General features: G+C 37.2%; 3 protein-coding genes across 3 annotated transcripts in view; 1 reads left to right on the forward strand and 2 right to left on the reverse strand.

Annotated features, from left to right (window-relative positions):
- Positions 1 to 2,862: 2,862 nt before the first annotated feature.
- On the reverse strand, positions 2,863 to 52,868 carry LOC146146732 (ephrin type-B receptor 1-B-like). The gene is made up of 21 exons (XM_083387562.1): positions 52,624 to 52,868; positions 49,232 to 49,299; positions 43,307 to 43,422; positions 40,754 to 40,996; positions 39,985 to 40,181; positions 39,354 to 39,458; positions 30,463 to 30,618; positions 21,627 to 21,735; positions 20,372 to 20,519; positions 17,778 to 17,859; positions 17,296 to 17,456; positions 16,763 to 16,889; positions 15,513 to 15,725; positions 15,039 to 15,152; positions 14,341 to 14,523; positions 12,420 to 12,481; positions 11,435 to 11,644; positions 10,767 to 10,961; positions 5,916 to 6,067; positions 5,198 to 5,350; positions 2,863 to 4,308 (listed from the first exon to the last, which is right to left on the reverse strand). Exons 1-21 carry the CDS (start codon positions 52,697 to 52,699, stop codon positions 4,071 to 4,073), a joined length of 3,108 nt encoding a protein of 1,035 aa, XP_083243688.1. The 5' UTR covers positions 52,700 to 52,868; the 3' UTR covers positions 2,863 to 4,070.
- A 13,133-nt stretch (positions 52,869 to 66,001) lies between these two features.
- The window catches only part of LOC146146733 (uncharacterized), a 15,216-nt gene continuing 9,128 nt past the window's right edge, over positions 66,002 to 72,089 (forward strand). The window contains exons 1-3 of the mRNA XM_083387008.1: positions 66,002 to 66,544; positions 66,764 to 66,869; positions 67,199 to 67,318. Of these exons, the coding sequence (XP_083243134.1) occupies positions 66,455 to 66,544; positions 66,764 to 66,869; positions 67,199 to 67,318 (316 nt within the window). The 5' untranslated portion in view covers positions 66,002 to 66,454. The remainder of the gene's footprint in view (positions 66,545 to 66,763; positions 66,870 to 67,198; positions 67,319 to 72,089) is intronic.
- Positions 67,938 to 68,862, reverse strand: LOC146146734 (uncharacterized). Its single transcript, XM_083387518.1, has one exon. The coding sequence runs from the start codon at positions 68,845 to 68,847 to the stop codon at positions 68,020 to 68,022; it is 828 nt and encodes a 275-aa protein (XP_083243644.1). The 5' UTR covers positions 68,848 to 68,862; the 3' UTR covers positions 67,938 to 68,019.

The following is a 72,089-nucleotide window of genomic DNA, read 5'->3' on the forward strand; positions in this document are numbered from 1 at the left end:
AAACTACATACTTAAACCTACGAAATTGTTTATTTTTATAAGTTTTCAAACCAGTTTAAGGTCAGCGCCATAAATTTGATCAAGTGTACCATAATTACGGTTGCAGTACAGAAAAACAAAATATTCAAAATGTACTTGAAATTATTGCTGATTACGTCTGCATTTTTTGTATACTCAAGCTAATTAAAAATTAATTTTAGAGTATACATCGTTTTCCACTAACTTGTTCTCCGCCATAATCAAGTAATCATTGCAATTACTGTTTAAACATGCAGGGGCAATGCAAATGTTATAGGAAGGAAAATTCCGCCAACAGTCAATGCCAATCTACTTGACTTTACCGACGCCATCATATTGCAACACGCATGTTTGCTGTTACGAAATTTATGTTTGGACAATACATTTATTGCAGACTCAATGTTTCAAGTGGCACTTCGCTTTAATTTCTTCTCATACAGTCTTTTATTGCCTAAGTCAATTCTTCAATTAAAAATCTTAAGATATGTAAAGTTCTATATGCCATACTTTATACACCTCATTCGTAACACAAACTGTCATTAGTTAAGTTTAATAAAATTAAGGTATGTAAAAACTGTACGCTGTCCTTTTAACAGAAATCATAACACAAACCAATAGGCTAGCTACACTGCCCGATGTAAAAATGATTCAACTGTAGCACACATTTAAACACTCAATCCTTACACTAACTGTTAATAGAGCTGTATAATTCTCTAACAAAAAGGCAATTAAAATACAGCACATGCCTAAATAAACACTCCTAACGTGTTTTATGTTAGTAATATCTCTAAGCTGGTTTGGCTGACTAGCCAAGTACATTGAACTGTTTATCGTCAGTTTCTGAAATAGCTTTCTCTCTTAAGCTTTACTCGCAAGTGCTATAAAACTGTAAAAAGATTTCCAGCAGTGCCGAGACCCTAATCCCTTACACAAGGCAACCTCTGGTCCAACTTTACAAAAAGTGTGACATTACATTCGACTCTATATTACATTCGATTATTAAGCGCTAGACCAGAAGAAAGTAGCCAGCTTTTAGAACAGTAGCAAGTCTTGATGTGGCGCAATCTGCAAACACGGGCAAAAACGCCTGCCCTATTTACTTTGCCTTTGTGTCAAAAGCGAAGTAATTTATAATTGCGAGATGAATGTTTGACTGTAAGGGCAAAAGCGCTGCAGTCTAGCCCTTGTTTACTTTCGATTATTTGCCAATTGCGAAAATTCTATTCTTGAACATGCTGCTGGAAAATAAATATGCTGAACGAACGTAACAATGGAAATTGAATAATGAAACAATAGGTTGAAAACCATACACAAAATTGCTAAAAAATTGAAACAATCATAATAAGTTCTAAGCATAATAATAAGAAAATGAAAGGTGCAATTGTAAGAAGTTAACAAGCATAAACATAATGTAATATTAAGCATTGCAGTAATCTAATTCTAACTGATTTAGTGTTTCGAAAAAGACGAATTAAAATATTTATAATGATTTTACCTAGGGTTCAAAATATTTTTTTTCCTTGATTTTTATATTTTTCTTGAATTTATAGGGGTTTTATTTGCGATATTTATTTTTAAACATATTGCTGTAAAAAAGTGACGCTTAAGCCATGTTACAACTTGATTAACTATCGAACAATTGGTAGGCTTTTAGTGGTTTTTTAACTTTCTTCTGTCGTTAACTATGAGATGAATTGAAAGGATTTTAATCACCTTTTTTCAAAATAATCAAGATATTACCAACTATTAATTAATGAATATAAGTAACACTAAATTGACCTCAAAAGTTGCATTCAAATAACAAATAAAAATTGGTATTGGAATGGCTTATATCACTCAAAAAGACAATCATGTTATTGTCAAAGTACCCTCTCTAAACGGTCTATTACCCCGTCGGGGTGATTACCAACAAGTCAGGAACCACTGAATTAGTTGAACGCAATTCGTAACCATTGGAAACATTCTATATGTGCTTGTTTGTAAGATGACATTTTAATGTGTGTAATATGTAGGAAGAATATCACATCTTAGTACAAACTCTAACCATTATGCTGTAATGTTTGTAATAGTTTCACAAGAAAATATAATATTGTTTTCGACTTGACTACTGGGGATTTAAGTTCGATACAGGTTTCCGTATTCAGCAGCCGTGGCTGGTTTTTTATTTAAACAAGACCGTTCGACAGAGTTTCAAGTATATATAGTCATATGTCTACAAAGCTCTAATTTAAAAAATCACCTGCTTAAAACCCTAGGATGCCTTTTGTGACCAACAGCTAACAAATGTATCGCCAGGCTAACTTGCGTCATTCGAACAGCAGTCACTCTTTACTTACAAATCAAGGGTTTTCGCATGAGCGCCTCTAATGATGGTGAATCATTTCGAACAAAACAACAACTTAACTTTTACCTATTCAGTTCATGGCGCCGTTGAAGTTAAAACTACACAATTGCTTTGAAGTACAGGCCTATTCTCCTAAGTTAAACTGAAGTGTTAAAATTTTTCAAAGTTTAACAAATAACAGTACATAATATTATTATTTATTACCAATTGGTTTACCTGTAGGCCTATGGATTTTATTTTTTATCCCTTTTTAACTTTTACGGCTCAGTAACTATAGGATTGTTTGTTAAGTGGAACCTTTCAATAGAGAACCCTTCGAAATTGTTTTTTCTCTTTTTTTTAATTTAACCTTTTTCCTTCTTTTATTTTTATGTATTTTTGGCGGGCCTATTTGTATACCACGATTTTTTTTTTGTTGATTACCTTTCAATAGTCGAATACAAACTCATTAAAAATTCACTGATTCCTCAAACACAACCAATTTACATTTCTGGCCTATTTATTTTTAAGAAAAAAGCGACGCAAAAACCGTGGAAATGAGATTGCCGGCGGACAAACAGCCAGCTACAAAAGGGCGGGCGTGATAGCGTACAAATCACGCAAAATAAATAAGGCAAAGCAAAACAAGAAAGTAACAAAAAAAAGTGGCGCTCCCCGAAACAAAAAAATAATTCAGTAAGAGAGCTACAGCTCGAAACGCCGCTGCTGTGGGACTAAAATGCGAGCATAAACACAGCAGGGCTGGAATTAGCAAAACGCAGGGCTGGAAATATGCTTTGATAAGTAACAAGCACAATGCATCGTAACCAGTGGTGTACAGCAATGGGAATACCGTTCCAATGCGTTTCAAAATCGCTTTAATACAAGCTGTGACGTCATTTACTGGCGGTTGAAATTTGGTGACGTCAAATTTTTGAAAAAAAAGTGTAACTTAAAAAAAATTGACAAATCTTTTTTTTGGTTATTTTTTACAAAAACTGTTTAAAATTTTTAATTTTTATCAGTTTGGAATGCTTTGAGTGACAGGATGTGGTAGTTAAGTTTGAGGTAGCGGCAAAAATAAATGCCAGGAAAAAAATCTTCTAAGTCGGACAGGGGTTAGGAGTATTCGTGTCAATAAACGATTGGCCGTTTGTAAGGAATCTTTTGAGGGCAAAGCAGCAAAAATTACGCGGCCAGGCGCGGTTGGCATCAATAATTGCAAAGCTACAACAACAATAATAACAACAACAATTATCACAACAACAACACGAAGAAAAACACGATAAGTAGTGACACTTGGGCATGAAACTTTAAATATAGTGAAAAAATACTAAAAAAGTAGAAATTAAACAACAGAACGCTGCGTCGATCAACAATTACAGTAACTTAAAATAAATATTAAAGCCCACACAGAAGTAAATAGCATTTTGTGAACCTTTAAATAGACGTATATTACATTCGAACATCATATGCATTTTTGTGGCCATTTTTCAAATGGTATCAGAAACGTTAACAAAACGCTACATACTTCTGTAGGGTCTTTGATATACATTCTACATCTAACTACATATTTCAAAATAACAGTAACAATTTTCCACATTGTTTTAATCTCTCTCCCCTCCACTCCAAATCCTCTTCACGTACAAACGACTTCACTCTGTTTCCTCGCCTTAAGCGTCGCCCATTTTGAGCTATTCCGTGACGTAACCAACAGATCGTGACGTCATCAAACAATAGCCACCGAGGCGTCGGCGCGTCGCGAAGGGAGGGTGAAGGTCTGGGTGAGGGAGGGGTCGGGGGAAAGATCTGAAGAGGGGCGCATCGTGTTCGAGTTACGGGAGGACATGACGTCAGAAGGGGGGTTTGGGGGGCTGGATGTTCCCAAGTGGCGCCGGAGGGTGTCCAGGCCGCCTTGGAGCCGGCTGAGGTGGGAGGGGGAAGCTATGCCCAAGCGTTCGAGGTCACTGTTGGTTAAAAAATAGGGATTGTGAAAATACTATAAGAAAATTAACAGCCTTTCAAAGACATAAGATTTGTCGCTTAACCTTTTTTTTTATTTAATTCGAAAAACAAAACTGTTTAAATATCATGTTCATATACAATAAAAAATATGTTGAAAACGCGACCGTTTTTTTAGTATATTTCAAAAACCAAAACTGAATAAATGCCATGGTCAACACAATTGAAAACTAGTTTGAAAACCGGTTTTCGACTTTTTAGTGCGGGAATCAATTTGAAGACATTTGAAGATTCAAATACTTAGTTACAGCCCTGTGAATGTTTGTGGGTGAATGCAAAAGGGGTGGGGCCCATGATTGGGGCTTGTGGGTGGCTTTACGTGATGGTTGTTTACGTGGGTGAGTTCCGTTCGATTCGCTTTGGGTGATTTTCTAAGGCTGGCATTAAAAATTCGACGCAAAAAGCTTTTAACTGAAGAAATCGAACTGGATAAAAGCTGTGTTCAAAAATTGCCGTTTCTAAACAATCCTTTTGATTTAAAACCATAGCGAAAAAATATAAATAAATTTCCCTTTCTGGATAAAGTAACATTTACTTATGGTAATAAAGAATTAAATGCGCTTAATTTTTGCTCCCATAAAAAAAATTCTTTCTTTTTATAAATTTAAAAGCGCCTGTTGAAAAATACTTTCTAAACTTCAATAAAAATGCCCCTTTAAAAAACATTACAAACAGTATTACAAAGTTCAAAATCTGATTGAATATTAAAATCGAACAGGTTAGAATGTTTTTTTTACCCGGTAAAATTTGAAATACACAAAAAACATTTTGCTTTGTTTTTATCCAATAAAATGTCAAAATCGTAGAGAAGCAAGTTAAACGTTCTTTTTTTACCTTGGTGAGATATGAGCCAGGCTCTCCAGGTCGTTGATGCCGCGAGCGTGAAAACTGTGTCGGTATCTTCCCAACTTTACCATGTCGAGCCACTCATCAAGGGTGTTTACATCCTGTAGGTTACTGGGGCTGTCTGGGTTCAGCAGAGGGGCGCTGGGGTAAAAGGGGATTTTTTATTTGGTGTTCGGTTAAGACAGCTATCACAAGAATTGGATTATTTAGCTGTTTTAAGTTCGACAAAGATAAAAATTTGAACTTGGAGATAGAATTGTTTTAGATTGTATGTAAAGGTCGCTTTTAACGATTAACACAAAAGCCAAATGGAATCGTAGCGTTTTTGGAGCATTTATATAAAAAAAATATAAAACAATAAAAAAAATATTGACAATTCCAAATGACATTGACCACTAGACTCGTTGCGAAGCTGTAATGGTGACGCAAAGCGATTTTTTTTTCACTAAAATCTTGAGGCAACACCCACGTTTTTGCCGTAAATCAAGTCAATTACCATTTGAAGGCAACTAGCAAAATCTAGTTGATTACGATTTCAGCCATAAAGGTCGAGTATAGTTTGACATCACCTTGTTTAAGACGTTTCGATACGAGCTTGTGCCATCTTCAGTTAATGTGACTGAGAAGAAGTAATTCAAGCATGACTTATAAAAGGTGGGACGCAATTCGACTTGTTTATGATTATGTACATGCAGGCGACACACACCTCTGATCGGTTGCAGGTTCCTGGTCTTCAAGCAGGGCTGGTTTGTGCAGAAGGGCGTCCAACTGACTCAGTATCTCGGTGAACGTCGGCCTCCTGCGAGGATCGTAACTCCAGCAGTTCAACATGAGGTTGTGTAGAACTTGGGGGCAGTCCTGAGAAAGAAAACGAAAATTTAAATTTTTTAAACCGCTAGCGGCGATTCTGTTTAAACTTTAAAGCAAGAAAATATTGTTCGTTTTCAAAAAAGGAAGCTCTTCTGAGTTTAAGGGAAATAAGGAAAACTTGGACAATCGTTCAATACCCAGGTTATTTTCGATAAATAATTTAAAAATAAAAAGCAATTGAAAATTGAAAACAAAACAAATTGTTTAAAACGTCAGTGTTAGTTTCAATAAAGAGAGTAGTCTCTTTTCGGGTAATCTTACGTCTTTTTGAATTTTGTTTTAATTCACGGTTTTTATTCAATTCCCAAAAAAATGCTGACAACTGTTTTCCGGTCAAAGAATGAACCCCACCCAGTGACTTCAAAGTGAGTCAGTTTGGCTACAAATTCGTCCAAAGCGCCTCGTAATTAAGTGACCCGGTCAAGCCGACATGTAAAATAGCATCAAAATAGCGATTTAACACCGTAGAAGCGATTTACATGGGTGTGCCGACTAAAACATCGAAAACACTTGAATTTCGCGCGTGTGAGCGAATATTTCGCCGATAAAAATTGCCAGTTGCTGTTAAATTGGGCGAAACTTGCGGTTACAGATTAAAAAACTGTCGCTAAAGAATGGCTTAACTTGGAAGTTTCCCGATTTTCGAGTTTAGCAGACCCTGGGATTTGAACCCGTGACCCTTTGAATGCTGCGCAACTTTGCAAAACAAAGCGTTCAGGTTTAAAGTTAAGGATGGCAAAAATTAATCCCTCCACGCCCAGCGTAACAAGGTGACACTTGCGCGGGATTAAACGTCGAGGCTGGGTCGAGCTCGAAAATTTATCGCTGTTGTTTTTTTGGCTTTTTTCTGGGAGATTAAGGGCGGAAACCCGAACTCGAGTTTAATTGCAAGTTGCGGTCCAGAAAGACTGGTTTTAAACGCTTTGTAGGCCAGGAACGCCCTGTTATTGCCACAATTTGGTTGACGCTTTGTAAAGAGCCGGATAATTGTGAAATAGAATATTGTTGGCTCTTGTTGTTGATCGGGTTAAATCGTAAGATACTTGAAAAGCGAACTTTTCAACTTAATTTAAACTTCGCCGTGGCCGAAAAAGTGACCCTAGTTAAGCAAATAGCGAAAAAAAAAAACTGTTTGAAAACACGAAAAACGGCATTTTTGTATGCTACACGCCGACCGGTCAAGAATTGCTTTAAAAGCAACAAGGTACACTTCAACGAAATTATGAATAATCGAGATGGTTTCCCTTTGCTTTAATTCATGAAGATTTAAAATGGCGTTTGGCTTTTTGTTACGTCAACAAAGGATTTTTATGTGGTCATCGCCGCTTTTTTCTCTCTGATTTTTAACAATATTTTGATCCGATACTTAAACTCAAAACGTACTATTTTAAATTTCAACTCAGGTGTAAATAAAGTATAAATAAAATGTTAAAACTATTTAAACCTGTGGGAAGGAATGAGTCCCAAGGTGTTTGTTACAATGCCTGCTGTTATTTTGTCGTTTGCTGGTAAAAGTTAGCGACAATTTTAAAAGCCAAGAAAATTGAAGTACAAAAAAAATGCCTTTTAAGTGGTTTCCAGCTTAACACGGTCCTGGGAAATTCGCGACGTGTACCGAATCGCGGTTTTTGGCACGGCGCCAGTCACGCCCTCAAGTGTCACTTGTGAGTCGCGTTTACACGTTCGCGCCACTTAAGTCTAAGTATACTGGAATGCGCTCAGACGAAATGCCAATTTACCGAGCGATTTATGTAATTGGATGGGGCGGTAGTTCGAAAAAGGTCACCTATTCCATTTTTTTCTTCCTTATGTATGTTTTACGACTAAATGGCAATTTATTACAATATTTTGGTTTTACTTGTTAGTTTGCGCTTTTGCTCCAAAATATATTATTTTTTTATCAAATTAACAAAATTGGAACCATTTTATTGTTTTTTCTTCAGTAAATTATAATTTAATTTTCTTTCAAAATTCACACACTTAAAACAGTGTTGTTTTTCTGCTAAATAAGAAAGAACCCAACACAAACCAACCCTTTCGCGAAAAAAAGATCCAACCGACTGCACGAACCGTTGTGCGTTTTGCGACCCGGCCGATTTCTATCCAACGACAATAAAAATAAAAACAAAAAAGGGCGCCGCGTCACGCATGGACGCGCGTCGCGTAAACAGTGACGTCACAATCACAATAAGCGCCCCAGTAATTGGCATTAATCTGTCGCGGGCCTGAGTTAAGAAAATATTGTGACGGTCGCGCTCCGTTAGTTATCGTGACGCGGTTAACAAAGGGGCAACGCCGCTAAGTCGCCGATGGGTCCCCGACTTTCAGCACCCAGGTACCCCAGGGGGGCGGGACAAAGGGGGGTAGGCTAGATTCGGGCACGATTTTCAACCCGCGGAGGAAATAACGTCATCTTTCGGCCAAATCTGAGCGAAATGCGACGCTTGGAATTTTTCGCAACTTTAATAAAGCATTAGTCGTGCGCAACTTTTGGTTTATTTAAGGGAAGTTATTGAAGCTGACGAGATTATGAAGCGAAATTGGCGCCCCTGGGTAAACACACTATGATTTGTGATTGATGACTTGATACACTAGTTCAAGGCCCTCCCTAGGGATGTGGCTTTAATTCAGTCAAAATAACAATCGCCTACAGTGTTTATTCATAATTCCACCCTTAAACCAACATAATATATATTTTTCTTTACCATTTGGGAAATTACTTCACTTTAATGGTATGCCAAACTTCTAGCAAAATAATTACACCATATTGTTTTTAATTAAAGGCCAAATATTAAAAAAACGATTGCTTAAAACATATTTTATACTTACCTGGATGTAGCTGAACAAAACTAGTGTTGTGTGGGCTGTGTGCACTTAAGCCTATGCTAAATATGCTGTATCGCTCCAAATACGCTTGCAAACATTTCGGGCCAATTCGTGACAACTTTAAAAGCGAAAAAACAACAACTCGATCCTTCTGTACGTTTATACAGCGGTTGGGGGCTTTTAAGACAGCTTAAAATGCGATTTGCAAAAACAACAGCCCGCCAAATTTCGGGGGGTTAGCTAAGGGGTCTTACGAGGTTAAAAATCAGCCGCCTTCTTAAAGCGCAGCTGCGTTGAGTAACGGCGAAATCAAATCCCAGCCAAGTAGGGCTCTCAGTCGGCCGAGCGTAGCGCTCAGAAGGCTCGAACGTCGGATTACGAGCGCTTTCTAGGAACATAGGCGCCTACATGTTTGGGTTGGGGGAGTTGTTGGATCTTAAAGCACATGGAAAAAGAATTGGATAAGGTTTTTTTTCTTTTTGTAGAGTTGGTCTCTTGAAATGGCTGACGGGTGGAAAAGTTTGATTAAGGCTAAAGTTGGCCACCTTTTAAGGCCAGTTTGAAGCGCCGGCCTTCTTATTCGGCTATATGTTTTTGCACTGTGTTTCATCTATTGGTAGTGTACATTGTTGGAAGCGTTTTTTAGCCCTAATTTTGATCTTAGAAAGCAATTTGGCTAATCCAACACGGTCGTTTTCAATGGCGACCAACAATTTCGCACCCGTTTTTGAACGTAAAAAAGTTGAAAAACAAACATTCAAAATTTTTTATGAGCATAGTGGTTTAATAGTGGGCGAATCGAGATTTAAAAAATAGGTTTAAAAGCGAAAAAAATTGTGCTAAAAATAAACAGGGGTAATAGAGTCACAAAACATGGCATAAAATGTATTTTGCATGTAACTTTGGCAAAAAATTTGAGGGTCAAACTTCAAACGACTAGCCTGGCGTTTAAATGAAAAACAACGAAAAATTTGAAAAAAATAGAATCTAAAAACTTGCCCGAAAAACACTACCGTATGCGGCCTAGAGCACAATAGAGCGTCTAATTTCGCGTAAGTTTTCCAGCTATAGCCGCGGGCGTATTACAAGAAGCGATCTTAGCGTAAGTTAACTTGTCACCAGAGTTAATGCCACAGATCCGATGACTGGCTTTAGCTGCCTGGACTCACCGGTAAACAAGGGACCCCTGTGTGCGCTTAACTGCGCCCAAGAAAGCGATACTCTAAGGATGGTGAATTGAAACCGGGAGAAATTACGCACAGTGGAATTTTTTTTCATAAGGCCACCGGAACCTTATATGTTTGCTTCGCGGAATCGTTCGCGTTAAAATAGCGGCACAAGACGAAAGTAGATTAAAATGAAATTTGAGTTTTTTTTTTGGAGAATTGCCACTAACTTCATAGTTTAAACTGAGCTGTGCGTTTCACTTTATTCGAAGCCATAGATATCAGATTTGCTAACGTTGCTCACAATACTGGGGATATTTATAGATCCAGTGTTAAGTTTTTTTAAGAAAAAGTTAACAGGTCATCCTCAAAATAAACAGTTTGAGGATTTGGGCAGGTCAAAGAGTAATATAACGGCAAAATTTAAGAAGAAAAATGCGTAAAAAAAATTGAAAACATTTTTGGCTGGCCTTTTTGTCAAAGCCATAATAACTGATGGTTTAAATGTCAAACAAACTGATATTTTGCCAACTTTTTTATATTCAATTTTTTATAAGCTACATAAAGTTTAAGTCAATCTGAATGTTATGAAAATACAAAACCTTATTAATTTCTGCAACTCAAGTTGTAAAACTACGTTTCTATATGCAGGGCCTATCTTAGTCACTTTGAGCGCTTTTTATTTTTATTCTTACCAGGGGGGCGGGAAGCCTGTATCCGTCCTCGATGACCTCTGTGACGTCATCATTACTCATGTCCCAGTAAGGCTTCTCGCCATATGACATCACTTCCCACATGACGATGCCGTAACTCCATACGTCACTTGCGGAAGTGAATTGCCGGTAGCGGATGCACTCTGGTGCCGTCCAACGTAGAGCAATTTTTCCTCCCTAAATAAAAAAAATGTTTTTGTAAGATTTTGAATAATTGTAACATGCAACATTAAAGTGCAGTTTAGGTTAATATAGTCAAGGCTTTTTCAACTGTTAAAAAATACATCGGTTAGTTATTATTAAATCAATGAATTTCAGGTATTTTAAGAAAGTATTTTATAAATCTAAATTAAAACTTGAGCATTTTATGTACGCAATTGATTGTGTGTTAAGTTTAGGTTAACGCTACTTTCAAATAAATCACAAGTTTATTTAAAAAGTGGCCCAATGATTAAAGGGAAAATCGTGTTTAGTTGTTTTAAATTTTAAACCAAACTAACGATTTTAGAGCGCAATTACCAAAATGGTAAAGTCAGTTTATTAAAATAAATGTTTAAAGTAAAAAAACGAAAAAACGTGAAAAAGTGACACGAAATCTAAAACAAAAGGCAAAGTATTACATTAAAAAAAAAAAAAGTTTTAAATCGCACCTGTGTTGTGTAGGTGGCGTGCGGGTCGTTCTCGAGCGTGCGGGAAAGTCCGAAGTCGGAAACCTTGCAGACGAGCTCGGAGTTGACGAGGATGTTCCTGGCGGCCAGGTCGCGGTGCACGTACTTCATGGAAGAGAGGTAGCGCATCCCGGAAGCGATCCCCTTCAGCATTTGGATCAGCTGGAGGATCGACAGATCTCCACGTTTTCTCTGTGAAAAAAATCGGATTTTTTTTTAAACGGTTAAAATCAGATCTGTTTCAGTTAGTGTATCACGTTTTTCGGTATTTATTTTTTTACAGTGCTTCTTCAATGTTTTGCAGAATTGAAACTGTTTCCTAAACTTTGCACAGGCATTTGTCAAAAAATTATAATGAACTTATAGTGTAGGCTTTGTAAAACAAAGTAACACCTAAAGCCATGGTCACTCTGATTCCATTTTTTTACGAACTGCCAATATGATTTTCCTGAACGTTTTCTTTAAAAAAGGGACAATTTTTCGTTTCAAACAAGTTTAAAACTTGTAGAGTTAGACTTTGTTATATACGCGACCAAACAGCAGTAATTGTAAGTCAAAAAAATGTTGCAATGAGTAAGGATTGTACTTAGATACATCCTAGTTATTTCCGTACAAAGCATACAGCGTATAGGGTTCAATGCCTTACAGAAAATGTCGTGACTCCCAGCTCGAGAATTTACAACATTTGACAAACGACCTGACTTCAAAGGCCTCATAAAGCCGGATTGCGCGCACTGTGGTCAAATTCAATTTGGCAAAATAAATATCGCTATAGGAACTGTGGCATTTTACAGCAGTCTTAATACAAGTGTGGGCGTTATTTAATGAAGCCGGTCTACATTGGCCTACAAAGTCTGTTTCTGCGTTTGGGAATTTCCGTTCGTTCTAGCTAAACCGGTGAATAACTGTTTAAGGTGCGTTATATTTTGGATTATGAAGGTAGAATGAACACAGACATCGAAATTACCTGAAGCAATCTGTCCAGGGAACCATTTTCCATAAACTCGGTCAAAATCATGGCGGGTACACCTTAAAAAGAAAAAAAATGGCGATTAAAATACGTTTTTCAAAGTTCATGTTTTATTGAAAATATTTCCTGTATATTTATAAACGGGTATAATAACAAATATTATGGACACTTATCAAATATTGGGTACAGTTATAAACAGTAGGTAGCCTACAGTATTATCAGGTATGCTATTTTTTATAAGGTACAGTATTAAATATTATAAACAGTATAAACAAAAATGGCTAAAACATGTAATATTATGACGCAAGTTTTGACTCAAATGTTATTTAACTGTTGCTACACTTGATTAAAAAAATGTTACCAAATAAAGTAGGCACCGGATGTAATATAGCGTACACAAATCTCATGACTTATTTAAACACAAAGGCCCAGATTTGCACGCCAAATTAACACCAGTCGCTCAAAATATCAGCGTTTAATAGAAGTCAGTCACAAGAAAAGTTTGCCACATCTAGAAGCAACAGAAGCTGCACCGTCAGCATTCTGTATAGCGCTGCCGGCCGATTTTGACACCTTGTCATAACATAAGGCGTCGACTTAAAAGCGACGGAAGGGAATTGTTTGGCAATAGAGAGCTAACGAATTGGAAGCGGACGAACGGGCGAATGCGGTCGCGATAAGAGGATGGTTGGTTATAGGAGGGGGGTGTTGCTTAACTAACTGCCAAAAAGTGCTAAACAACTTTAAAATACGCTTTATATTTGTGGTTGTTACTGTATCTCGATAAACCTTCTTTCATGCTGACGCAGATGTATGGAACTTCAATATATATTGAATTATCCAGCCTACTAAACTGACGATGTGAGTTCTCGTAAATGTCGAGATATAGGTTGTTTAGGAAAATTTCTAGATTTTTTGTCAAGATTAGATTTAAAGCAACAAGTTTGCCCAAAAGTGTGTAAAAATAAATTAATTTAATTACTTGCAAAAATGCACTGCTAGAAACCTAACTATGTGTTTATTGAAAGGTACCTTTCTAGTGAAGTAGGTAACTACTAATTAGGCTAATTAAGTTGGCTAGTCGTTTTTGGTCAGGTTGGAAAATAACTTAGCTAATTAAAACATTGATAATATGTATGCGCTTTTTCTATGTTACACATCGATATATTAAACTAGTTGCTAGTTTTTCGCGTAGGCCTGTTTTTGTCAAACCTCGTTTCCTACCGGCCAACATTCCTCGACAGAGGTCATGAACCGCATTAATTGTCGTGGGTCGTGCGATTTCGATGCCAATTTGAGCCCAACTGCCTCGCCGAACGCTCCTCAAAGACAAATTACACAACTCGTAATTACTCTGTCGTAATAAGCGCCTTTGCTCGTAGCGCTGTAGGTCGCAATTACAGCAGCTTCTTGTAAGCTTGCCACGAGGTGTTTTAGCTGTACTTTTCCGAACTGAAATTCGAAACGGCGTTAGCTTGATACGTGAGATTATTGTCGGGTTTAAGGTATTTAGGTGCTGTCTGAAAACGCATTTTTTTGGCAACTCGTGATCGAAATTTAAGAAAGCTGAAAAACCATAGAAGGTAGAAGTTTCATTTTTGCGGCCGCTTAAAGGAGCAAAGAATGTCGAAAACGGCACAAGACTATTAAATTAAATAAAAAGATTAGGCAAAAAGGCAAAAAAGCTCTATTGTCAGCCAGTACCGTTGCCATACTGAAAAAAAAACAGATTTTAAAGGGCTGCTATTTTTCCTCCTAAAACTTGTTAAAAATCGTTAAAAAACGGTGCCAAAAACTGGGACCTATTTGTGTAAAATTTTCAATCAAACTTGCCAAAAAATTAAATAAAACAAACCAAAAAAAGACCGGCCGCCTATAAAGACATCCACAAAAGAGGTTTTAAATACAATAAACTTACTTTTAGTGACGACTCCTTGCAGTTGAACGATGTTTCGGTCTTCGAACTGGGCCATGGTACAAGCCTCCCTCAGGAAGTTGGTTTGATCGATTAGACTTGCTCCGTGCTTGAGTCGCTTCACAGCAACAGGAAGTGGAGACTTGGATTCCATCAACTTGCCCTTGCAAACCTCGCCAAACTCGCCTGAACAATATTTGTGGTGGTCGATTAACAAAAGAGCAAAATAACCGACAAAGACTTGTGAAATCATTCTGTAACGACATTTCTTCGGTAACTATTCCTTGAAGTTTCAAAAAATATAGCAGTAAAATAATTTTTTTTAAAAACTTCCTGAAAAATCTAAAGCGTTCACTCGGGTAAATGGAGTTTTGTAATTAAATTTTACAACTCATTCTTGTTTTTAAAGTGAAGTTATTGCGTGTTGGCGGAGGTTCGAATCTCACCAGTCACCAGTGGCTATTTTTTCATTTTCTGTTTTTAATTTGTGTTAATTTGTGTTCTTGCTTGCAAACAAATGCTTGCTGGTCAACTAATGGAATTATTTTTTACTTTTAAACGTTTTTTTTTTAATTTTTTCTAGTGATTATAAAATTCTTGTTGTTTAAATGCTTTACTTATTTTCATAGTTTTGTCTCAATTTTACTTTTTTTTAATTTTTTTTTTTTTTGGTAAAAAATTGTTTCCTTCTAACAACGTACCTCTCCCGATGACCCTTTCGATCTTGATCTTGGAAACATCGATTTCTCGCGCGATCTCTTTAACGCCCTTGTGCGGATCCCGGTAGTCGACGTAGGTCTTACGAGCGTTGCGCGCTACAATGGAAAGTGGGTTTTGGGTTGACAGAAAAATCGCGATTTTTTGAGAAAAATATTGCCAGGAAAATTTTTTTTCATCAATCACAGATACATAATTTGAAATTGAAAATTAAGGTAAAATTTTAATATATATATTTTTTTCTATGTGCAACTGAAAAGTTAAAAAAAATAAAAAAAGTTGGACAAAAATTACTTTTTAAGTATTAAAAAAACATTAAAAAACATTTGTGCTTAGTGGCAAAACCGATTTTATCTTAAAAAAATTAAAAGAAATTAATGACGAAAAAATAAATTAAAAGCAAATTATAGTCAATGATGAGTTGGCAAAATTTTCAACATCTTCAGCTAATTTCTCACCTTGCGCAAACCCGTCACGCACCACCAGTTCGCTAGTGTTGCCGTCCGCCAGCTTGTTCCGCATGAGTCGTTCTCTCTCCAGCGCCCTTTTGCTTCTGCGCCTGCGCAGTACCATAACAACGACCACCACCACCAGCAGAATAACGGCCCCAGCGACAGCTGCGATAATTATTCCGGTGCTTTCGTCATCTATGGCGTCAGTGGGTTCTTCTTCTGTGGGTGAAAATGTGGGGTTAAGTTTTGGGACCTTGCTTTGAGGTTTAGACGTTAAGTGTACTTGGGTTTAGATCAAAGTAATATGCGTATTGTTCTTTGACAATGGCCATTGTTATTGTTTATATTTGAAATTTTGATTAAAGCCAAGTATAGGCTTTTCAACTCATATCCTTCTTGATGTGATGTTATATGATGAAATGTTAAAATTAAAAAAATAAATTGATTCTATGGGAATGTTACGCATATTGTTTTTGGACAATGCCATTGTTTTTGTTTATATTTGAAATTTTAGTTGAAGCTAAGTAGGATTTTTAGCTCATATCCTGCCTGGTGTGATTTCATGTTTAAACAAAAAGTGACTTGACTCTATCGGAATGTTAGGCGCATTGTTTTCTTGCAATACCATTGTTATTGTTAGTTAGTTGTCTATTCAGAAGTGCTGTCGGCAGCATGTCGTGAGCGTTTCAAATAAAACTCTATATTTATCAACATCAGATTTTCGTAGATTACTCAACTACACTCCTTAGTAAGTTGCCAGGTGGTTTACATATCGCTAGCTATTGCAACAGCAGGCATCAAATAGATTGGGAAAGCAGCCATGGCTCTATGCAAATAAGGCGGAGGGCAAATCTATGAATCATCGTTCAAATATTTTAATACTCTGTTGGATTTCAAGAACGAAAAGCAGAACTAGGTGGGAATGTTGTTGCACCATGCATAACTTACAATCGCTACACTTTCAGATTTAAATATTAACTTGAAACACTTATATGCGTAGACTTAATTTTCTATAGACAGCTCGGATTTAGTTGTATTTAGTTCTTAGGACTAAACTATAGGTATTAACCATAAAATTTCAGAATTATGTCACGCCCATACTTCTTGTGATATATTATAAATTAGGGGTCGAATAGTTAAAAAAAACTAACCATTTTCAACAATAGAAATAAACATAAAAATAGTTAAAACAACGAATCAAATCACTAGAAAGGAAATTTCCTTGCCTAAAACTATCTCAAGGCCCTTCATCTCACCTTGAAGTGTGCTGAAGGTGATCGGATGACTGAACTGACCGTATCCGGCCGAAGTTCGTGCCTTTACCCTGATCTCATACGCCGAACCGCTATCTAATCCGCTGATGGTAACGTTCAGCGTTGAAACCTACAATTAAAGGTAGAGTGAAGGCCTTTTTTTGCTCGACGGGAGAAAACGTCGATGACTAGTTAATGGGATTTTTTACTTGCTTTTTTCCAAGTAATTCTAGCCACTTTTAAAAGTAAAATTTAACACAAAAACAGTTGGGAATAATTCCGAATGAAATAAAGCTTTTATAGAGGAAAGTTAAAAATGGCTGTCTATAAAAACATTTTTGTGAAAAAAATATTTTTTCAAGTTACAACTAGGTTAAAAAAAATTCAGGTTAAAAATATTTTTAATAGATAAAGTCGGTAAATAAAATCAAAATTTTAGGGTAACATTTTTTCAAATTAATTTTGATTTAGATCAAATTCAACCACAGTAACCACAAATAGTACAATACAGTAACACCGAAGGGGGGTTGGCATACCTGGGTGATAATAGGGGTGAGGGTCCCCGCTGTAGTAATGGGGGTAGCCTGTACCTCGTAGTCGAGGATTAAGCCGTTATCTCGGGACGGTTTTTCCCACATTACAGTCAAACTATTCTTTCCTCTTCCAACGAGTCTCAAAGCACGAACAGCCGATGGAACTAGACGAAAAATAGGTAAATTTAGTTATTTTAATGAATAGGCTACAAGCAAATGGGGTATCGGGTTATAGATGTGTATTAATAAAATAAGCTAAACGTCAAATTTTAATAATTAAAATCAATTTGAGTCGATTTTTGAATATATAAACGTAAAATACTTGCTTTTGAAATTCAAATCTATTTAAAGTAACTGTTATCTCTGAAAAGAATCTAAAAAGCACTATTAGTAATTTAAATTAACTTTAAAGAAGCTTTATAAAAAAAGGCTAATACAATTACAAGGTGAACACAGTTTTTTTTTTTCCAACATTTTTTGTTTACCTGCTTCGTTGGTCGAAAATTCAATCGCTTGCGAGGCGGGAGCCGAACCCGAAACCTTCGAAACTCCGTTGTGGGCGTTCACCTGCAACCGAAACAATTTGAACGTAAACACGCGTTTGTGAGGTCACAATGCCTAGTAAACAAGTGGAGAAAAAGGCAACCGAAAGGTCAAGCCTGTCAGAAGGTGCTAGTTAAGCCAGGAAGTGTGGTTAAGTGCGCGGTTTCGGAAAGAAGTTGCGAAATCTCGCGCGAATTTGCTTTTTTTCCTAATTACGTGCGCATTGCGTCATTGTTATTGGCCATTGTGAGCGAATAACAACCAACACATACGTCAGTGAGCGGACAATTTATGAATGTAGATCACTGTGTAAAACGCGAGGTCGGAAATCTAATCAATGATGTAAGAGCACGGATTCACGTACTTCGAAAGACTTGTTTAGAAAGGTTTTTTTATCGAGAGATTAAATTGTACACTGCGATATAAATAGGACTTGAACGTGAATTGGAAAACTTTCCGTTACTTGGATAAATTTTAAACGATTTAAGGTAGTCTAAAGATGTTAGATTTGTTCAACATTTAAAACTTTAAGATTTGATTTAATTTGGTAAAAGATTCAACCTAAATTCTGGCGTTATTAATACCATATTAAGGAACACAACCGTTTGATTTTTTTTACCTGATGAAATTAAAATATTTAGCCTTTTTATAGATTTTACATTTTTTTTTATAATTTTTTACCTTTTATTGTCACTGATATACAACACTGTGTCACGGAGTTGTCTCAGATTTTCAGCGTTTGTAATGGAACATAGTTTAAACACATGGTTCAATAAAAATTCCTGAGCTTGCTATTGTCGCGTAACAATCCTCTCTTTCCTTTTTAGAACGCACGACAATGGGCGAGACAATGCAAACGATCCTGGGGTCGCCAAAATAACAACCAGGGCAAAAAATGTCACGAGATGTAATGTTCTTGGATGAAACAAGGACTATGAAGACTGTACAGTCCTTCAGCAGTAAAACTACTTTATTGAGAAATCGATTTAAAAAGCTCAGAAATTTCCATTTCTCCATTTGCTCGATGTGAGTGAAAATGCGCGCAGAAAAAGACTCTGTGACTTAAATCGTTAAAAAACGCTGATTTACAGAAACTGAAATATGAAAAAAATGAGCTAACTGAAATGAAACAAATTGACAATATAGCTCATTTTGTTTGTTATGAAATGCAGGTTTGGGCAAAAAAACGTGATGTAGTGAATAAGGAAAACAAAGGTATAGATAAAAAATGTTTAACTAGCTACAAAAAAAGTGCCCGATCTTTATGTTTTGGGAATTTTGTAAAAAAAAAACAGCTCAAAATTTAGGTTAGAAGTGTCGGCCATTCTTTTAGTGAAATACATTAGGTGGTGATTTTTCATAATCTCAACCACTTGCTTCGCAACTTTACATGAAAATTAGGTCAGATCCAAGCAATTTTAGGTATGCGGTACGGAGCACCAGCTCTTGTAAAGATGACAGACTGACATTTCGTAAGCGACCTACTGGAATGTCACGTACAGACGCCAACGCATAAGCTTATGAGAGCGACGCTCGTAAATTTTATCACCAGATCCGAAATACATCAGATCGGCAAAATGAAAACCTCAGGGAAGACTTAACGAAATCATTCAGGGGATTTTTGTTCCTATGGCAAGACTGCTGAAAAATTTATCCTGCTCAAAAACATTGGGCCAATGCGACTCTAATATGGACCAGATTACAAATAAAGACATTTACATTAAAATTGGTTTAGTTTCATCGCTTGTATACGATTTCCTTAAAGTTTTATACTCATTCACTCATACAGTGTGTTAAACTAGTAGGTTAAATATAACCGAATCGGCGAGTATAAGGCAATGTGAAAAATAAATAGCTTTGGAATGAGCATGTTTCAAGTCTCCTATAGGCCTTTGAGATTGCCAGGTTCGAAAGACACTGTTCAAATTAAAACGGCCCATACACTACATCGAAATAGGGAGATAAAGGCAATATGAAAAATAAATGAGTAACAGCATGTTTAAATTCGCCTACGCCCGTTAGTGTTAATCATCCCAAAATACATTCTTTGAAAGAGATAGGCCGTCTGATTCAAAGCGACTTATAACGTATATCGAACTAGCATGTTGAAGATACACAGTACGATGTGAAATACTGTGGGAGTTATTCCAAAGCGGAGGCTAGGCTCCAGACAAGACCACAAGTTTGTCGTTAGGGTTGCGATTGCGACAGAACCAGTCTCTCTCGACATTAGCTGAGTCACTGCGCTCGCGATAAGAGAACGGGAGTCTATATCTCAAAGGTAAATATCACTCCAGTCGTTGTCCTTGTCTACAGTGGCTGTCGTTTCACCACATCACACGTTACATTAAAACACCTTCAAAGACTATTTCTATCGTCGTAAAAATTGCTTCGTCCGGTCTAAAATATTTAATTAAAATTCTTCACTCCGATTAAACCGTTATTTCAGGTTTTAGTTCATATTCATACTTTTTGTGTGAAACAAATAATACACAAGTTGTCGTTACACACGTTTAAAAACTTTTACTAAACTTACAGTTATGACGTAATAGGAGAAGTGGTCCAGATCGGAAATTGTGACGTCAGTTTGGGTGAGTCGGTGGGGGCGTGGGGGGTTAAAGTCGACCGTAGGAGGGCAAGGGTGGCACCGGCGGGGGCTAGACTCGCACTGCTGGCATTTCACGCTGTAAAAGCACAAAGGCTTTGTTGAGAAAACAATTAAATTCAAACGTAAACAAAGGATTAAAGAGTGTAACAAACGGTTAAATTTAAACGTAAATATAACAAACATTGAGAAATCACTGATTTATTTAAATAACTTTAGATGATTAATATAATGCAAAAACAAACTGCGTTTTAATGACCTAAAGGTAAGGGTTACACCATTACACAGTATTAAAAACAACGTTGTGTTCAGGGCATTAAATGATTAAAAAAACATTAAAAAGAGGGTTAAGATTTTCAGGGTTAAAAAGGGATAGTCCTTTTTAGTTTAGGATATTTTTATTTTTACTATTCTTTGTGAAATAGAATGTGCTTTTTGGAAACTGTCAGGGCAATAAAAACACAACATAGCATGAAACAGAAACGCAATAACGTATAAAGCCCCAGTTTGTCAAACCAGTCCGCAACCGGCGTTTTTAAAAAGATAAACACAAAAATGATTAGGCTGGTTTTACAATCCAAAATGCCCAAAGGGATGAATATATAGGGCCGGCCTAAAATTGGCCTCAAAATGTTGGCCACGAGCCGTTTTGCGGCCACGGCGCTCAGATTCGATTGCCGAAAACGGATACAGTCCAATTTGGAAGATTGAACTTTCCGCACAGTTTGGGATACAGGAGGGAAAACGACCGATATAATTGTGGCTGCGATTCGATACGCTTAAGATCCCTTCCGATAAGAAGGCCGTGAATTTTTAAGCGACTGCTGTAAGGAGTGCTGAGGTATTGTACCATTGCAGGCTTTGAACTGAGGAGCGACTGTTGTACTTTGGCACAATATGGCTCATAAATTTTGCAGGCGCTCTTTTTAGAAACATGTCTGCTAAAATACAATCGAGCTAGTATTGGTATTCGGGCGTTATGAAAGCTATATTTATACACTTCAATAGCCAAGGCAGGTTTTAAAGAAAATTGACCTGGTAGAAAATGGAAAGCAATTGTTTCACAAATTCCATTTTGCAAAATGCAACTTCTGTGTATATGCCTTGAAGACACAAAAATTTCAGCAAACAAATAGGAAAACAACTTAAAAAACGGCAAAAAATACAATCAAAAACGAAAACTAACCTGTAATAGAGGTCGTCCCGTCCGCCGTTCCTGATTGGCGCAGTCCAACGAAGCGCGACCGACGATTTTTGCATGACGTAGGTGACGTTGTTGGGAGCTGATGGTGGTTCTGCAAGAATAAGATAGAATAGGTTTATTTAAACACACGCAAAGCAGGTAGCTTAATGATATCTACACACGGAAGAGGTGCTTTGGCTATGCACTGAGCAAATAACCTGTTGTGGGGTCGTTGCGTTCCCACGTGGCTGAAACGACCTTGAAAAACAAATAAATGACCTTGTACGCACGCGGTGATTTTTTGAGGGTTTAAAGTTTGCGCGATGCTCAGGGGGTTATGCTATGAGGTCGCTCGCTATTTAGCAGACTCGCCTTAAAACGCTGGGGCAATTACGCTTGGGCCGGATTTACAGTCAGCAGCAGTTTATAGAGTTATTATTGTACGGTGGCAGTCATGGCGGCGCCGCGGCCACTCTGGCCACCCTTTGCCCCCTTAGACCCGACACATGGCTCCATAAGCGAACAATTACAGATTAAGCGAATCTTGCTTCCTTCTTAAAGGTGCGGCGCGATTTTTGAAGCAATTTCCCAACTGAAAAGGCTGAAATACGAGCGAGCTGTCAGCTTTGAGCTTTCAAATCGGAAACGCCAGGCCGTAATCGCGTAATCTTCCATTGTTGGTCGCGCCACGAGTCCACAAATCGCGGTTAGGCCATTGTCTCCACGCCTGGTGTGCATAGCTTGCGGCCCAGAAGGTGCAAATTAGCTGATCTTATCGTTTTCCAGCGCCTAGCTCCTCAAAACAAAGTCAAACGGGACGAATATGCTAGCATTATACGCCTTTATTATTCCACTATAGTCCCGTATTTGTCTAGTTCAAAGTACACTTGCATAGCTATTCAGCAGTGTCAGCGAGATTTACGTCTGTTTATTAGGCTTGCGTCAGGGTTATTGTCCTTTGGGCACGTTTTTTTGAAATGGGGGTTCGCGGTTTATAAGACAAGGCTAAAAATAGAGTCACCGCCTCCTAAAAACGGCTTTTCCGCTAGTAAACCCACAGGAATCCACGACCATTTCCTGGCGAACGCACTAGGGTCGCAATGTTTGCTTAGAGGTCACCTATACAAGTCTAAGAATAAATAACATTTATAGGCTATTTAAATGGGATTTGAAGACAAACTTTTTACTACCACATTCAGGATCGCAAAAAAGTACTCCAGACTGTTTACTGTTTTTAATGTTCCTTTAAATTTATCTCAGTGTTATTATTCATCGATCGACTGGTAGTCATAACTTTAGCAAGTTTGAAAGCAAGTGTAAAATCCATCTAGTTTCTTACAGTGAAAAAGCTAAGGAACTACTGGCTTAAAATATTCTTAAAATATGCCTTTGTCGCCTATATTTTATCAACTGTGCGTGACAAATCAGCTTCAAAAGCCCTAAAAAGAGAGAAAGATAAAAGCTTTGTTGTGGTTCGGATGCCCCGGCTCAGCAAAACCAACCGGTGCCTCAAATTGGCCGTGACTTTGCAAAGACGCCCTGATTTTTTTTGCCTTTGAAGTGACGAAATGCGAAATGGGCGCGGTCCTTATGTTTTGCTAGCGTCCAAAGGTCACTTTTCCGGTTGTTTCAATAAAATGCACTGGTTTACGTCATACTACAGCGTTTTTTGGGGTGTATTTCGGGAACTATGTAAACAAAAGCACCCATTATTACTTAAAATAGGAAATTTAAAAAAAAAAACATATGTTGTTCTTGAGCAATCTACTCTAAAACTGCAGCTGCAAAGCTCAAAACAATGCTAGGATCCAGTAGGTGACTAGAATATCGTTTTCGTTGAGTTAAGTCGGCGATTTTTTTCGGTTTGGTGTTTGGTTAGTTTTTATTCTTCAAAAATAACGTGCTTTAATCAACTTAAAAGATTACTTGACAGAGCGAACATGGAAATGACAATATTAAACGGCATTTGCCAAACCTCTCAAAATTAACTGACACTTTGACACAGCAAGCGTAAGATCCCAATCAAAGTGCGCCACATACTCCTATAAAACACTAGTCAAGTCGCCATTCACAAATCCTGTTAAAAGTATTGCGCAATACAACACGAGGCCAGAAATTGCGCTGGTGACGTAATGGCATACGTCACGCGTCCACGATATGAGAAGTATGTTTGCGGAGGCCGTAAAGCGAAATTTACCGAGTTATGCGGCGCTTTAAGAGTTTGCTTAACTCGTGCCAGTATTACGTCGGTACGGCATGGCGACGTTTTACGACTTCAAACGGGAACTTTGCCAAAGAACACCTGCGAAAAATGGACGACTGCTGCCATTTTGCTGCACACTTTATAACAAAAATGGTTCTAACATATAGTAATGAAGGTCAAACTACATTTTACCACTCTTCCTATTACCAAAAACTTGACAACTTGAAAAAATGACCGACAGTACATTTTATGCTGTCGTTTTAAGACATCTTACAGTTACTGCGTTTTAAAAAACTTATATCTTGCGTAAGAACTTAAGCCATACAACACCCCATTTGGTGTATGAAATAAATAAAGTCATAAAAAAGAATATTTTTTTTGCCTTATCTAATGTCAATAAAAAGTGTTTTTTGCAAATAAAGACATCATAACTCCTGTTTACGATTAGAATCATAATAAGATTCAGTTTTTGTCTTTCCGATGAATTTTCGGTCTGTTTTCAAAGTTAAAGAAGACTAGATTTTCGCAATTAAGACTTGTTTACGGCGTTTCGCAGTCCCAATAGCACAAAGTCCAGAGCCTGTTGAGCCGTAAACACAAGAAACTCGTTTCTGCAACAAACTGTCGGGCGTAATTACGCAGAGCGATCTTCAACCGCAGCCAGCAAACCCGACCAGGTGATTAAGGCGACAAATTACTCCGAGGTTTCCGCCCAGAAATACGCAAAGTCACCAAAGTCGAGAAGAAGTCGAAATTCGCACCCGGAACTTAAATAAAGAAAATTTTTTTCGGTTTATTTTCTTTCGTAGCAAAGACTGTAGGGTTTTCGGTCCCCTGCAAAAACTTGCGAAAAAAAATGTGAAAAAGTGTCAACTTTTAGCTGGCGCTGTACACCCAGTTTACACTGAAGGACCGAGTATAATTACGTAAACCAGTAATCTTCGTTTCTTGGTCGAATTCAAACGAAAAGACAGGCATTGTGGAATTTCAGAAATTATCATTTGCCAATAATAAAGAACATAGTAATCCTTCCCAATAGAGCTGAAACATAAAATGTGTACTAAAAATTAACTCGAACTAAACATTCCGTGCTAAGTCGCTAGAATACGGAAGGCAGCTAGGGCGGAACTAATCCAGTTGTTTTAAGCGAGCATTTCGTCGTTTTTTTTACGCAAAGAAACTTTAAAAGAAACCTTTAAAGCGCAAATGGGCTTGGGTCAAACGCTCGTGGTCAAAAACGGCCTTTTTAACGTGGACATCGCAGTTCGAGGTAATGCAATCCCTGTGTGACCCAAAAGCAGCAATCTAGGCCTCTATCAGTTCTTAACAGCAGCAAAAAGCCCTAAAAATAACCGGCGCCCAGCAGTTAAAAAGGCTACAGTTTGTTTTTTATTTGTTTGCGTCACGGACCCAGACACCGCATTCCACGTGACCAGCGAAGCGTGAAGTAGGCGGATACGTCACGTGACGTGAGTGGGGGGTAGCGGGCTCTCAGCAAACACAATTGATATATTTGCTGGCGTGAGTACAAGGTCCAGCATAACACCTTGTTGGCTTTTGATCCGCCATTAATCAATCGAGAATTCAGGTCGAATTACAAAATGGCGCGCGCTAAGTAGGCAAAACAAGATATTGATAACTCAATTATAAAGTTAACGCTTAAATAGTGTTTTTTCCTTAAAAAAATGCACCAATATTTGGGTTTGACTAGAACGTAAACGGATTACTTTTTTTTATTAAGTTTTTTCCAATAATTAAACGTTTTTTGCAAAGGCTACTTACGTTTAAAGAAAAACGAAAGAAAAGTCCAATTTCTATTTTTTTTTAATTAAAAGATCATTAGCGCGTTTTTCAGAAGAACTCAAGTTTGATTGACACTTGCTAAATCGAACCTCAGGGGCAGCAGAAACCCAAGTCTCAGAATAACAAAGCATTCTTAAGGGGAAGTTCAAAGTTCACGCTGGAGTTATTTCAGCCTGAGAGGCCTTGGTTTGCTTTGGGATCACATGGGGCGTTTGCGGAACGGCTTAGGTACCCCCAGGGGGCCTGGGGTAGCGGTTTAGGGGTGCTAATGTGTTTGTTCGGCTTAACCTTATTGTGACATTGCGACTAGAGCGAGTTTAGACAACGTTAATTTTCGTCGCATTAAACTCAAAACTAAACCCATTTTTGACCCCATTTTTAACCTGGGTTTACTTTTACCGATACTGTTTTAACCAAATTAGAGTGCTTTTTCAAATTCTAAGCAGTAAAATATTGTATTGTTTGTTTTTTACTAAAATAAAATCCGTCTGCCTGTTAGCACGCGAACTAGCTTTGTTGACCAGTTACTAGTCTACTTCGTTCTTTAGGAGGGTTATATATAAAAAAGTTTCGCATTATTAATAAAAAGAATCATTTAAAAAAAATTAACTTAGTAAGCCTGAATTTTAGGGCGGAATGAATAAAATCAAATAATTGGCCTAAATTAATTTCACAACTTTTTGAACAAGTGTTACCAATCAATTACTGTGCCATTCATAAATACGTTGAAACAAATCTATTTTTTTTTCAATAATGAGCAGGGTGCCACTTTTCATTTATTAGGAGGCGATGGGTGTTAAAGAGTAGCATATCGGAACCATGGGTATTACAGGTCTTTGAAAGATGGCCACAGGTGTTAAAAGCATCTGTACGAACCACAAAACAGTTGAGTGGGAACCAGCGGAATAAACAGCTGTGTGTGTGTGGCGGACAATTACAATAAACCAGACACACGGTTCTCAAGCCGGCGTGTTGGTCACCTTATCGAGGTATGATTAAAAAACAAAGGACTGCCATTGTTTTATGGGTCTGGGAACGGATGCCCTAGCCTTCCGTGCATTGGGATACGATTACGACGGGCAAAAGGCGAGATATCAAGTGATAAATTTCCAGGAGAGCGTTGCCTATCTGCTGTACTGTACAGTAGCTTTCGATTTCGTCTTAAGGCATTGGAACGTGAGGTTTGCGGCCGTTTTTGTTGATTGCTGTCGGGAATTCGAGCCTGTTAAGCGCGTGGCGAGACCTGTTCGATACAATCGCTGGAATTTGTCAAACTATTTTTATGTCGGGAATTGGAAGTCTGAAAACTGGTTTCTAGACTATTCGATTAAAGCATTTTTACATTTCTACAACATTCGATGATAAAAGGATTTTTTTACCGTTTAGTTTGTAAGGTTAATGTTTCAAATGAGCAAAAGTATATAAACTAGTTACTAATATAACAAGGTGGCATTGTGGAAACGTTCCAGTAGAACAATGCGCATTATTGACGTCATAGTGGTTGAAAGTTGTAGCCAAACTTAGTAGTAATAGCAAAGCCTATACAGAAGAAGTCGGCATTAGGTGAACTTTTAAACAAAACTTTCCTCTTTTACAAGAAAATGCCCAATAAAATAACGAACCAAAATAAACAAAAAGCCAAATAAACTACATTAACGCCACAGTTTTATAGTTTCTGCTAACACGGAGTGTTATTTTCCCACACTTTTCCAAGAAAGCTTCGCTTAAATTTGCATTCAACCCCAAATCCGCCATGTTAGTATAATCCAGCACAGCTCAATATACAAGGGCTAGTGGCTTGGCTGTGGCAGGAACGCAGCAGCCAATCGGTGGTTTAATCCTGACTGACAAGCGGCAATTAGTCGGCTATGGGAGTGTGTGTACGGTGGATATACAGCGGCGGTTAATTCCGACAGATCTCCACCTACACTTGCGCTAAAGCCGGAAGGAAACTGTAAACTTGACACCTAAGTTTTGAATTTTTTCGATTGGGTTATCAATATAGCGTAACACTTCAAAAAAAATCGCACCACTGTTATTAAAACTGTCTTCAGTTTGTTTTAAAATGGAAAACTTGACATTTAAGTTTGCATTTGACTGCTTGGGTTATCAACATAACGTAACACATCAAAAGATGAAATATTAAAGTAAAAAGAATTATAAGTGAATCGCGCAATGTAATATTACCCCAGTTATTATTATTGAGCAAAAAAATTGCCAAATCAAGTAACATCGGACATCTTTATAGTCGTGACCATAAGATGCATCCAGCTGTGAAAATGCTGCAATGGCAAAACTACGCAAAACCAAACCCACAAAAAGCGCGAGAAATGGGTTCGTTTTCGTTTATTTACGCGCATAATTCGCTCCCCGGTTGAACGCTGATTCCGCCGAAGCATTCACGTTCAAAAATTATCGCAAACTTTGGCGTGAACTTTTTACGGTTCGATGCCAAACTCGTTTATGGTGTGCTAGAAGCAACGACCGGTTTAACGCCCTTATAAAGAAGGAGTGCCTTGGTAGCAGTTCCAGATGTCGGTACAGTGCATTAGGGAGCCTATTTGTTTTAGTAAAAGGTGCGAAATTGGACACGCCTTGTTTTTTGTTACTTTGGGCCTAAATAGTGTTGGTAAAAGGGTATAAAGTAAAAACAACACATTGCTATAAGCAGGGGGCCTAATTTTTTTTTTTGGGGGGGGAAGCTAAAAGTTGTTTTTTATGGGGAGGGGGCTAGAATTGCCAAGTTCAACTTGTTTTGATTGCGCTCTTTTTCGACTTCATGCCAGACTAATTTAAATCAAGTATATACATTTTTTTAGCAATATTTATCGCTGAAAAGTTCTTTAATTGGCAAAATAAATTGCTGAGAATCGAAAGGTCCATAATAATTACGGGCAAATAATTAAAACTTGCGTAACGGTATTTGTAATATTGCTGAAACGCGTTGTAATCTCGTTTAAATTGGCGAACAAATTTGTCACAAAAAATCAGATTTTTAACTGGAAATCAAGCTTAGCAATTACCCTTGTCGTCCACACGTTTGCAAGATTAAAAAACCGCGCAAAATGAACCCGAAATCGTATCCAAAAACCATTTCCGCCTCGCGCGCCATACATTAATTACCGCATCCAAGAAAGCCGCCATCGCCATTAAAAGTCGATTTCAGCTTAATGAAGCTATGGCGAAACGAACGAACCAATTACCGACATACAGCTCTAGCCCTGGGGCGGGCGTTACCAGTCAACATAAAATGCCAAAGGGAACAATTAAGCGCCCGGCGTGTTCTCTGGGACCGACGCTGACCCCAGCGCGCAAAAAAAGCGCTTTCGCGTCGAAGACAAAGCTTTGGAACGCGAGCGAGCCGGGGTCGGGTTTCGAACCGGCGACCCCCGCAACGGTGTCGGTTACCGCGGGTGCGAACTTAGTGTATTTCCGGAGAGAAACAAAGGAAGGAATGAGCGGAATGTTTTTCTTGGGATAGCTGTTGTTGTGTGACGTCACTTTGGCGCGCGCGCCTTGCCCATTGTTGCGCAACCGGAAAGGATTTTGTGTTTGAAAACATGTAATCGCCATCAGGGACATATGTCACAGAATGCGGTACGGAACGCAACATTTTGTAAATATTTGCGAAAAGCCAGGAAAATAACTTGCAAAAAAGGCCGACGTTCGGAATTTGAAGTTCGAATTTCTCCACTTATATAAAACGAATGGAAAAAAGGACAATTTAAATAGGCAATAATACCGGCTTTAATAGTTTTTTTTAACAGTTTCCCTACGTTAAGCAAGCATGAAACATATACTGTATGTAAAAAAAATCGTTCACTTGAGAGAATCAAAGTTAACCTTACACAAAAACTCTGACATTTTTTTGAATAAATTGGCGATCTAAATAAAAAAATACACAAAAAATGGGCTACAGCATTTACAACGACTAAATAATTAGCCAGATTCTTAAATCCAACCAATCCCATCTTCAACAATTGAGTGAAAATCCGGATTTCGCTCAAGCGAGTTAGATAAAGTGCCAGGGGCTAGAAAATGTGAATTAGGACTCGGGTGAAATCGATGAAAGGGCCTCTGATGGAAGTTGTGCGTTTTCTTGCGTCGATAATTGATCTCTAGGCCGATATAGATTCGCTTTGAATAACGATATACGCGCAATAACGTCGATACGCCGGCCTTTGGGTAATTGAGCTTTCTTGTCCAAAGCAGAGCGCCTTGAATATCATGCAATTTGCGTGAACTGTAATTTATGCCTTGCGTTGGAAATTAAAGCGAGCTTATTTCGTATTTCGTATTTCGTTTACGTAATGCAATTAGTCCTGGGTTTGGAACTGATAAAATGAGGCTAATTCAATTAAAAGCAAGACCACTTCCGTTTTCTTTAGGCAATTTCGTGCTTGCTTCATTAAACAAGCAGGTCGGAGTTTGTCAATATTAGCCGCGGAGCTTCTAATAAGATTGACTCTTTCGCTGTTCAGGCAATAATGAGCGCTTTGTGACGTAATCAAGTGAAAGCATTTTTCAAATATGTTTAGTGCCGTATTTTCTAAGTTTAAGACAAACTTAGCTCAGACAAAAGCTTGTTATTAATTTGCACTAAAACCTGATAAAGGCGGATATTTTTAGAGAGTTCGTCAATTAAACAAAAATACTGTAAAAAAATAAAAATAAGCCTTTAAGAAAAAATTATACCTGCTTTACAATTATCTGTAACACCATTTAACACAAACTCCAATACTATTTTTTCAATATAATAAGAACGGATTTTTATGCAGTATGAATAACCCTTGGCATACATAATCAGCTTAAAAGCACAATACATTTACTCACGTGTGCATGGGACTTCGATGGAATCCGACTCGGCCCTGAAGTAGCCGTATCTGCATTTACACATTGTTTTACCAGGACTGGGACCTACACTGTGGTGTGGGCAGCGGGTACAGGCGTGGTTGCCTGACACTGACTTGTAGAAACCGGCTGGGCAGGCTGAAATGAAAGAAAGTAGAGTTAGATACTCTGGTTGGACACGGAAAAGTTTATTTTTTTGTTCTTAGAGTTCGGTAAGACCAAAAAAAATTAAAAAATTAAAACTAAAATAAATTTAAAAAAATCGTTTTTTTTTGCCAACAAGATGTAAGATTTGGATTTTTAGCATTTTTAACTTCAGCAACATACAAAATTTATGTTTAACTGTTTTTAAGGCTATGCCATTGCATAGACAAAATGTAGACTTAGGTTTTTCGTTTGGGCGTAAAAAAATAAAAAAAAAAGATTTATTTTTTGTTGTCTAATTATACTGAACGGATACAGATCAGATCCATTAGGACAGGTTTCCTCTTAAACTAAAGTATTTTTAAATCTCGAGGTGTCGCCGCAAACTGCTTGTATCTACGGGCGAGGCGATTTGACTAGCCCGGGATGTAACCACAAGTAGCTCGTTTCACATCCCTAATCCACTTCTGGCGGTTTCGACATATGATATTTCGTCGAAAACAGCATAAGTTACAAAACGTAAACATATTTAGCCTGTTATGAATGAATACAACTTCCAGACACTCTTAAATCGGCCGGTGGTGGTTTTTAAAGGTTTAGGGCAAACAACGGGAAAGTTAGATCCTGTTCAGGTCGTCCAATCCCATTCCACATGGCTTACAGTTGTCGGTACACCCGATAAGCCATTCTGGTTTAAGTTGGAATTTCAAAGGCGCTGTCGTTTTCGCGTGATCCCTTGCTTTACATACGGTTTATTAGGAAGTATGTAATAACAGTAAAACACGTAGATTCAATTCGTTAAAAATACACATGGTAAAAACCCAGTCTCAGCAAGTGTATATGTCGTCACAATGAGCGTTGTTGTGATTAGGTTCTAGAGTTGCAAAACAATCAGCAGGCATTTTGCAAACTTGTACCAATTTGTAAGCAACACGGCGTAAAAAAACATAGCATCGTATACCATAGCAGTGTACGACTGTACTGTACGCCTACGCACATAACCTTTTAGTAACTGTTTGGAAATGCGCAGGTTGTTTTATTGCGGCCACCCAACAAGTTAAGAGAACGGCTCCAGGTTAAAATCCCAAACGTAGACGTGACTTGACTGGCAACAATCGAACAGCCGGTCACGTTTTCTTTCTTAAATGGAGCCGGAAGACTTTTAGGGATGGTGCTAAATTAAACTAAATTAAAGAGTAGATCCCTGGCGAAATGGCTTTGTGTGTGTTTCAATGGCCGCGAGATATGTTGGTGACAATTTGAGCTTTCTTATGTTGGAGGTGATGACAAATTTACGATCTGACGAGTCGGATTATTGCAAAATACTAGTCTATGAAGTCAACACGTTGGCATTTTTAACGCAATAGTTACGGCTTATGATATTGTGAAAATCACAATCATTGTAAAGAAAAGCATATCCTGTTAAACGTTAAATCAAGTAAAAAGAGTCAAATAAAGTGAAAATAATTCAATTGAAAAAGGGCCATATACGCACAAAAGTAAGGGGCAAATTAAGGGTAAAAATCAAGTCGAAAATCCGCAAATTAATTTAAAAATCGCCCAATCAGACTGAAAATTGCCAAATCCTTCCAAAAAACTGCCAAAAATAGCCAAATCGGGCAAAAACAGGCCTCCAAATCTAGCTGGCGCCACAAAACCACGCAAGAGCCACTCCAATAGTACGAGGCGACGAATCTAATCAAATCCCGTTTACTTTCCCCAAGGGAACTGCGCTATTGCGGCTACTCGAAAACCGAGCGGGCAAATTGAGGAACTACAACCCCCTTTGAAGCCCCCGACCCTAGAAACAGCCCCAAGGGCCATTGGCGCGATCTCAAGACGCGACAGCGGCATTTCAGCGATGGCGCAATCGCAATTTTCGAGTCGTAACGCGATTCGAGTCTTGTCGCGTCATTTTTGAAGGGCGCTTGAAATTCCGAAAGGCGCCTTCCTTATGACACTGTTTCACATTTACTTCGGGAGAACCGCTGGCACTTCAGAGTTGCGGTAATGGCAAAATTGATTTGATTGAGCGGTTATAAATAGAGTAACTTGTAAATTGAAAATCATAAGTTGGAGAGGACACATTCAGAATTTTTGTTAATTTTTTTTGTGACTATTTGCTGAAAATGAACCGTTTACGACCGTGAGATTATTTACAGTAAAATTAATGGAATTAATCCGCAATCAACGGATTTAAATAAAAAAATGCTCTAACTTTAACCTGTTTCTCGGTTTGCGCTAATGCTGCAAATTAGCAATTATTACGAATGTATTAGGTTAATATTAAACATAGTTTTGGTTTATTTAAAACATTTCGGTTTAAACCACTTCTGCCTTTTTCAAGCAACATGACAGGAATGTTACTTTCAAAGTATCAAGTTTGCAACATCGATTTTAAGAGGAAACGAGAGCGGTTTTCTTCGCGGGTTCAAATTTCACCAAACTTCGCGCGTTTTGCTACTTCAAGGACCACTAGCACCTGCGTGCTGGGTACCGCATGTAACACCGTGTGCTTTTCAAAGTCATACAAACACGTAGAAAGATGCAAAACTGTTGCAGCCAGTTGTTGGTTTCACGCATGGCGCGAAATACCGGTTCAAACCGGATTTAAGCAGCGGAAAGCGGTTTGGTGTCGAAACAAGCTTCATCCGGTCACGACCCAATGAAATACCACTTGTGTGTTCGCATGTAGATTGCAAGGCAGTCGGACATTCGATATCGTTTGCAAGGGAGCTAAGAAACGCTGATATTTTATTGAAATGGCTTTGTCTGAGATGTTTGCCTGCCCTGAACCGGCTAAGGTAAATAAAATAACGTGAGTTTGGGCATTTTGGTGGTTTGATATGACATTCAACAAAGGTGTTAACGCCACTAGTATGTTTTTCATAACTTTGGCAAATTTTTGCCGAAACTGCCTAGATTCGTTCCAATCACCGGTTTAGGAATATCCAAAAAGAAAAACATCTAAAAATTGGATTTCGAAAGAAATATTTCGTCTTTATCTTACAGTTTGAAGTTTACTTTCTTTCTTTTTAATAACCTAGGCGAATTGTGCCACAATTAACTATCTGGTATGACGTTTACCTATAAATTCAATCAGGCGTTTTTTTCAAGGCTGTATGGTAAAATTCTGTCGCAAGTTCGACTCGATTTACAGCGAAATCAATTTGCAGCTTTTCACGCGACGTAATGAGCGCTCCAAACCGGTCATTTTCACACCGTTTCGCAAGTAAACGCCAGTTTACCAGAAAACTTGCCCGAAATTCGCGACAAACCTCGCCGCGGGCTGTCATTAGTTGTTAATCTGAAAGCGAAGCGACGAAAAGCCGTAAATTTCCCACAACTATATAGGGCTATACTGAATCACACACAAAACGATTGGGCAGAGATTTTTTCACGAACTGTCAAAGTTTTTACGTGTTCCTTATTATTCATTTGAATCGTGCAAAAAATCACGCTGTTTTTAACATTTAAAACTGTATACCAGTATTTCGCAGCCTTGTCATAAATTGCATCACAAATTTAGATGGTAATTAAAAAGCTGTAATTACATTTAAAATGGTTTATTTTCCCGAATTAATGAAGTTTAGATCAAATTTATAATAAATTAATAAAATGTGCTGCTATCCATTTAATTCAGTTTGAAAAATAACAATATTTTATCAGCTAAAACTGGACAGCAGTATTTTCGCCTGACACATAAATCGCTTTAGTAGCTTGGTCGATTTTTTTTCGCCGTCATAGAAAAGCCGTGAAACGTATTTAAGGGCGCAGCATAATAATCGATTTTCACCGGCGATGAAGCGAGATTGGAAAGGCATATGCGCGTTGGTCAGTTTGCATAGCGATATAAGCCCCCCATGACGCACATATTGGATCGATAAGACAATTAAAACGCTTCGCTTGTGGCAAAATCACGCCTCCTGCTCATATAGAACGAAAGGCTTAAGGCGTGAATGATTTTCTGGTGCGCTTTTTATTTAAAACCGTCTCCCGTGTTTTTTAATAAAGCTGGCGGTGGTTTCAAAATAGCCGATTTTTGATATGGCTAATTATTAGAAGCATGATTGAATACCTAATGCAACCTCAAGTCAAAAATGATTTGAATTTCATAAAATACTGGTCTTGTAATTTGTTTTTTTACGGATGCCTATTAGAAGAGCGTAGTAAGGTTGGAAAAAACAAATTTTGGCCGTTAATTCGCAATTATATAGGAGCGTGATTCTATTTCTAGCACTCTTTCAAATCAAAAACGTCCAGCGTAAATTCTAACAAGGTGGTGGTTATAAAATTGTCTTTTTTGGCCGTTAAGGCTATTTATAGTTTTCAAATTTGTCCAACGTGAATTCTGAACGCAATGTCGATTTAAAATTTTTTTGGGCCTTTTTTCGCGGTGGCCAATTAGCCGGCAGGTGGTCGTCCACACAACACCGTCATGTTAAGACCGCATTTAAATCCGTGGATTACACAACAAACGTGTGGGGGGAGGGTCCTTTGTGCGCTTTGAGGGGATTTCACAATTACGCGTTTGGTTTGGTTCCTTTGGAGACGATATTTGAAGGGGCGAAATATTTTGGGCGATTAGAAAATTGGCTGCGACGGATTCTTTTTAAACACGTGTTTTTTTTGCCAAATTGGTGACAATTTTTATCAACATTTTTTTATCCAAGAGCAAATAAGGTTTCGAATATCACGATCGCTTAAACCTAATAAGGTTCTAAACAAAAAGTTAATTAAAATGGCGCCTTTTTAAATATATAAAAAGCAAATCTATTTTCTTTTTATCTGTTGTCTCTTACTTTACTCAGCTGAGAAGCAAAGGAGAACCCTAAAATTTGCACGCTATTTTTACCAAACCAAAAATGCAGCAGTATCTCGTTCTGAACGAAATTAACACAGGCTACCTTGCCTTATATTGCAATGCTATTTAACTATATAGCAAGCCAGTAAGAAACCAGCAATTTGGCAAATTCCTCAGATAACTGTTTGCCGTTCTCATAAAACGCACTGCGCGTGTTCGGTTTTATGAGAAAGTCAAACAGTTATCTGAGCAATTAGGAGCATTAAATTATGCGCACAATAAGCAACGTTAAGGCGCAAAAGTTATTTTCGGCTTAAAATATGTGTAATGGACTCCCAGCAATGCCTAGAAAGTGCCAATTAACATGCTTGCCAGATGTGGCGAGATTGATTCGCAAAAATTCGACCGGTTTTGGCTGAAATGCAATTAAATCCGGTTTCGAGTCGCTCAACGTCCAAAAAGAGACCAAAATCGGTTTCTTAATCAGCCTTAAAAGACAAAACGGTGCCTTCGGGCGCCAAAATGTCAATTTTGCCATCTTAGTGAAAGTCTGAGCATGTATTAAGCAGCATTTGGCTCAAAATCGCAAGTCAATTCGGTTTAAGGTCACACAAAGTGCAAAGCAATTTAATCCGCTCGTAGCTAAATCAACACAGCGGCCAAATCGTCACGTTTCGACAAAAAAATCCGAGGTTTCCCAAACCGGATGAAAGCGGTTTAAGGTCAAATTAGACAGGTTTTTATACGAGGCAATCTTTAAACTATTTGTGACCCCATCACTAAAACAAAGCGAGAAAATTTGAGTTCGGTTGAAAAAAAGACAACTTAACATTGTTTGTGGTAGGTTTTTGGTAAAATTGAACGCATTATTATCCGATTTTATACTTTATATAGGCAGTAAAAAGCGTTTTTTAAACTGTGTGTTTTAAAAAAAGCAAAACAGTGCTTTAAAATTTGCGTTCAGCAAAATATAAGAAGATTTCTAGAAGGCTGCAAAGCACTAATATCACTTTAAACGCATAATTTTTTAACTCTTGACTGGAATAACTTGACAGAAATATAAACTTAACGCAAATCACGGTTATCGCAGCCCAAACAATAACACAGGGCCCTAATCTTCGCACTTAACCTTTACAAAAAGGGCGGCCAAGTTGCCTGAGGTCTACGGTTATATCAGGACAGAGCTCACATGCAGAGTGCGATAATTAACACCAGTAATAATCCGCTCCTGTTTACTTCGCATCCCGAGCGTCCTACATCACCGTCAGAGGCCCGATCTCTGTTATTTAATGTCACTCGTTCTACCGTCATTGCGCGGGCCAATTAGCCGCCCTTCTTAAGCTTGGCAGGCGGCTTGCGTTACGTCACAATGCCTTCGTTGGGGCACCTCAATGTGACGTAACAGCGGAATTCACGCCGCAAAGAGAGCTCCCCTAAAAAGCGCGTTTTTGTGTCCAAGAATTTATGGCTTGTATTTTTAAAGGCTTAGAAAAGTCTAACGACTGTCCTTATGATAGCAAACCCTATGGGTAATGAACAGGACTAACTGCAATTTGAATTTTGAAATTAAAGATCTGCAGTGGAATTTTTTTTAATTGCAAAGGTATCTGTATTGAACATTTTCAAACTAAAGAATATTATCCCAGTTTGGCCTTTTGTAAGTAAATTAAGCAGTTGCAATTTGAATTAGTCAAAACAAATAAAAAGCTACTGGATTTGGTATTTTCGACGCTTGCTGAAAACGCTGACAGTTGCAAGTATCAGAATCTAATCCGTTCGACATTTACAGCCAAGGTTTCCTGCAACTTTATCCTGGCGACACAATAAACAACTACCGTTTTACGCGCATCAATCAAGGCTTATACAATTGACCGGGTCGCCTGCAAACCGCAAAAAGACACAGAAAGCAGTGATTTAACTACAGACTGAACATATGTGAGACAAGGAAACTAGAAGGTTTCCAAGAAAAACGATAAAAAGGTGTTAAAACTTAAAATCTTGTTGTAAGTAAAAGGACACAGTAAGAATATCAAAGCCCATATACAAGTATGTAGCATTTTGAAAGTTTCGAATATCTTTTTATTTATTTTCAATATCATTTTGAACGTCGTTCACAAAATGCTACCTAATACAAGCAAAGAGAAGATTTATAACCCGAATCATGATTTTCTAAATATTCCCAGTTGAAAAAAACAGCACCGTAAAATATATCGCCATGAAAAGTACCCCTTTGAAAAACTTCCCACACTATAAATCCGACCCCGTTAAACTCTCGTCGTCATATTTTGCGATAAAATCTCTATTTGCCCATGCGTACAATGAAATTCTTGCGTCGAAGGACAAAGCAGGATATAAAACGAGCTTACGCACACCTAAGCGTGTCTAAAACGTCCATCAAAACTGGTGAGGCAAATATGAATCTGGGACAATCAAATTTGCCAAGCTGGAATAGCCCAGTCAAAAGGGTACAATAGGATGCTGAAACCTATAAGCTGTAATGTCGACCGTGTCTATATATTAAAATTAAATTCAAAACTTGATTTTTTATCTTTAGTTTTTTATCATTAGTTAGCAAGTTGTAACTGGTTAGTTAGCCAGTAATAACGTTTAATACAGTAAAAATTAAATTATAGCACAACAAAGCTGTATTCTAAAACCATTGTTTCGTTCAACAATTAATACAATGATTTTCATTTGTTTGTATAATAAAGAAAAACACATTTAAACCCTGATACCTGTACTTATTTAATACTCAAAAAAATGTCGCAATATGTATAAGACTGTGGGCAAACCTATACGTTCGCTACACCCTGTATGCGAAGACGGCGTTATTGGCGCATTTCTAACGTCAATATTTGCCCTTGGCTATCGTAATTGCAAATTGAAAAGCAATATGTGGGTCGCCAAAGCCACTAATCGGCTAGATTGCAAAGCCAGTTTGAAAGCGCAAGCCTCCATTTTATCAAAGCCTTTACCACCAGGTTTTGATGGCAGATTAAATGTAGACAACTTTTTCGGTAAATTTTTGAAACTCTGTGATACCCGGTTATTAACCTTTGTACGCTTTATAAGGTTATCCAGATCGAATGGCTGCCTTAAAAGCAGACCCTTTTTAACCTTGTATACATTTCACATTTTTGAGCGATACCAAATCAAAAACACGATCCCCAAAACACAAGTCGGCTTCTACAAAGTGGCCATGTAAATTGACCAACTGAGCGGATAAAAGAGCGATTTAAAAGGCTTATTTTGGGAAAGTAATGAGCCTTATCTAATTGCGTGTGAAGCAGCTCAGAGCAATAACCACCGTTGTTTGCTGAAGATAACGTTAGTAGGAGCCGACAGTGACTAGCACCGCCTATGTGTGTACACCTACACCTTTATGACAAGGGTGTGTAATGTACAAGTGGTTCCCATCTCGCGCCCTGTATTGAAAACTATTTTCGAACCCTGCGGCGTGACCTTGCGCTTTTGTGCTGAAATTCAGTTCAATTTCATTTGAGAGTTCTTTGGTTTAATCTGCTTTTTGAAAATATATCAAAGTCATGAGCCGATTTCACATTGTGTAAAATGTAAGCTGTAAATCTTCTGCCAAAAATGTATTTTATGGGACCTAACAGCTCAATAACTTTGGAACCGGCAATATGAAATTTATAAAGTCAAGAAATCGGCTACTACTGTTAAGGTTCATTTTAAGTCGGGCCCAAAGTGAACAAAAACGCTCTGTTGATCGAATTTCGAGATTTTCTTAAGGTTTTTTGATCCTCCGGCCAAAAAGCAGTCAGTTCAAATTCGGATTAATGACAAAAGCGAAAAAGGTCAAACCACCGCCCAAAACTCAAAATTGCCCTCAAAACATACCCTTGGTCGAAAAACAACCCCATAAAACAAAAAGCAAGCAAAAAAACGCCCGAAATCAAATTACCTTGGCATGCTGTTGCTTCTCTGTTTGGTTGGTAGCCTGCCCTGCATTGGCATGATCCGGTGGGTACGGTCCACTCGCCGTTACTGTTGCAGCGGTACATGGGTACTGTGGGTGAAATTGGGGTTAATTTATGTTTCAGCATGAATGCCTTGCCTCGTTTTTTTTTGGTTGTGAGAAATGGATTTCTCGTGCAGGAATTTTGGTAGTTTTAGCAATAAGTTGGCTGGCAATGAATTTTCAATTAAAGTTCTATTTATCAAGTGTTCTAACACAGTTACATAAGTTCTTACTTTTGTAAAAGTCAATTTGACTAACTTTCCTCCAGTAACAATTTGATTGGCTTTATCCAACAAATTGCAAAATGAGAAAATCGAAATGTTAAAAATTAAGGCGGAATTTAATAATTTTCGCGAAGGTATTAGGAAGTTTGTTGCAATGAATCTATAACGGATATAAATATTTATATAGTCCATAAACAAAAGTCATCTTTAGTATTAACTTCGGGTAAAAAAACAAGTTCCCCATACTCTGCTTTTTATACAACTTAACAGTTTTAACCAGAATCAGTTGAAAAAAAGTTGCGGATCATATACCAATTAACAAACTGTTTTGTCAAAAATTAAACACTCACCTATATTGTTGACGTAGACAGCATTGGACACACACTTTCCATCGACGGGAACTAGTGACGCCACTTCACCCCCGGCCACGGTTTTGGGGAAATATGCGAGATTGTGGGTTGTTTCAGGGCAGTAGTGGAAATACAACTTCATGCTCATTATCGACATACAGGCGCCTTGGTCTTGGATAGCAATGTAAAAACCGCGTCTGTTGGACAAATATACAAGAGTTGAGAATGCGAAATTTTCGGGTATTTTCTAATTTTTGCTGTGTCTGATACTTTGCAATTCCGATAACCGATATTTGGGGCTAAATATATCGTCTTGCGATTACACTTCCAACATACCAGAAAATAGAAGCACAGTATTTCGGAAGTTTCGCGTAAAATTGAAATTCTGTATTCATGCCTTATTATATATATCGAAGTGCATTTTTGTAACTTTTTACTTTTGTTATTTATCAGTGATGAAATATAAGTTGACCCAGCAGCCAACCTATTGAAAGATATTAATTCTGACATATTGTTGGCAGGCGTATCGTCAAGTCCCTTAAGGCTCACAGGAAAAATCGGTAATGAGCAGCTATATTTAGAAGTGACGTTATTCGACAAACTACAACCTACTATAAAATGTATTTTATAAAGCAAAATATTGCAATAACAACTTTATATTGTCTCAATACTTAAACAAACATTATGCCTAGGAAAGAAGTAAACTGACAATAAAAGATCACCACTTTTCGCTTTTTAAATGCAAAAAATCTCAATAGGAATACTTCACCTCTTTAGGGGTCCAATCTCCAGGGTTTTTTTGTTAACCCCTCCAGGTCCGCTATTAGAGTCATCAAACCGTTCGCCAGCGGCCACAGTATCCACCTTAATGTACGGTTCTTCCATCCAAGGGGGGAAAGTGGAGGAGGCCACATTAGAATCCGAAGGGTAATAGTAGATGCTGAAGGTCTCGCGGCATTCGCTGCACTTCATCACTGAGAACTCGATGTCAATATAAACTCGCTGCGCCGATCTGAACGAATCGATTAGGTCAAGTTGTGAAGGCAAAGTGCTTTAAGGTGTTTTAGTTACAGCCAAAAAAAGTAGCCAAGGAACTACTAAAACTGGTGTTATTGTTTTAGTGTTCCGATAAAACAATGCCCTCTTTGTAGACGTCACTATAGCTAGTTGTTTTGAGTAGAACATGGAAACCATTTAACAGTCGCTTTATTTGAAATAAGCGCCATTGTTTTTTAAGTTCCAAAAAAATAAACGTTATCAAAGTCCGTACACAAGTTGTCACCATTCTTTTTAAAGTTCCACAGAAAACAGTGGTCATTAATGACGTCATAAACGTAAGTTGAAGCTAAAGTTGGACGTAATATCAAAGTCCAAATAACAGTATGCCACACTGTTTCAAATTATCAAAACAACAAGATTAATTGTCGGTTGCGCTTTAATTGTAAAAGAGCTTAGTAGACTTGCTATTCATCACAACGTGATCTGGTAAAGTCGACCAAACCTCGATTTTACACGTTGGTCAATGTTATGCTGTAGAAATATGGTCTGGGAACAATGGTTGTGTAAATACAAGCCTTATGCGCATTTAGTCGGCATTTAAGCATACAAAGGGTTAGGAGCATAATAATTGCATTTGAACAAAGGAAAACGCAAAACCAACGGAGCACGGCTATATTCAGGGGCACGAGAACAATCTCTTATAGGATAATATACATGGGTTTGCATTGACAAATGTTGCTTTGTTGGAACTCCTACAAAATACGGAGCGTAGATCACATTTCATAGAAATATGAATAATAGTTTTCTTAAATGTTGGATTTGAAAATATTCAATATAAGTTACACACATATATGTGTTTAACAACTGTGATGTGTTTCTGGCCTGTCTTGCTCACATCATTGATCGACTGATTCAGTTAGTCTGCGCTTGCTTTCGGTGTACTTTGAAAGTAGGGACAACTGTTAGAGGCTGTATGGCAGCCTTGGCTATAGAATTGACCTGTAATAACCCCTCAGAAACGCAACGTCATAAAAGAGGTCAAAAATATCGCCGGATTCTAAATTCTTCCCCGAGCATGTGTTTGTAGAATTAATTTGGAGGCTAAAACTTAATCGTTTTGCGTGGATGCATTGTTAAAATAAAGTGCGAAATTGCCGAAAAACCGAAATGTTCGTAGGCCGGAAATGACTGGACACCGTAGGGCGGTTAAAAGTGTCTAGTTTTTGCGTGATTATCGATCGTTGAAGTGACGCGGTCTCGTCTTTGTAGAGTCATCGGGGCCGCAATTGAGATTCCCAAAGGACAGAGTCACAAAGTTGCACTTCACTCGTCGAGGCGCGCCGATAAGCGGCTACTCATCACTTGCGACAGATCGAGTCCAATTGAGAGAAAGTCGACCCTTCAGTTTTCGTGCCTATTATGACTGGAGGTTGTAGTTGGGCGTAAGAACATATCAAAGCCCATACAGAAGTATAGGTAGCGTTTTGTGAAGGTTTCGAAAAAATCTTGAGATAATGGATGGAGGTTGTAGTTAGACGTTGAATAAAAAAAATGTATTTGAAAACGTTTTCAAAATTGTTTCCATTCTGCACAGGCTTTGATATTTATTTTACCTCTAACTACAACCTCCAACTATTATCTTAAGATTGATAAAAACAATTTTTAGGACAAAAAACACACCTACTTTCAAAACAGGGAACCAAGGCTTAAAAATATATTTTTTCACGGAGGCTATGTCTTTTTTCTTGTCGTTTCACAACCATGTAAAAAAATTAAAAAAAGTAGGTTAAAAAAATCTGACCATGTAAATTGAAAAAAAAACGCTGAAAATCAGGCAAAAACACGGCTGAAAACGGATCATGTTACTTCTTAAATCGGGCTTATCGAGAGTACCTTGGTGCCGTTACGCCCAGTCACTTAAGTCGCGCGTGACTCACAAGGTTTCTGACGCCTCGTTAGCTGTCCTACTCATGCGCGGCCGAAAAACAACTGTAATTTGCCCAAAATTTCCGCCCGAACTCATAACGTAGAAAGCCACGGTTATGCCACAAACTAGGAGCGGTAAAGCCAAGACACAAACAAGTTACGGCGACCAAGCGTCAAAAAACACATGCCCACGCCTGTTTTTACATTGTGTGGGAGGTTAAGGTTAAATTCACCTAAAAATTTAAGAAACTGACGATTTTTAGACTATTCTGAGACTTAGAATCACTAATTTATTTGCCAAGAATTGAATAACAAAATCGCACAGGGCGGTAACTTGAACCGCCAGAGGCTTAAAAATTCACAAAACCCTAAATAAGGTATAAAGTAGCAAACTTACTTTGCGTCAATGAAGGGTGATCTCGCCCAGTTATCCTGGTTTGGCATATCCGTGTTGCAAACCTGATAAGATCGGATTGTGCTTCCATCCAGATACAGACTGCTCAATTCTTCCCACTGAAAAAACATCGAAAAACAATTGTTATTTTCCACTTCTCAACCTGAATATAATTGTTAGTTTTTTCAACTAAATTTCCTAGTTTTTTCAACTAAATTTCAGAATACCGTTTTTTATAATTTTTTTAGTATAATTAAAGTTTTGTTTTAAATACCAATCGATAAAGTATCACTTTGTTTAAATCTTGCTCTAATAATAAAAATCGTTGTTTTTTTAGCAGTTTATTATTAAATTTATACAAAAAAGCGATTTTGTAAAAAATATGATGAAGTTATATTCTCTGATGTTTGTATATCCTCACACTGCTCAACCTAGATAACTTCGACTATATAAATGTTTATGGTAAGAATTCTATGGGCGCAGGTCGGATGCCCAATCAGCGCTCACTCACGCTTTCGCATAAAAACGCCAAGTTTTCTTATTTAAAGTGCGCAGAAAACCCGGCGGTCCTTTTGAACCGACTGCCGTTGCGACCGCAGGAATCTTAACCTCCCGAATGCTGACGCAATACAAACGTGACACGATAATCCTCGATCGTATCTCGAAGCAGAAGGTGAAGATTTGATCGCGAATCCGTGCCTAATTAACCCGCGCGACTTGCTTTTAACGATGCAAAAAGATGTCGCCCTGATCGTTTCGGAGCGAATTTCGCCGAGTCTCTTTCGCGAAAGATCTAGCGTCGTTAATCAACTTGCCTTTTCTGTTCGGTTTGTTTACGTGTGGGGCGCCTATATACAGTTGGGTAGAGCGAAACGCGACTGAACCATGAGAAGCAAAAATTAAGAAATCAAAAGCCAACAGCGGCAATACCGACTTTGAAAGTTTAAATAATCAAGAAGTGATCTTCTTTCGGGGCATTTAAAAAAAAAATGATTTTTTTTTTCAGTTTAAATGATCTAAATGAATTTATCATCTTACGCGTTTTAAAAAATTAAAAAAAAAGACAAATTCGCCTTGTTTATATTTTTTCAAGAAAAAAACGACTTTTCAAGTTGAAAAAAGCTAATTAGGTAATGTTTAGGCATATTTTTTAATTAGTATTGAATTTTGAGTTCAAAGTAACCTAATCTATGTACCTTTTTCGGGCGTGTTTGACATGACGAGTCACATTTTGTGACAAATCGGTGATGAGACGCAACAGAAGCCGGAAAATACACGCCCTTAACAGCTCAACGTTATGAGTAATGTCAACATTACGAAACGAAATAAGTGAGAAGAAACGGATTTTTATCACTTTCGCCGATCGACCAATTATTGCCCGATCACCGTTAGCCAGTAGGCAAATACACCACGGTACCTCTTCCCACAAAATGAGCCACGGTGTGCTAAACCAAAGCTATCTGTGCCGTGGAAGACTGTGTAAAGCCCCAACTACATGGAAAGGCATGTGACCAAAATAGCAGCAAGCGTCCTTCGGAAGGATTAGGCTTGACCTAAACATGCGAGTTACATGGATACGGAGCGGCTTAACTTACCCCGGGCATTACATTGGCTGGATAGCGAGGCTACTTCGGAAACTCCACGGTTTAAAACGAAAAACTAGTTTCTAGCAATTTTTTTATTGAAATGGCGTTTGTAAGTTTATCTAGTAATGACTAAAACACGTTCGTATTTTTAAAAAGTCCCAAGGGTACGTTTCGCAAAATTAATTTCACGCAATAGAATGAATATCACAGCCCATACAAAACTAGGTAGAACATTTTAAACGTTTTGAATTCAAACCGTTTACAATATTCTACCTACTTCTGTATGCGCTTTCATATTCATTTTACGTCTAGCTAAAACCTCCAGCCATTGTGGTCCAAAATTTCAAGCAGTTTTTTTTTTTTTTTTTAAGTCCTGTACTCAAAATGGAGAAAAAATGGGTTGAAAAGGGTGCCTGGCCCGTTTAAAAGCGGCCCAGGTAGGGTGGCCAGTCTCTAGTATCGCGCGTCATACAAACAGCTTCGAGGTAAGGCGAGCCGTCGGCTGGAAACTAGACGGCAACCAAACAAACAAAGATGAAACGGAATGCGAGGAATCCAGCAGCGCCGGTCGGACAACATTGAGCTTATAAATAACACACAGCAACCTTATGAGTACAGAGGTACCAGTCGCTGCCTTTGAATGTAGCTTTTTGGTGGCAAAATCTTGCCGGATCTTTTGCATTTGTTTGTAGACATGCCGCGTGTGGCACTTTACCGTTACGCAGAGTATACTGCTCTAAGCGTTTTAGCGTTAACGCGGCGGTTTAATTAAGGTTCGCTCGAAAAGATTACGTCGTTTTAAAAGGTGGTTACGTAATAAAAACGTCAAAATTGAAACAAATAATTAATCAGAGTCATTAATTTTTACCACAAACCAAGACTTTAAAACAACTTAGGCGACCAAAGTAGGTATAAAGTCATTTCAAGGCTATGATAATTAAAAAGAGGGAAGAATGTATATCCAAACTTCTATTAAATTTATCAGCATGTTTATAAAAGTTTTTATATATATTATATATATTACCATGTTTTACGGTATATATTACCATGGTTATAATATAGGCCTTAAAACGGCAATAAAACACATTTTTTTACAAGCATAACTTGATGTTAATATTGTTTGTTAGTATACCACCGTTGGCTAATTTTTTTAATATCGTACCGGAACCGATACCCGAATCGCCGAATCCGATATCGTAAAACAGTTGCACTTGTTGGACACTTCTGGGCTTTTTATGCCACTCCGACAGCAAATTAATCAAGCATTTTTACCATGACCATTTGCTAGCTGCTAACGTACGTTTGTCGAAATATTTTCGTCAAATGATTCAAAGCATTACGGTGGTAATGTTATTGAGGCAGAAAACGCCACAAAACAAAGTTTCGCATGGGCGCGTGCTAAAATTGCAGGCTTGGTAAAAAGGCGGTAAAAACAGTTTTTGTGCGGCTAGTGGGAAATGAACGATATCGCGTGCGAATTGGCTTCAGAAAAACAAGGCCCAGCCTACCAAAAAACACACAGAAATCCGGGACAAGTTTTGTCAATCGGTTTTAGCGAGAAACCGCAAGAAAAGAACATATAACTGGTAACCGCGGTATAATACACCACATACGGTATACCACCAGAAAAAGCGTTCGTTTTCGTTCTTTTGAAAGGCGCCAGCCAACCTTAGGAGCATTGACGAAATTCTCCTGCGTTTGTGCGCCGCGCGACGCTGTTTGTTCGCCCCATTGTGTGGTCATAACGCCCCTTTTCAATTGCGCAATTCGTCGCTTTATGAAGACCGTCGTAGTGAATCATTTAATAGTTCCGTGTTTGCCAACCTTAGCTGCTACGCGATTCAAAACCCAAGGTAAATTTTTTTCTTAAAGACGCACGCGTCGGCTGTTTAATATTCTCGAGCCGTAAATCGCAAAAAGGTGTGGTTTTTGTAAAGGTTTAATACCCCGGTGAAATATTATGACTGAAATCACTGGATCAAACAGTTTTCGAAACGCTGGTTTCCAACGTCAAAGCACAAAAAAAACTTCTTAAACCGTTAACAAGGGTATATTTTGACGATGACACGATGTTCCGTATTTAAGCGTTAAATAACAAGTGTTTCAAATTTAAAAGATTAATTAAAAGCAGCTTGTAATTTTGATAATTCTGATGTTGTTCTTTTGGCAATGGACTGCATACTGTTAGAATTAAAAAAGTTGTAACTGATTAGGGGATTAATTAGGGGCTTGTTAAAGTTATGGTACCAAAAATGGTAAGAACCACTAACCTTTGACCAACCAGGTAGGAATAGTGTCTGTCATAAAAGTCCTAGCTTTTGTCGACGGACGAGAATTTAATGAAGTACGCTCGCCAGAGACCGCTTGAATGACGTAACCGCTTTAATGTCGATATCGACTTTAAAGGTCACCGGATAGATGCAACTTAGTTGGAGCTAGTGTGTAAAGGGCCGTAACTCAATTTCCCTTACCTATCTAGCCATGGCGATATTGGATTTGAAAGGGGATCTTGGGCAGACAACTTTAGAATGCTGTAGGAAATGCTGCCGTCAAATTTTCGAGTTTTTTAGTATATTTGGCCTAAAAGCATTGGCTCGATTTAACAGCAAATGAAAACAAAAAAAGTTTTTTTTCAATTATTTCGCGGTTTGAATTCATGTTTATGACCAAGTGAAGACCGATGAGTATCAAGAACTATGACCAAGTGCTAGTAAGCATTGAGGAATACCAGTATCTATGACCAAGTGCCAGTAAGATTGAGGAATACCAGTATCTATGACCAAGTGCCAGTAGGCATTGAGGAATATCGATATCATGACCAAGTGTTGTCGAGCGCTTCAACGTGTAAAAATGTTTTCTTCGACTTTGGCCAAGATATCAAACAAACCGCCGCGGGTTAAATTCATTCTTTCGCGTTTTTGAGAGCGATTTTCGGCTGAATTACTCCAAACAGCCTGGTAATCTCATGACTGGCTTTGACGTCGTTTACCACGCAAGTATAACTACGTACTCCCTCTTCAAACTGCGCAAATCCACCGTCCGATGTGCACCTGTTCGCGTCTTAAACGCATTCCAAGCTTTGGAAGTCGACACGAAGCCAAATTGAGCGCCTACCTAACCTACCTACATACGTCGATTCGGTAGCAATTTGTCGAAAGTTAATATCGCGAATGGCGCGTACGCCAAACAGACCCCCGGTCGTAAAAAGCTAGCGTTCCGTTTGATCTTGGCCCAAATCGATTAAGTGGTCGAAAAATCCTGGCGTATCGCGTCTCGGGCACACAGCACACCGTTCGGTTTGTTTGCCTCAAAAGGCCACCTTAGGGCTTTCGCTTCTTGCTGTAATTTAACACCGCGAGAAAAGTGGACGAGATTAAGGCGACGGGCCAGGGTTTAAATGGCCACCGATCCCCTCTCTTTTTAAGGCTTTAAAAACAGTGTTTCTCAACCTATGGGTCGCGACCCAAAATTGGATGGCCGTTTGGTTTGGTTGGGTCGCCGACTGCAGTAGTTTTGTATGGTTGGATTTATTTGAGATTGGTTCTGAGCAAGATTTCAACAAAATTTGAGAAAATTGCGGGAGCAATACGCAGGAATGGCTCATGTCAATTAAATTCCAAACAAGTGGGGAAAAACACTCTGAGCACAAAAGTAGGGAAAACAGGAAGCATAGTCATCTATATCGGTAAAGTATATTGATTATGCAGAGCACCGTGCCTTAATATAATTAAAAAAAAATTCTTTTTAAAATTATGAAAAAGGTAACAATCGTAAATTAATTAAAACGACGTAAAAGTAGGCAATACTCCTCAACTCATAAAACCGAAAAAAAAAGTTTCAAGTCGAACCAGACGAATGTCTCGAAAAATGCGGCACCTCTCTATTAGCGAGTCATGCCAAATTGCTTCGCGTGTTGTCGGTAGCAAGTATGCACTTAAAACCGCCGGAATTAATCCTCGGTTTATTGCACACCAGGAGCCGAAGCTACCCTTCTAATTACAAGAGGCTGTCTCCTGCTCGAGTTTGCGCAGAGTTCAGTAAAATAGCTGACGAGTTTATTCTAAAGACCACTGAGTCACATGCTTAAAGTATTCGAGCCCCCAAGTCAACCGGACTGATTTTGTTTAGATTTCGGCCATTTTTTGGCCCTTTACACCTACAGATCAGTTTGAATGACCCCTGTGTCTCCTATTAGCTACTTTTTATCTATTTCCAAAAAGGTCGTATATTGCAAAAGGCAGAATCAACTAAACAATTTTACGTTTTCGTTTTAAAATATTTTGAAATAAAGCAAACCTTCAATTAATATTTGTTATATTTCAATCATAAATAAATCACTTACGGCTCCGTATGCGGGGTGCAGGGCCCATTCTAAGTCACTAGTGGCTGCCTTGGTGTTGTAGAGAACATCTGGAAAAACACAAAGTTAAAAATTCACTCCCTGTTATACTGTGCAAGTGTCGACACACTGACTGTGTGTTCTAAGCTCAATTAGGCATGAACTTTGGACATGGATTAAAATCGACTGAGTTTAGGTTTAACGCCCAAAACGCAGGTGCGTTATGAAGATAATCCTGACTAGCACTAAACAACCTGGGCTCCTGAATTGGTTTCAAGCCTTCAACTTTTATAATTCCGTTAAAATTGCCATCTTGATTGACGTTTGGCTTAGTTTACAAAGACTGGTGTGGATTAAAATAAATTTCAAAGCCCATATGGAAGTGATTGATTATATCTTCGTCTCACTACAACCTCCGCCATTATCTTAGGATTTATTCGAAATGTTCAAAAAGTGTGGTTACCTACTTCTGTATAAGCTCTGATATTCATTCTAAGTTTAACCACAACCTCCAACCATTATTCTACAAAGTTCGGTATAGATTAGGTTAATAATTAAAATGATCCTAATTTTGCAATAATTGCTTTTGAAGCATTGGCTTTTATTAAATCCCGTAAAAGAACTCTTTGTAGGCTAATTGTTAACAGTTTTAAAGATTTAAAATCCTTACCATAGGCTAACCTATTTTATAAGGCATTCCTTTTAATTAATTTCATAAATTTTGCGTTGTTTCAAAAAGCACAGAAAAACATCGCGTTCTCGTGTGAAATCAAGTCCAAATCGAGTCGCAGAAGTGAGCGCAAGTTTTAATCCAATCAAGGCACTATAGGCGACGCTGAATGGCTGCCAGCCACGGCTAAGCGAGAAAGCTAGTTTGGTCGATTGTCGGCGACGCGCGCGTCCTTTGTCGCCATTCACGGCAAACAGCGAAAGGGTTTTAATGAAGGGAGCAAAGTGGGTTTGGGAAGGCTGGGATTTAAGGACCACAGAAGCGACGTGTGCTTTGATTTTGCTTCGCATAAAGCGGACGGTGGCAGGTTCACATTAGGTTAGCACAATGCGCGGCAATTAGAAGCGAAACTTTAAAGGGAAAGAACATGGGAGTCATTTTTTATTTCACTTTGTCGCGACAGGAGACTTTGGTTCATATTTTAACAAAAAGCGCCATTTTTTTCGTTTTTTTTTCGACATTTTTTAAATTGTTTAAGTGGGTTTCGTACACAAAGAATGAGACCAGTACATTACAATACAAATAAGGATTTTAAAAAGTATTTTAAAAATGCTTTTTGGTGAAAAGACAAGACACAAAGCGGTTTGTTTTAAAATACAGAAAAAACGTATTTCACGCATTTCGCAATAAAACGTAAAAACGTACACACGTTTAAAGTACGAATATCAAACGAAAGTTGCCAGAAAAAAACTCAATCGCGCCAACCTCAAAAAAAACGCAAAACCGATCGTGCGCGACAAAACATCACGCTGACAAACCCGAGTACACAGGAATGTTCGCATCGAAAAAAAAACGCCTATAGTTGTCTCTTTGCGTAAGGAAAGGCGGAGATAAGAAATCAGAGCGACGTAAAATTCCGCGCGTAAATAACCGAGGCGTCGGTATGAGTGACGAACGTGCGTCAGTGCCAAGAACGTTTAGCACTGATTTAACTTGGAAGGGAGAATTGATAAGTTACTTAGATGCGTCTACGGACAACGTTGAAATATGCGGTGTTTGACGCACTGGTAACTGTAGTTTTTAACTCGTTCGCTAATGTTTTAAAAACTGATGTTTTATGCCATAGGAAATTAAGCCATTTTGTCTCGAAAAGCCAAATTGATAAAGACTTGGCCATTTTTATTTCATTTTTTTAGCAACGATTTATATTTTTGTTGTTTTGAGATCAGGTGCTTATGCCATTTTTCCTTCATTTTCACAGTAATTCTCAATTTTCTTTACTAAATTTAAGTCAACTATAAATTGGATAATATTATAGAACCATTACTTTTCGCCATCAATTTGATATTTAGCATTACTAGTTCAAAAAACAAACATGGGAAAGTATTTAAATCAAATTAGGTGCACTTAGCGAATCGACCCTCTCTTATCTTGAGCCAATTGGCACATGTTAGACTTTAAACATCGGAGCCGGGGTTTGCTAGGCACGAGCGAGCCGTTCAGGACGATTTTAGCAAAGTTATCGACACTCCCCGCGTACCAGCCACTGCCTGGACCCGAAAACTGCAAGCACACATCGAAATTTCCCTAGATCCGCCGATTTTGCTACAAAGTATCGCTTCGCGGGGCACACGTGTTGTTAGAAGACCACAAATCGTTCGGCAATTTTCGACGAAATCATGAGGTTTAAACTTGAACGAAATAAAGTGCACTTTCACTGAAAATTCACAGCTGATTTATGCGTAAAAACCGCTGTGATTTTTGTCTGATTTTCTTTAAAAAAATTAGCCTATAGTTTCACGTTTATTTTGGAAATTGTGATTATACAGCAAGTTGATTTTCCCTATATTTTAGGTAGACAGTTCTAATTTTGTTTAAAAGATCATTAATAGCTAATCAATGAAAATTGTTTCAAAATTTATAACGTAAAAATACGCTAGTGTTTTTAATAAACAGGTGACATCATAAACTTTCTACAAACATCTTGACTTCTTTCAATTTTTTTACGCGCAAACTAAAGCGTACATACTCTATGACGTAGGCAAACTTCAGTTAAACGTAACGCGGTCACGAAAATCGCGTCGGGCGCCAAAATCGCCCTCAAACAATCGCCTTTGATTCGTCATAGAGGCTAGAACGCGGAAAGTCAAACAATTGCTGGAAAGGCACGCAAAACGCTGCGTTTGATAAGGCATCGAAGCGACAGCGCCTCTTGAAACAGACGCGACGGCGTAGGTTTGAAACGACGGCGGCTTAAGAACCCCTTTCGCTTGGGACTTACACGCCTTGAGCACACAAAAAAGACCGATTCAATAATAAGTCGGGTATGGAATGGTGTACGCTTTGCCTTAACTAAATATAAAGCTAAAAGAAAAGATTAAACTAGGTCTTTATTATTGTCGGCCATTTTTAACTCGGAAAAGTAAATATTGATCAAAAATCTCGCTTCATCCTTGCAATAATTTGTTCCAACGACTAAATAGAGTGACGATGTGCATTATGTAAAATATATATTTCTCTCTTCTTGTTTTTCAAGTGACTGACTTTAATGGTATTTCAGAATAGTCTTACGTATATTTGCTAAGTTAAACTTGTTTGACGTCAAAATCTTATTTTAAACCATAAAGTACTTCAACACAAAACAAATATTTAAAACAAAATTAGTTGACTTTTAACTTTGGTCAAAATCAAACCATTAAGAAACAAAAGTAGTTAAACAACTTACGTGTTTCGCTTGAGACTTCCGTTGATAATAGTAGCAATGCCGCTAATAAAAATAGCGATTTTTCTAGGTTTCCCATTGCCAGTAATGCGGCAAATCAGTCGTTGAAATGGACGCGAGGTCTTTCTTTCGACTTCCTTTTTAATAAAGCGATTTTCCGCAGGGTTTGTAATGCCTTTGTAATCCGCGAACGTACAGATATAAGTGTTATGTGCAGTGGTGCTGCTATTGTTTGCTGTCCTACTGTGTTGTCGCGTCTGTAACACAAAAACAAGGGGTGCCGTTTAATCCGTGAAGGCCGTAGTCTGCTATACGGCGTGTTATCCTGGGGATTTCGCCAGCTATATCTGCTGCTGTCGCATTGCGCAGAAATCTGATCACAGCCTTTAAAAGCTTTAAAACAAACAGTATTTTTTAGATTTAATTTGCACCTACAAGTTTTCAGTTTTTTTACGATTCACATAAAAATTTTAACCGATGTATTTTCAGCTGTTTTCCGATTACAAAAAGTGAACACTTACAAGTTTTTTTTTTTTCAAGTCTACACCTACATCATTTTAGTAAAATTTCCAAAATACTGCAAATGTACATTTTGACATTCAAATCTATTTTTAATGTTTTTTTCACGGTTGGATGTCAAAACGATCTTTAAAAACTGAACTTTACCGTAAACACTAAAGATCGAAAAATAACTCTTTTTCTCGTTTATTGACAGTAAAATATTACAGGTCGAAAAACAAACTTGTAAATTTTTCGATTTCTAAAGCCAACGTTCTGCTTTAAATCTGTAAGTGTAAAACCTCTTGGTGTCGGTTAACAGCAAACTGCGCCAGGCTGTTTGGACAACCTGTATTTGACTGCTTTAAGCAAACAAAAGCCATGGGCCTGTCTAGCTATGCCGAATAAGTAAGGTCTTCAAAGACAGTCGCGTCAAAATTAATCTGTTTTCCTAATGATTTGTATCTAAACAACTAATCCTATTACATTGAAACACAAACGATACTGTTTTGCCTTTTATAAACGACAAAATATTCCACTTTTGGCACAATTCAGCCAATGCCAAGTTCACAATACACTCGCATAAAAACAACTGTTTTTCTAAATGACTCGTATCAGAATAACTTCTATTTTAGTATTTTACTAAAAAACGAAAGCTACTGTTTTTGCAATTTAAAGACAAAAACAGATTCTACCTTCAACACTGTCCAGCTAAAACCGCCAACGACAAGTTTTAAACACAGTGGCATTAAAATTCAACTGTTTCTAAAAACTCGCATCAAAATATATTTTTAAAACTGCAATTAAAACAAAATTCAAACGATACTGTTGCTAGCATTTATACAAAAACAACCATTTTCCTTTGATTTCAACTGTCTAACAGTCCCAGATAGTCCAGTCTGTTATCTAAACATAGACAACAGCACCTTGACAGCAAATCCAACCAGACACTGTGGGCTGAAACATGGTTGGCGCAAATCCGGCAGCGACTGACAGATAAGTGCGCCCAAGGCTCGAAGCAAAAGCGTGTCGGCGTTTTTTCCTCGTTTCTCTCCCGCGAAATCCTTTCTCCTGCTTTTTTCGCCGGCAGCCGACTGCCGCGCCAAGTGGTTCTGTAATGGTTTCTACACGTCTGACAATTGCGACTTTACTGTCAATAAGTAAACTGTTCTTTTTGTCATAGAAGCAACAAAATGTAACTTAACTTGGGATGAATACCAATTTTACGTCTAACTACAACATCCTGCTAGTATCTTAAGATTTATTGGAAACATTTACGAAATGCTGCCTACTTCTGTATGGGCTTTGATATTCATTGACGTTCTACAGCTAACTACAACCTTCGGCCATTACTGTATCTTACAATTTATTCAATATCGAAAAGTTCAGTAAATTCTCGCTACTTATCTATGCACTTTCATATTTATTTACGTCGAAACTGCAACCTCGAGCTATTATGTTAAGGTTTATTCGAAAAATTCACAAAATGCTACCTATACTTCTATATGGACTTTCGTATTCATTTTATGTCTATTTCTAACTTCAGCCATTATGCTCCGATCTAACAAAACTGCAAGCGTAAAAATTCTCAGTAGCTTAGAAGCAATAATTTGACCAACACTTCTATTGGATTAATCCTGTACTTTCTCCAATTCCAAATTACATTAGTCACAAATGCGAAAGCAAAAATGGTTATGGCCAATTTATCAGTCTATTCTTGTTAAAGCTATGGAAGCGACAAAGCGTTTTTCTACCTTTTTTGTGGAATTTTGTGAGAAAATCACGCCCAGCCTTTTATCTCGTGCGTCGGGGCAAAGCTTAGGTGATGTAACCGTCGAAAAATTCGCACGAAATTGTGTATTTTAGGGCGTCGTTCTTCGATCTTCAGTTGCGTGCATCACATGCTCTATTACGCAATGGAAAACGTGGTATGTAAAGTGAAAGCCTAATCGGTTTTAAATTGTCCTTGATTAAAATTGAAATTACCGTTGCACGACCAAGTTTGCATTTAGTGGCAACACAAGCTTTCCCTTATTCAGTAAATACGTTGTTTATTTTCAATTTAATATTTTGGAGCATAATGGTTGGAGGTTGTAGTAAGACGTAATAAGAATATCAAAGCCCATACAGAAGTAGGTATCATTTTGGACGTTTCGAATAACTCTTTATTCATTTTCAACATGTTGGCTTTGATATTCTTATTACAATTTAATATTGTTCGTGTATTTTGAATTTAAACAGCGTTGCACGCGTCAGTTAAACGAAAACTGTAAAATTAAAAATAAAAATGAAAACAGCTAAATTAAAAAAATAAGAATAACAAATTCAAATAAATACAGCAAAATTTGATGGAGCAGCTTTAGGCTAATAAGAATCATTCTTAATTATTTCTAAACAGAAATCCAATTTCACAAACTTGCCTTATAGTAGGGTACGCAGCGTACAAAGTTTAAGCGTGATATATCAATAGAATTTTTAAAGTTCCTTCGCAAACTTTTTAGATCAGTGGTTTTCAACCTGGGGGTCGCGACCCCCGGGTGGGTCGTTTGCCTTTTCTCTGGGTGTCGCGAAGACGACAATTAAAAATACAAATCACTATTGCTAGAAAGCGAATTAATTAGCTCAAAAAAGTAACTTGTAATGATAGTGAATGTTCAAACAGTGAGCAGCAAGGAAGAAAGTTGCAAAAGTGCCCTTTTCATGAAAAATGATATATTGCTTTCACAACGTTAAATATTATGCGACCGAAATCATAAAGCAGTGTTGTACACGCATTTTTTTATAAGAAACTTGGCTCAAGCCGAGTACTAAAAGTTTCTTTAAATTTTTTAACATTTTTGGTACCATTTTAAGCCAATCTAGAGGGCGTGGCCGCAAATTTTTTCCGGGGGAGAACCCCCGGACCCCCCAATATTTCGGCTCGCTACGCAAGCCTGCGGTCTATGTTGCCCTTACCAACAAAGTCGCCCCCCTTGCTCTGAAATCGATCCAGCGTTCCTGAGGGTTATGGTCAATTTGTCAGTCTATTCTTGTTAAAGCTATGGAAGCGACAAAGCGTTTTTCTACCTTTTTTGTGGAATTTTGTGAGAAAATCACGCCCGACCTTTTATCTACTGCGTCGGGGCGAACCTTAGGTGATGGAACCGTCGAAAAATTTGCTCGAAATTGTGTATTTTAGGGCGTCTTGTTCGTTCTTTAGTTGCGTGCATCACATTCGCTATTTATACGCACACAATGGAAAACGTGTTATGTTAAGTGAAAGCCTAATCGGTTCTAAATTGTCCTTGATTAAAATTGAAATTACCGTTGCACGACCAAGTTTGCATTTAATGACAACACAAACTTTCCCTTAGCTGTCGTGTAGAAATTTAAATAAATACAGTAAAATTTGATGGAGTAGCTTTAGCTAATATCTTGGGCAGGACTTTTTTCAAATAAATAAAATCAGTCCTAATTATACAATACCAAAAACAATAAAATTTAAAAATCTTTATAATTGTTCCTAATTATTTATAAAAAAAATAAAGGCATTTTCATCAATTTGCCTTATAGTACATAGCTAATAAAAGTTTAGGCATCATGTGCCTGTTGAATTTTGTTCCTTCATAAACTTTTTAGGTTATTGACGGCATTACCTCTTGCAAAAGACCGGAATTATATCGGCGAAGTATTGGTCGATATACTGATCGAGCAGGAGTAGAGAGTTTGTGATTAATTTTGAAAAGTAACAGAGATAATTTTATGAGAAACCGAAATCTTTAAAAGTTTGACCACAAGAAACTAAATAAAAAATGTGTGATGAAGAAACTGGTTAAAGTCAACATTTTTAATTCGAAGGAAAATATGATCAAGACCAACTAAACTTGAACAACAGCCTATTGAAATTGAATGACCGCCAAAAGCAGTCAAAGTTTGCACAATATTAAAAAAACTAACAAATATATTTTTAAAGACCACAGTCAGGTTTTAAGTGCATGAGAAACCCAGGGTCTTTGGCGCAGCTTATACAAATTAAGTCAGACTTTGCCTTTCGGAACCAACTGTACGCCAAAAATGCAGTCTTCAAGGTCGCCATCGATCATAATTAAGCGCGCACGCTTTCGCGGCAGCTAGTCAAATACAGACCCTGGTTTTCGCCCTTTCGTGTGATCAAAGCTAGGTTACATTTGCAGAGTGACGGGCGCAAGCAAAACTAGCGGTCACTCGACGGTCAAGGCCCCTGGAAAGTTTGCTCAGTTGGTCACCCGCTGGTATTTCTTGATAAGAAGCCAAACACCTTGCTCTCAATTCACTACCAGCCGTGCTTTTACACACGGGGCTAGGGGTTGGCGTTCACAAATACTGTACAAATTGTACAGTCGCAGCTGTACGGGTTTAATGTGGTTGCTGTACAGTAGAAATAGCCTTGGCTCAATGCTTTTTCCAGCAGCGAAAACTTAGCAAGGTATTTTATACAGGAGTGTACATGAAAAATACATTTCTATTAACTACCAACTGCATGTGATACATTATGACCTTAACTGTATTCTATTTCAAACAGCAAAAAATAAAATAGTTTGCACGGCCATTTTAAAGGTATTGAACACGTTGTTATTTTAACTACCAACGGTGTAAGCAGACTATAAATCAGAGGCGGCCTTAGGTGGATTTTACTTCAAGCTGCGAAGAATAAACCACTTTTTACGACAGTTTTACAGGGAGTAAATTTTAACCCTATGAGAGCATTGAATACCTTGTCCTATTTTACAGCGAAAAAACTCTATAAATGCACCGAATTGAACACCTTGTTCTAATAAAGCAGACCCAGTGTGAGTAAAACACAGGTGACCTTGTTGAATTCTGTTACCAGCATCGAAAAATCAAACAACTTTTACGGGGCATTTCTGGCATTGTTCACTAGTATAAAGCATTCTTCACCTTGTATTTTAGTTGCCAACTGTGTACAGAGGTGACCTTAGGTGCATTTTATTTCCAGCTGCGAAGAAACAAACATTTTCCACAGCTTTTTCAATTGAGTGTTGCTTACAAAAGTATTGAACATCTTGTTCAAACTGTGTGTTCAAACAATGGCGCTCTTGTTTGTTACATTGTTAAAAACTCGTCACCGCACGACACTTCAAACATTGTTGCTTTTAGGTTGGTTTGATCAGGTGAACGATCATTTTAGTTAACTGAACACGAGAAACAAATTGACTTTAATTTTAGACTGGATGTGAAAATGAATAGCTATCGAGTTATAAGCTCAAATTCTAATATAAGTGTTTTCTAAGTGTTAAAAAGCTTTTGTTATTTTTTTCCAAAGGCGTTTTAAAGTCTAACGTGACTGTGTAACATTGTGTTATAGCGACATCGCATGGTTAAAATTATTGCAACATGATGGCGACTGAAATGCTGTACAAAACATTTTTTTGTCAAGTGATCGAAAAATCTTAGATAAAAACACTTATTTTACTACATTTAATTTTATAACATGCTAAAAAGTTCGTTGGAAATCGTTTACTGTTCAAGATTAGTCAAATAGCTAGTTTTATTATATGTTTAAATTATGGAGAATATTCTCAATTTAAATTGGCTGTGTATTTAAGTTTTTTCAAACTCAAACAGTTAGAAATTCATACTGTATTTAGAAATGTTAAGGTTGTTTGTCATAAAGTATATGACTCACTGCCTAACCCTTATCTAAATACCAATTGACATTACTTTTACGACCTGCCCCATTAAACGAACACGTAACTGCATTTGTTAAATATTTGTGTGACAGTGTTTGTTGGCGAAACAATTCAGGCATTGTTAACATTCGAAAAATGTTTTTACACAAAACTTTGTCGTTATTTGGTAATTAAATAATTGTAGGAAATCATATTGTTGTAAATATATAAAAAATAGCGCAAAGCAATAATAATCTATTTCAACTAATCTGTTTTAAAACAAAGGCGAAAGTAAAAACTACTTCGTTTTATAAAATGGTATTTTTATATTAGGCAAAGTAGCTAAAAATAAGGACAAAACTTCGAAATAATAATGGTATTTCGGCTAATCGCATTAACCGTTCTATGTGTCATGGGCCCACGCAATCATCGCTTTCCTAATTTTGTCCGTTGGCGTGAAATTCGTAGATGACTTTCCTTTTGTGTTCTGCGGGCAATTAGTCAAGTCTGTCGCCTTAGCGCAAAGGGATACAATGAAAACATACACAAACAACTCTTATTATACAGTGAGATTACGGACCGACACATACAGTTGCTAATTTTCGCTCTTTCGCTTCTGGCTATAAGTCTGTATACACCGAAACGCGCAACACAATACGCGGTTTATTTTTGTTTCACGAAAAACCCGCCGAAATGAATCATGTTTCCAGAAAAGCGAGAAAAAATGAGATTAAATTTAGCTCCGAATTCCAAGCGGGCGCCTCTAAATAAATATATTGAAAAATTGAAGCAAACAAGTAAATGATACTTTTATTGGATTTCGAGGATACCCCAAAGACTCTTTAAATCCTAAAACACGAGTACCACAGACGCTACTATTTCCCTACCACTACCCCCTCCTCCTAAGCCCAACCCCAGAGCCACATAGAAAGGTGGGGTATAACTTTAACCGCCAGTTTACGGCGCTATTTATAGAAAGTTCCCGGCGATTTAAGCCATATTCAGTCCTTTGTTGGCGAATCTATTTTTGGTTTAATCCCAAACCGTGCCGGGTACCCAGCAAACACAAAACGTTTAGACAACTTTCGCAACGTTGTATGTTGGTGCTACAGAAGTTTTTGACAAAATATTTTCTATCTAAAAGTTGTTGGAAAGGTTTTGACCAACGTTGAGTATATTACGTTGTACAGCGGTCTCAATATAACGTGAAGGAAACGTCAACCAACAAACGTAAAAAATATCGTTTTACCAAAGTTATTTACAACGTTTATACAACAGTGTTGGAGAACGTTTGCTTCTACAACCTTAAAATAACGTTGCTGATGTCCCCAATGGAACATTTAAACGACGTCTAGCATTCTGGTTTTGCATTTCGTTAAACAAACGTTGTAGAAATACTTATATGACACGTTAACTGTAAAACCCTAAACAGGACACTGCCACAACGTTTATGAAGTACGTTTAAAAAACGTTGGGTATAAAAGGTAAGTTGTAACGCCAAACATACGTTGTTAAAATACTTATATGACACGTTAACTGTAAAATCCTAAACGCAACACTGCCACAACGTTTGTAGAGTACGTTTATAAAACGTTGGTCGCAAAGGGTCAATCATAACGTTAAACCAACGTTGTAAAGTTACTTATATGACACGTTAACTGTAAAACCCTAAATGCAACACTGCCACAACGTTTGTAGAGTACGTTTATAAAACGTTGGTCGCAAAGGGTCAATCATAACGTTAAACCAACGTTGTAAAGATACTTATATGACACGTTAACTGTAAAACCCTAAATGCAACACTGCTACAACGTTTGTAGAGTACGTTTATAAAACGTTGGTCGCAAAGGGTCAATCATAACGTTAAACCAACGTTGTAAAGTTACTTATATGACACGTTAACTGTAAAACCCTAAATGCAACACTGCCACCACGTTTGTAGAGTACGTTTATAAAACGTTGGTCGCAAAGGGTCAATCATAACGTTAAACCAACGTTGTAAAGTTACTTATATGACACGTTAACTGTAAAACCCTAAATGCAACACTGCCACAACGTTTGTAGAGTACGTTTATAAAACGTTGGTCGCAAAGGGTCAATCATAACGTTAAACCAACGTTGTAAAGTTACTTATATGACACTTTAGCTGTAAAACCCTAAATGCAACACTGCCACAACGTTTGTAGAGTACGTTTATAAAACGTTGGTCGCAAAGGGTCAATCATAACGTTAAACCAACGTTGTAAAGTTACTTATATGACACGTTAACTCTAAAACCCTAAATGCAACACTGCCACAACGTTTGTAGAGTACGTTGATAAAACGTTGGTCGCAAAGGGTCAATCATAACGTTAAACCAAGGTTGTAAAGTTACTTATATGACACGTTAACTGTAAAACCCTAAATGCAACACTGCCACAACGTTTGTAGAGTACGTTTATAAAACGTTGGTCGCAAAGGGTCAATCATAACGTTAAACCAACGTTGTAAAGTTACTTATATGACACGTTAACTGTAAAACCCTAAATGCAGCACTGCCACAACGTTTGTAGAGTACGTTTATAAAACGTTGGTCGCAAAGGGTCAATCATAACGTTAAACCAACGTTGTAAAGTTACTTATATGACACTTTAACTGTAAAACCCTAGATGCAACACTGCCACACCGTTTGTAGAGTACGTTTATAAAACGTTGGTCGCAAAGGGTCAATCATAACGTTAAACCAACGTTGTAAAGTTACTTATATGACACGTTAACTGTAAAACCCTAAATGCAGCACTGCCACAACGTTTGTAGAGTACGTTTATAAAACGTTGGTCGCAAAGGGTCAATCATAACGTTAAACCAACGTTGTAAAGTTACTTATATGACACTTTAACTGTAAAACCCTAAATGCAACACTGCCACAACGTTTGTAGAGTACGTTTATAAAACGTTGGTCGCAAAGGGTTAATCATAACGTTAAACCAACGTTGTAAAGTTACTTATATGACACGTTAACTGTAAAGCCTTAAATGCAACACTGCCACAACGTTTGTAGAGTACGTTTATAAAACGTTGGTCGCAAAGGGTCAATCATAACGTTAAACCAACGTTGTAAAGTTACTTATATGACACATTAACTGTAAAACCCTAAATGCAACACTCCCACAACGTTTGTAGAGTACGTTTATAAAACGTTGGTCGCAAAGGGTCAATCATAACGTTAAACCAACGTTGTAAAGTTACTTATATGACACTTTAACTGTAAAACCCTAGATGCAACACTGCCACAACGTTTGTAGAGTACGTTTATAAAACGTTGGTCGCAAAGGGTCAATCATAACGTTAAACCAACGTTGTAAAGTTACTTATATGACACTTTAACTGTAAAACCCTAAATGCAACACTGCCACAACGTTTGTAGAGTACGTTTATAAAACGTTGGTCGCAAAGGGTTAATCATAACGTTAAACCAACGTTGTAAAGTTACTTATATGACACGTTAACTGTAAAACCCTAAATGCAACACTGCCAAAACGTTTGTAAAGTACGTTTATAAAACGTTGGCTCTAATCGGTAAGGTGTAACGCTTAAGATACGTTGTTAAAATGCTTATATGACACGTTAAATGTAAAACCCTAAATGCAACACTACCAAAATGTTTGTAAAGTACGTTTAAAAAACGTTGGTTAAGGTAAGGTATAACGTTAAGAATAGCCTACATTGTAAGAATACTTATGTAAAACGTTAACTGTGATAACCTGAAAGCAACTCTATCGAAAAGTTTGTAAAGTATGTTTAGAAGACGTTGGCTCTAAAAGGTAAGGTGTAACGTTAAACCAACGTTGTTAAATAACACTGTCACAACGTTTATAAAGTACGTTTAAAAACGTTGGACAAGGTAAGGTATAACATTAAACATAGCCTACATGGTAAGAATACTTAGCTGTAATAACCTAAAAACAACTCTATCGAAAAGTTTGTAAAGTACGTTTGTAAAACGTTGGTTCCAAAAGGTAAGTTGTAACGTTAAACAAACATTGCAAAAATACTTATGTGACACATAAACTGTGTGGACCTAAAAGTAACACTGAGCAACGGCAAAGTTTGTAGAATACGTTTAAAAAAAACGTTGATTCCAAAAGGTAGTATATATCGTTCAGTTCACTTTCCTGGTAAAAATAACACAATAAATACAGTATATGGATTTATAAGTTAGTTTTACCCTGAATACTGGTTAGGCCAAAACATATTAGATTTAGTAACATAAACATTAAATCTGAATTGAAGAAATTTTATAAATTAGAATTTTGCTTTAATAAAATTTATTTAGAAAGGAATATGGAATTGGCAATTAATATGAACCACAATTGTTTGGTTTTCAACCTTACAAAAATATTTGTAACGTTGCGCCCTCTAGCTGTAATATTGCCAAAAACTGGACGATGATGATGAATTCCTTTCTCTTCAGCGCGGCTGTCGCATGGTGAGTAGGATTTTCTCGTTGTTGGTTTATAACTTATCCGAAATAATCTTATTAATTGAAACATAAATCTTCTTGTAACTGTTTATGTTAATTAATGCATTAAGTTAAAAAAGGTTTAAAATATGTTTTTGTTGGCTTGAATTTAAACAGTTCTGTTTGCGTTTTAGCTTAGGGTTGGACTTTGCGTTTGGGGTTAAGTGGTATCAGGGACGGTTAATTCAGTTTGCGTTATTCACTAGATTTATTAGCGTTAGTCCAGAATCCTACCACATTTTGTTTCGGGATTTATTTTGCTAACATTTTTTGACTTCACAAAAGAAGTCGCAATTTACATCTTAGGTCAAAATTTAGCTTTCTAAGCGGGGTAAATAGCTTATTGTGTAAAGTTTGGTAAAACACCAACATCCGTTATTTATTTAAAAGCCTTTTAACAAGTTTGAAACGATTTAATATGTCTTTTTGTAATATGCAGTTTATTGTATAGTTACACCCAGACTGACACCTGTACTTTTTTTTAAAGGTGTCTGTTATCAATATTCGAACAAGGCGCTGTTCTAGTATCCTAACACAGCGCACAAAATTTGAATTAGGTTGCGGGTTAGTGTTTAGGTTAGGGTGGGTCAAGTATTATTATAAAATATTATAATACTTTACCCACCCTTAAACCGACCCTAACTGACACCCTAGGGCAGTGGTTCTTAACCTTTGGTAACTTGTCGAACACCTATGTTATTGTGCAAGCGTTCGTAGAACCCCTAATTTTTGCACAGTATTCGTTTCTTCCTTCTAGCAGCTGAAACTGAGTGAATCAAATTATAAACTCGCATTTAGGTTAAATTGCCCAAACTTACCACAAGGGTTTGATCGAACCTTGGTTAAGAACCACTGACCTAGGGCCTAGTCCAAATATTGTGCATTGCTCTATTAATTGTGGTAGGATTCTAGAACAGCGGCTTAGAATAATCTTACGCAATGAACATCCATGAATATCTTTAATATTTTTTTTTAGAATTTTGCATAGTTTTGTTGTTTATAATTTCTGTAAAATAGCATGGATCGAACTGCCTATAGGCGTCACTGGATGAGAGCAAAAAGATCTCGAAATTCAACCCATTTTTCAAAAAGTGTCCTTTACTCAGTATAGTTTTATTTCCCAATAAAAGGCATTGTACTTCTAATGTAGTTGATTCGACAAGTTTAGATTCTAAATTCAATACTTCAAGATGTGCTACAACCTTGCTGAATTCCAATACTGAAGCATTAGACAATCAGTCATTTTTATGGTCACCAGAATACAAAACAAGGGAATTATCTGATACTTCCGCATCTTCTGATGCAGAGAATAATTACTGTAATGTAACATGTGATTTGATTGACTGGGTTAATAAATTTCAAGTAAAGCAAAATGCGGTAGATTCTCTCTTAAAACTGTTGTCAAAGCATGGCCTAGAAAAACTGCCACAGACTTGTCGGACCCTGATGACTACACCAAAAGAGATAAATGTTGTGCGTAGGTCTGGAATGGAATACTTTTATTTTGGACTAGATTTTCAATTAACAGAAGTGATTTAAGCAGCATGTTGATTTACAATCGAGTTGCCTGAATGTAGTTGAACTGTCTTTAAACATAGATGGGTTACCTATTTTTAAAACAAGTGTTTCTGGCCAATACTTTGTTCGGTTGTAAATATAGGTAAAGCAACCGTTTTTCCAATTGCTATTGCCTATGGTTCTTCTAAACCTACTAATCTGGACTTTTTATTGGAAACTATAGATGATTTAAAATTACTCATTACAAATGGTATCACTGTTAATAAGTGTCATATTGGGGTTGTTTTGCACAGTGTCGTATGTGATGCACCAGCACGCTGTATGGTTAAATGTACGAAAAGTTTTTCTGGTTATTATGGTCACTTTGCACACAAGCTTTTAGTTAATTTTGTTTCGAAATGTTCTTCAATTTATGGTGATGAATTCTATGTATACAATGTACATAGTTTGACCCACTTGGCAGTGGAAGCCAGGAACTTTAAATCTTTGGAAATGTGCAGTGCTTTTAAATTTGAAAATTATATGCAGAAGCTAAAAAAGTTGATTCGTTTAGAAAAGAGTCCACTTATTCAAGTCATAAAACGAATAAAAGAAGAAAAAATCTTTACTATTCCTAACGTTTCCAAGTTAAACTGTTTGTCTCAGTTTTATCCTGACAATACATTTATTATAATCACTAGTTCAAATAACCGATGTGTTGAAATAATCGATATATATAATTCTGATAAAGTTCAAAATTATAAGTGCAGGGTGTATACTAATTTGCAGTCAATCTTCACTTATCCGTGTGACTCTTCTGTGATAGGTGCTTACTGTGGTTATTTTTGTAACACCTATATTGAATATTTTCCTTCAGATGTCTTAAAGTGCAAAGCTATTTGTTTTAAGAACAACAAAAAACTATATTTTTTAGCCATACTTCATGACGAAGCTTAGATAAACCATTCTATTTTTGTGACAAAAGCATATTGTTCTCAAACTTTACACAATGTAGCATGATAATAAATTGCAAAGCCAAAAAGGTTGAGTAGATCGACATCATCAGAGAACTTTGGGTTTGCAAAAATCAACCTTATGATCGGAATGTTGCAGAAGATGGCTGTAGACCTCTGATTTCTCATTGGCTCTGTGTTCTTTGACCCTTGTCAATTGCTTCTCTGTCACATTAACTGAAGATGATACAAGCTTGTATCGAAACGTCTTAATAATCAATAAGATCGCGATCAACTTTACCTTTTTGGCTATGCAATTTATTATCAAGCTACATTACAGATCTGAGCATAGTGTACCCATTTACACAATGTGTCATGAAACTTTCAATAACTTTATAAAATAATGTTTTACAATTAGATATTCAAGCATACTATGCCTAAATATACACTACAGGTTAACTGCCAATATTATAGTAATTAACTTCTTGCGTATAATATTAAAATTTATAATTGTATTTTTATTGTTATGTTATGTTGTTAATGTTAGTCTGCTGTAAGTTGTGAGGATCACTTGTGTAATCATTCAAGCCCTAATAACAAAACTGTACGTTCCTTAAATATCAGTGCTTGTGTTTTAGTATACCTATAAATCAATAACATTATAATTAAACCTTGAATTAATCTTACTCACACTAATGTGCAACCTTTAATCAATACCAGGTAAAATTAACTTGAAAATGGAGCTGCCCTTTTCGGTTGTAGAGTTTATTGAAGAAGGAAGCGTAGACATTGTGCCATCAACTTGGATTGTGCAAAGAAATGAGCAGGTTTTTTTCTGTTTTAAGTTTTACTTAGATAACTGTTAAATCACATACACATTCAAAGGTGAAATGTAGGTAAATTTTTTGGGAGTTGACGGAGATGTTGCATGATTTTGACACCATAAGATTTGTGTAGAATAATTTATATACTTTTTAGTACAGTTTTACACCTAAATATCTATTTTAGCTAATATTAGCGCATTTTAAATTATGCAAACATTTTAGTTTAAATCCTACTGGCCAAACAGCTCTCCTAGGCAAAAAGCAAAACGATTGGAAACACCAGACCCTAATTGGAAGTTGTTCAATGTTCGAATTTTTAAGTTTGCAGGTAAATTATTAGTTTGTATGTTTGATGTATTATTGATGCCTGACCGTGGTGTGAAAGTTATTATTTCAGCATTTGTTTATTTTAAATATCTGTTTTTATACATGTTGTCAAATAATAATTTTTGCATAATTTTGTTTTGAGTCTTTACCATTATATTTTTCATTGTGATTAGTGGTTTATAAAACTGTGGGTAACTATAGATTCTCAAGTGTGCATTTTAGACCCTTTCTGTAATTTTTGAAACTAGTCCATTTATTTGAAAAGGGTGTACAAGCATTATCATATTGCTGTGTAACCTCAGATTTCAATAATATTACTTTTTTCCACAGATAGCTTTGAAAAAGCTCAAAAATTGTGCACTAAGGCTGTAGAGACGTCAAATTTAGAAAGTGATGATGAAGTCCCAAGTAGGCGTTTAAGAGTACAAAGTCCAATTAGTTTTCTAGAAGGTATTAATAGTTTTGCTTTATGTTTTTGCCTGTGTTGTAACATGAATAAAATCTTTTATCAATAACAAATTTGGTTGAAAATGTTTTGATAAACACTTTGAAAATGTTTTGATAAACTCAAAATATGTACATTGTGTTATAGAATTTTAAGCAGGGCTGGGGAGCCACCATAAAATAGCATTGGCTCCGGCTCCAGCTCCGGAGCCATCAGGCACTTGTCCAATAGCTCCAGCTCCGGAGTCGTCAAACTCATATCCTTTAGCTCCGGCTCCAGCTCCGGAGCCATCAAACACACACCCAATGACTCCGGCTCCAGCTCCGGAGCCACCAGTCACTTATCCAATGGATTCAGATCTATAGGCATACAATTTTGAAAGCTGCTTTCGTCCTGGCTATATTAAATATGTTTTGTAGGATTTTACACAATAAAATACATCAGTTTAGTAGTTTGCTTTGTATCAATTTCAAATTCTGTTAAAAAAAGAAGCAGTTTACATTAAATTAGGAAAAAATCCTACTCTTGAATGAACTCTTTGTTACTCAATATCAAAAAATCATGAATCACTAATTCCAACACTAACGAAAATGTAATAAAAAAATTAAACAAGAGCAATGAAAGTTTAAAAACGAATAAAATGTAGGCTTTATAGTGCTCGTACTGTTAAACATACCGCTAATAATTGTTTCAGTTAAAACAAGGTTTATCGCACTAAATTTGATCTCAGAAACAAAATGGCTTCCAGCAAATCCTCCCTCATTGAAGCTCTAAGGTCAGACCGAATAATACGCAGAGCTGAAAACAACCGTTCCACACTAACTTGAGTAGGAGGAAGAGCAGTTACAGTGTAGGCAACCTTCTTAACATTTTCTGGATAGTGCTCTATTGCTTGAAGAACACTAAGTTTAGAGGACCGGTCAATCTTTTCCAATTCAATTAATGACTTTTCAAAGCATGCTTTAAATGCAGCTTCTGGATTTGGTTCTTCTCTTTCATTTGCAAGGCGCTGCCTTTTAGCCTGTTTATCCAGATGCTTTTCAAAATCAAACGAATCGTCAGATAGAGAAACTGTTGAGGATGTTTCATGTTCACTCAATGAAGATGTGGCATTTTCACATGTTTCGTTTGTTCTTGAGAATTGATGCATACGAAAGGCTATATCAACTAATGCACGTTTGCCTCTTAGTGCTTGTTCCCTGTTTAAGGTTATTCTGTACATAGGATCAACATATATCGCCGACAAAAGCACATCATTGTTCATAAGTTTTGTCTCCCGGTGTTGCATTGAGGTCCTGATTGCATCAGCTAACTTTCCACCAATTTGGGAAAGCTTAAAAATGAGTGTCTTCCACTCTTTGTAGAAAGAGCCTGGTGTTAAATGTGCAGATTGCATTCGTTTTGTTGCAAGGAAAGGGTGTCGTAGCAATTCTTCCAGCTGTTTGATTTCATTCCATTGATTTTCTGTTAAAGTGATATTAGGGTGTGCCAGATCCAGTAAACTGTTCTTTAATTCTAATAAACGTTGAATCATGAGATAGGTACTGCCCCACCTTGTTGCTTGGTCGATAATTGCACCTTTTTTCAATTTCCGTTTTAGAATTGCATCTATCTTGGGTGTCCTGGCTGTTATAGCAATTTGACGAACTTTACTAATAAATCTATCCATATATTTGTCCTTAAGGCCATCTCTCACAGCTAACTGCAGTGTGTGAACTGCACAACGCATATGAGCTGTTTTTGAATAATCTGACATTCCTGGCAGACACAAAACACTATTCAATACTTCATCTAAATCACTATTATTTTCATCGGCTTCACTTTCTGCTAAAACTCCCCTTATGCTACTGGTTTCACCCATCTCAACTTCAGTTAAAACATCCAACTCAAAGCTGTCTTCTTCAATCTCAGCTTCTGTTAAAATATTTGATTCATTGTATTTTTCGATTGAACTTGCCATGTTTGAAGCGTTATCAGTAACAATGGCTAAAATTTGTTGTTTTGTCAAATTAAATTCTTTGAGAACAGTTTCAAGTGTGTACTGAAGAAAATCACTGTTGTGTTGTGCTCGAGTATCGCGAACTGCCAGCGTTTGAATATCTAGCCTGTTGTTGGAATTAACAAACTGCACATTTATTGCAAGATAGTTAACTCTGTGCCTTGTGCAGCCATCCATCTTAAGAAAGACAAATTTGTCTCTTAGTTCTTCTTTTAATACCTTTTTTGGATCTGCTGCTGCCCTTATAACCATCTTTCTAATTTCATGCCTTTCCAAAGACACTCCAAGTTTACCTGCCAGTTCTCCATTTAATCCTTTAAAACCTCTTGAAGAAAAGAAAGTTAGTGGAATACTATTTTCTACCACCATTTCAATAATATGTTGTTTAAACTTATTCTTCGTCATTGATACAGTAACTTTTTCATTTGAAAAAAAATTATGAATCGTTTCTCTTGACATTCCTTTATCTTTTAAGGATTGATTTCCAGACCCTGCACAGCTATTTTCAGAGTCTTGGCCATCCATTTTCTGGTAAACCTCTGGATGATTTCTTTCTAGATGTCTTTTCAAGTTGAAAGTTTTTCCTACTAATTTGGCACTGCAAATGGTTTCACTCACCTTGACTTGACAAATGAAACATCCTGACATATCACATTTTAAAAAATATTTAAAGACTGCAGACTTCTTTCTTTTAGCCATTTTACATATACGCTACTATGTCTAGATTTCTGAAAAATAAAACGTAAAATTAGCTACACTAGGATAAAACAGATACAGAAATCAAGACCAAAAGCTAGCCAACACACTAGCTAAACGAAGAAATTTCAAAGGCAAAAAAAACATATTTAGCCTCATTTTTTTAGAAAAAAAATTTTACCACAACAATAAGAATGATCTATATTTACAAAATAAAAATTAAAAAATTAAAAATTAAAAAAAATATTAATATTCAAAATTAATATTCGCAACAATTTTTAATAAAAAATAATTTACGCAACTAGAGACCAACAAAATCGCATAGCGCTTGATAATACCTTTCCAACGATGCCACACATGACTCGGTAAAAGTTGAGGCCATACGCTTTTATCGTCGATAACCGATCCTAAAATTCATAAGCGATCGCGGTAATTTTTAAACGCCCGTCACTTGCCCAATTTAAAGTGCAAGTGAACGAAATTTTATCAAGACATTTCTACAAACCTTATAATGCCATAGAAAGAAAAAATAGTAAAAAATTTTAATGTTGAAAATATTTCAAATTTAGCATTTGTTATGCGTAATATCGAGTTTTTTCATCCCACCAACATCCGACCAAAAAAGACCCAAAAATCAATTTACGCAACTAGAGACCAACAAAATCGCATAGCGCTTGATAATACCTTTCCAACGATGCCACACATGACTCGGTAAAAGTTGAGGCCATACGCTTTTATCGTCGATAACCGATCCTAAAATTCATAAGCGATCGCGGTAATTTTTAAACGCCCGTCACTTGCCCAATTTAAAGTGCAAGTGAACGAAATTTTATCAAGACATTTCTACAAACCTTATAATGCCATAGAAAGAAAAAATAGTAAAAAATTTCAATGTTGAAAATATTTCAAATTTAGCATTTGTTATGCGTAATATCGAGTTTTTCATCCCACCAACATCCGACCAAAAAAGACCCAAAAATCAATTTACGCAACTAGAGACCAACAAAATCGCATAGCGCTTGATAATACCTTTCCAACGATGCCACACGTGACTCGGTAAAAGTTGAGGCCATACGCTTTTATCGTCGATAACCGATCCTAAAATTCATAAGCGATCGCGGTAATTTTTAAACGCCCGTCACTTGCCCAATTTAAAGTGCAAGTGAACGAAATTTTATCAAGACATTTCTACAAACCTTATAATGCCATAGAAAGAAAAAATAGTAAAAAATTTCAATGTTGAAAATATTTCAAATTTAGCATTTGTTATGCGTAATATCGAGTTTTTTCATCCCACCAACATCCGACCAAAAAAGACCCAAAAATCAATTTACGCAACTAGAGACCAACAAAATCGCATAGCGCTTGATAATACCTTTCCAACGATGCCACACATGACTCGGTAAAAGTTGAGGCCATACGCTTTTATCGTCGATAACCGATCCTAAAATTCATAAGCTATCGCGGTAATTTTTAAACGCCCGTCACTTGCCTATTGTTCGAAATGATTTCAATAATCTCATATAGTTTTAAGAAAAAATGCCTTTGTTCTAACAACGTCCTCGCATTCATTGTCATTCTTTACGCTTTTAAAAGTCTTTGCGCCGGCTATTGTTCCCGGGGTAAAGGGCTGTTATCTTTTCGCACCAATTTCTAGAACCAAACATGTAAAGCGAGAAAAGATTCTAGGAATGTTCTCTTTAAAAACTAGGTTTTGCTGTTGATAATTCAAATAGCGAAAAAGTTGTGAACATTTGCTTGTAAAACGAAATCGATATATTCAGGGGTTGTACTAGCGTGAAATAGTATTTTGATGTATACCGTTATTTTAATCCTTAGTTTTCCAGGTTGAGTATGCGCCATATCGCAATTTTCTTTAATAGGAGCTTCTTACTCAATACAGAAGACAGTTTACTTAAACTAAAAAAGTCAGTTGCACATTGTAATTTAAGCATGATTTTTGTAATTGTTTGAAATTAGAAATAGTACATACTAGAATGATGAAATAAAATTTAAAATCATAAAAAATATTTAAAAGTTAGATTAGAATGAATTTCCTGGGTTTAAATGTATATTAAGTC

Source organism: Ascidiella aspersa, chromosome 4 (assembly GCF_963924565.1).
Source record: "Ascidiella aspersa chromosome 4, kaAscAspe10.2, whole genome shotgun sequence".
Taxonomy (NCBI): Eukaryota; Metazoa; Chordata; class Ascidiacea; order Phlebobranchia; family Ascidiidae; genus Ascidiella; species Ascidiella aspersa.

Coding starts and splice junctions, on each gene's coding strand:
- LOC146146732 (XM_083387562.1), bottom strand. CDS start 52,699: ATGGGAAACCTAGAAAAATCGCTATTTTTATTAGCGGCATTGCTACTA. Junction 20,520..21,626: donor CGGGACGACCTCTATTACAG/GTTAGTTTTCGT, acceptor GTGCTTTTACAG/CGTGAAATGCCAGCAGTGCG. Junction 11,645..12,419: donor CCCTGGACAGATTGCTTCAG/GTAATTTCGATG, acceptor TTTTTTTCACAG/AGAAAACGTGGAGATCTGTC.
- LOC146146734 (XM_083387518.1), bottom strand. CDS start 68,847: ATGATTCAACGTTTATTAGAATTAAAGAACAGTTTACTGGATCTGGCA.